General features: G+C 42.8%; 2 protein-coding genes and 1 pseudogene across 6 annotated transcripts in view; 1 reads left to right on the top strand and 2 right to left on the bottom strand.

Moving 5' to 3' along the window:
- Positions 1-11,421: 11,421 nt before the first annotated feature.
- On the bottom strand, positions 11,422-11,515 carry LOC132012769 (small nucleolar RNA U13; annotated as a pseudogene).
- Positions 11,516-16,116: 4,601 nt separating this feature from the next.
- On the top strand, positions 16,117-45,687 carry B4GALT4 (beta-1,4-galactosyltransferase 4). 5 transcript variants are annotated; one of them, XM_059391900.1, is made up of 8 exons: positions 16,163-16,218; positions 21,307-21,464; positions 27,278-27,678; positions 30,698-30,930; positions 33,699-33,886; positions 39,264-39,386; positions 41,264-41,368; positions 44,769-45,687. In XM_059391900.1, exons 3-8 carry the CDS (start codon positions 27,426-27,428, stop codon positions 44,899-44,901), a joined length of 1,035 nt encoding a protein of 344 aa, XP_059247883.1. In that variant the 5' UTR covers positions 16,163-16,218; positions 21,307-21,464; positions 27,278-27,425; the 3' UTR covers positions 44,902-45,687. The 5 variants fall into 5 exon arrangements, with proteins under 5 accessions (XP_059247887.1, XP_059247884.1, XP_059247886.1 ...); XM_059391901.1 differs by lacking the exon at positions 21,307-21,464 and having other exon boundaries at positions 16,133-16,218; XM_059391903.1 differs by lacking the exon at positions 44,769-45,687 and having other exon boundaries at positions 16,158-16,218; positions 39,264-39,324; positions 41,264-41,357.
- A 6,443-nt stretch (positions 45,688-52,130) lies between these two features.
- The window catches only part of UPK1B (uroplakin 1B), a 28,143-nt gene continuing 9,123 nt past the window's right edge, over positions 52,131-71,150 (bottom strand). The window contains exons 2-8 of the mRNA XM_059388111.1: positions 69,131-69,218; positions 67,910-68,110; positions 65,383-65,457; positions 64,553-64,675; positions 61,896-62,075; positions 56,908-56,991; positions 52,131-52,930 (exon numbers count right to left, since the gene is read on the bottom strand). Of these exons, the coding sequence (XP_059244094.1) occupies positions 52,880-52,930; positions 56,908-56,991; positions 61,896-62,075; positions 64,553-64,675; positions 65,383-65,457; positions 67,910-68,110; positions 69,131-69,199 (783 nt within the window). The 5' untranslated portion in view covers positions 69,200-69,218 and the 3' untranslated portion in view covers positions 52,131-52,879. The remainder of the gene's footprint in view (positions 52,931-56,907; positions 56,992-61,895; positions 62,076-64,552; positions 64,676-65,382; positions 65,458-67,909; positions 68,111-69,130; positions 69,219-71,150) is intronic.

Below are 71,150 nucleotides of genomic sequence, written 5' to 3' on the forward strand. Positions count from 1 at the left end.
TGCCCACAGGAAGGCCCTCTGCATACCACTACTGATTCCCGTGGCATGTTGGGCTGCACAAGGGATGGATCCAGCAAACCCCAAGGCATGAGAACTGTAGCTGCCACCAACAGTTCCCAGCATGGAATCCAGGGACAGAGCTATGGAAGGTCTTGGGGTTTTCTACTTGGGGAATTGGGGTCTGAACGTCTGGCTTGGTTTCTGGCTGTCACTTCTGCCAGCTGCACTGGGCTCCAGGGAGAGCCATCTGCCAGCTTGAGCTGCCCTTCCCTGTAAAGGAAAGCCAATTAGATCTAAAGCTCAAAGGCAAATAGAGCAGAGCTCAACCAAGAGGAACTCACCAAGGGTCCTTGGGCTGGTGAGAAAGACAGCAAACTCAGACCTATCCACAGAAGGCCATACCTGTGTTTCCTGATCCTGAATGCTGCCAGGTGAGTTCACTCTGGATCCTGTTACTGCCACCAAATCGGGTAAGTCACAAAAATTCAAACATTAAAATGTAAAGATCTAATGGACTTTATTAAATGATTCATGGATCGGGAAGCATCCCCATCTAGCAAATAGAAAGGACCTCCTTCAAGTCGCCTAAAACGAAAGATTTTTAAAGGTAGAGGGAGAAAAAAAAAAAAAAAAAGGAAGTGATTAGCAAAGAAGCCATTGTTTTAGGCAGGGTTGCCCTCATAAGGGGAATGGAAGGGGTCTATCAGTACATTTCCTAGTGCTGACCAGGAAGTTCCCATGTTGATTGGTTAAAGGTTGCATTCCTTGGGGGTTTGGAACTGCAGTTAGGTTAGGTATTAAGTCTTGGTTTACTAACTTGGGGCTTTAACTTAAGTGGCTCCATTATGGCCCTGCGAGGTGTTTTGTTTTTTTTTTTTTAAACACACTTTTCTTGCATCTCTGGTGTCCCCAGACCTGTTTTTATTTCTATCTTGGGAGCACGATATGCAAAAATTAGTTTGAGGACAGGAGTTATAATAGGTTACAGATATAAGTTATCCTCAGTATATAATTCTACTCCTAAAATTGTGAATATTTGGAAATTGGATAGTGTATTTCTTTATTATGCATGTATTTATATATAATAAAATATAAATTATATATTTATATATACATATTTTATGAAGTCATGGGGGTTGTTGGTGGTGGGGAAATGTTACCAATTTGTAACAAAATTCACTTTTGAAAAATCTTATCTTTCTTTCAGGGAACATTATGCTTTATTCAATCCTTGATACACAAGTAGTTAATTCTCCATACTGATCTTAAAAGAAGCTAGTAGAATGTACACAAATCTCAACGTGTGCACTCTTTCAAAGATGTGTGTGTGTGTGTGTGTGTGTGTGTTTGTGTATCTACCTATCTATCATCTATCCATTTTATATTGATTGGATTGCATGGGAATCCTCTCTGATTCCATGGGACCTGATTATTTATAGCAGTTACAGGTGTCTGCTCTAATTCTAGGTCTTTAGCAGAACTTCCTCAATTGGATATCTACTTAGGGATTAAAAAAAAAAAAGATTTTATTTATTTATTTGACACAGAGAGAGAGAAAGAAAGAGAGAGAGATGACAAGTAGGCAGAGCAGCAGGCAGAGAGAAAGATGGAAGCAGACTCCCTGCTGAGCAGAGAGCCCAATGTGGGGCTCGATCCCAGGACCCTGGGATCATGACCTGAGCCAAAGGCAGACACTTTAACCCACTGAGCCACCCAGGCACCCTGGGATGTTTTAAAACCCTTTAGATTAATATGCACTTGCCTGGATTTACTTTTTAAAAAGAAGCTCCCTAAGCCCCCACATTTCCCAGACAGTCCTGATTTCAAACATTCTGTCCCAATGTCAAACCATATGCTAAAAGAGGGATCCTAATTTTTTGTTGTTGTTTAAAGATTTTATTTATTTGTTTGACAGAGAGAGAGATCACAAGTAGACAGAGAGGCAGGCGGGGCGGGAGGGGGCAGGCTCCCTGCTGAGCAGAGAGCCTGATGCGGGACCCGATCCCAGGACCCTGAGACCATGACCTGAGCTGAAGACAGAGGCTTAACCCACTGAGCCACCCAGGAGCCCTGGGATCCTAATTTTTGCTTTGGAAAATATGGCCAATGTTCTGAGTTGAATAATGTCCCCTCAAAAATCAGATGTTGAGCTTCTAACTCCCAGGAACTCAGAGGTGACCTTTCTTTGGAAATAGGATGGTTTTGATATAACTAATTAAGTTAAGATGTGGACAGACTGGCGTAAGATGGGTCCCTGATCCAATATGACTGGCATCTCCTACTTGAAAGGCCGAAATGTGGTCACAGACATGCACACAGGGAGAATGCCAAGTGAAAACAGGGCAACAATTGGAGTGATGTTAGGACTGCCAAGGATTGCCAGGGAACCACCAGAAATGAGGGAGAAGCATGGAACAGATTTACTTCACATCCCTTCCAAAGAACCAACTCTGCCAACACTTTGATCTTGACTTCTAGCCTCCAGGACCCTGTCTGTTGTTTAGTAAATGTCTGCTGTTTCAAGCACCCAGTTTGTGGTATTTTGTTATGGCGGCCCTACCTGACTAATGTAGCTGACATAGTAAATGAGCAGCGTTAACCCCCAAGTCCTGCCTTGAAACCTGTTCCTCTCGGGGCCAAGTAATCTCAGAGGATGTCTCTTGGTGGAGTCCCAGAAAATATCTGAATCTCTAGCTGGCATTCGTATCAAGCAATGAAGGCTCATTTCAAAGGGGGTCTACAAAAATACCTGCTTGTAGATGATGGTGGAATATAGAAGGTGGGGGGACTTCTTCCCATGAATTTTAATGTTTTTCAAGAACTATTCTTGGAATACCAGAGAAAGGGAGCTCTGTGGGCCCCCCTGTAACAGCACTGCCACCTCCCTGAGCAGGTCTCTCTGGCTCTGGCCCCTTGTTTCCCCATCCCCATCCACACCTCGGCAAGGGATTCAGTGTAGGAGTTACCTCCCTTCTATAGTCCATGACCCAAAGGCTGGAATTTTTAAGAGAGTCTGCAGTCTGACTGTTTACCCTCAACATTTATTCACTTATTCAAGCTGTCAAATTCACTGTGTGTCCTCTCTACTCCAGACATGAGGTTTGGTGCTGAGGACACAAGGCTGGAAAGACACCAACCATGGAGGGCTCACTCTGGTGGTGGGAGAGCCAGGCACACAGGCAGTTGCCAAATTGTGAGATAAATAGCATAATGGGAACATTGAAATGGGAAGGCCTGATTCCTGGTAAAGTCGGAGTAAGCACCTTTGATGAGGTAATCGTGGTGGAGACTTGAAAGCTGACTACTTGTTCTTGCAGATAATAGGGGTGAGGATTTTCAGGATAGCGAGGATAACGTTTCTAGAGACTTGGAGGTGAGTGAACCCAGAACGTGTTTGGGGTATAGAAACAAATTACAGTGCTTGGGTATGGGAGAGACTTGTGGTGTATCCAGGTTGCGCTAGTTCAGAGCTGATCCTGTAAGGGGTGGCCACTGGAGAATTTTGAGCAGGACAGTGTCACCTAAGGTTGGCAGTGATGTGGGAGTCGAGGGAGGAACAGAGGGAGGTGGCAAAACTAGGGGGAAGGGCACTAGCATTCCTCTTTGGCTTTTTCCCTTTCATCCTAGAGAAGGATAGAGATGCATCCCAGTTAATGCCCAGCTTCCGGAGTTAAACCACTTGGGGTCAAATCCTGGCCTTGCCACTTGCTTTAGTCCTGCAATTAATTCATACTGCAGCCTCATTATGAAATCAGATGATCTAATAAGGGAATTTAATATACCCGCATTATTATTGTATCTTGGCTGGAAACTAAGTCTGATTTTAGAAACTGTGGACCTTTAAATTCAGGCTCTATTTCTAGAAAATATTGTAAGACAATCACTACAAAGTCAACTTGTATACTTCTTAACCTGTATATAATATCTTGGCCTTACAGGAATTTGGCTTGCATTATTAAATTGCCCAGAAGGGGCATCACAGTGATCGTTAGCATTTGAAATGTGGGTTTGCCATCTAGTGGGCATCTTTGAGTGTGTATGCATTATATACACACGTACGACATATAGACACAAACACAGAGTTTCCATCCGTGGTTCTTCCTCTCAGTGCTTTCTCAACACTGAAGGTCAAACAGTATTTTGGACACATTACTGTTTGTAGAAGTGTCTTAGTTTATATCTGTCAGGTCGTGTGAATGTTTTATTATGTGTGTGCTTATATACAGAGTCAGGAATAATAGCATGATATGGAGGGTTCTTTCAAACTACACGTACTCTTCCACTTGGCTATTTCCAATTTGAAAATTACTGATCCAGAAAAGAAGGTAGAAAGATATATCGTCACCATAAAGGCTTAGTGCCTGCTCCCTAGTAGATACTCAGTAAACATTAACTTCCTTCCTCTCCTTCTCCCCCTCTCTCTTCCACCATAAAAGCTCAATTCCAAATTACAATTCAACAGTAATATGTGCATTTGGTGGGCAAAGTGTTACTACGCGTGAAGCACGTCATTGTCTACCCCAATACAAAAACGTATAAGACCCAGCTCCTATCTTTAGGATGCCTACAGGAGGAAAAGCAAAGCTTCATGAGAAAATTCCAGCAGAATAGGTCTCAAATGTTTGTTCGAGGCAGATCGTTTAGAAATTAGAATTGGATTTTCTTTTAGGAATTACATTTCAGTGATGCTAGTTTTCCCAGACTAAGAAGAAAGACCCTTGTGGCAAGTTCTGAAATGGATATAGGCGAAGCTTGATTTATATTTGAATGGGCAGATATTTAGAAGAGAACGGGCCCACAAAGGAAAGGGAGGAGCGTGGTGAGTAAAGGAGACCAGGAGCAGTGTGGGTTGTGTTTTGTGGAAGTTTCAAGAGAAGGAGGATAGAAATTTGGGAGCAGCTACCATATGGAGTGCGAAATTGAGAGAAGGTCAGAGAAAGAAGATTTTAAGAGGTTTTGTTATGTATTATGAATGGAATCCCCTTTTGATGTTTTCATGACAGTGCTGTAAAAATTTAAATTGCTTTACTGTTATTTTTGGATGCGGGTTAGTGTTTCTTTGGAAAATACCACCGTGTGGCAGGCTGTGAAGTGGCTTAGCTTTATCTGGAAAACATAAATGGTCAGATCATAAAACTTTAAAATAGATACATTATATTTTCCTTATGTGCCTGAAATCTAAAATCAAACAAAGCTAAAATGATGAAATTATATAAAGAATATCTATTATAAAAGTAATACATGTATTTTGTTACCAAATTCAAAAGGTACAGAATGGTATTAAATGGACAAAAAGTAAATGTTTCCTGCTTCATTTCTCAAACCTCTCTTTCACACCCATGTCTTACCACCTTCAAGAGTTTGCTTTTTAATTCTTTCGTTAGTTAGGATTATAACTGTGAACTCTGTGCTCATAACACTTTTTTTTTTTTTTAAGATTTTATTTGTTTATTTGAGAGAGAGAGAGAGTGAGAAAGAGAAAGCACGAGAGGGGGAAGGTCAGAGGGAGAAACAGACTCCCTGCTGAGCAGGGAGCCTGATGCAGACTTGATCCTGGGACTGGATCCTGGGACTCAATCTTGGGAGTGGATCTTTGGACTCGATCTGGGACTCCCGGGATCATGACCTGAGCCAAAGGCAGATGCTTAACTGACTGAGCCACCCTTCACTCCCCCATCCCCATCCCAGGCACCCCAACACTTTCTTGACTTATTTCCTTTATTCGGTGTTCATTAACCTCATATTATGAATGATGAGAAACACGTCTTGTTGAGATACTCCGTTGCTCTCTCCCTCCATGTGCTTTCTTAATTAAATTATTTCCCATTCTTCTATTGTTTATCATTACAATTTTTTTTTTTTTAAGTAGGCTCCATGCCCAATGTGGAGCTTGAACTCACAACCCTGAGATCAAGAGTCTCATGCCCTACGGAGGCCAGCCACATGCCCCAACACTGTAATTTTAAATACTGTGCTTAACCTTTGAATTCTTATTCTATCAATATAGGTTGTAACTCTTGATTCACTCTGAAGTAGTATGAGAAAAATAGCACCCTCAAAGTAGTCTTTACCCCCTCACTGCCACCCAATGCTCCTAGCCACCACCCAGTTTCTCTCTTCTCTACCTTTACATTTACAATGTTAGGGTTTATAGCATTTGCCTTTTTTTCCTGTTAATATAATTAATTTTTTTGCATTTTATCTACTGATCGATTCTAAGGATTGAGATCAATAAATTAGTTTATGATGTATAGTTTATGCTCATGCAAATATTATTTCCTACAGAATACAGGGTGATGTGCTCAGTGGATAACCTACTTCCACATCTCTAAACCACTCAAAAGAGAATGAAAAAAACATCAAGGATGACTGGATTCTTCTTTCCTATACTGCCTAACTTGCTCAAATCGTATCACATAGTTTGCCTCATATTTCATGCTATTTTTTAAAAAAATTTTTGTTTTACTTAGGGTTTGCAATTGATTCTCTTTTTAAATTTTAATTTAAATCTTTTTAAATTTAAAAATTTTTTAAAAACATGCTTTTTTCATTAACTTAGCTAAGAACTTCCAGATTTTAATTATGCGACTTTTTATTTTGTTTGTGGAGAAGTAATAAATGTACATACTACATAGTTTAAAAGGAAATAATAGATATATAGTAAAAGTTAGTCTTCTTTTTCATACTTGTCCCTCAGCCATTTAGTTCTTCTTTCGAGAAGTAACTACTCTTTTTAGTTTTTATGTATTATCTCCGAGATATTTTATGCATTTACAAGCATACAAGTATATTTGGGTCTTATCAATGGCAATTAGTTTCTGATTCACCTATGACAAATGATACTTTATTGAATATCTTTGTGGACACATATGCTGGAATATCTGTAGAATAAATCTCTAGGGAAGAATTGTTGGGTCAGAGGTAATGTGCATTTTTTAAAAAAGATTTTATTTATTTATTTGACAGACAGAGATTACAAGTAGACAGAGAGGCAGTCAGAGAGAGGAGGAAGCAGGCTCCCTGCCAAGCAGAGAGCCCGATGCGGGACTCGATCCCAGAACCCTGAGATCTGACCTGAGCCTAAGGCAGAGGCTTAACCCATTGAGCCACCCAGGCGTCCCTGCCCATTTTTTAATTGGATTATTCTTCTGGCTCATGAACAAAGCTTACAATTCTATTCATTTAGGTCTCTTGTTCTTTGGGTATTGAGTTGTACAAGTTCTTTGTATATTTTGGATACTAACCCTGTATTGGACATGTCATTTGCAAATATCTTCTGCCATTCTGTAGGCTGTCTTTTAGTTTTGTTGATTATTTCATTCATTATGTAGAAGCTATTTATTTTGACATAGTTTCAATAGCTTATTTTTGCTTCTGCTTCTCTTGCTCAGGAGACATATCTAGAAAAAAGTTGCTCTAGCCAATGTCGGAGAGATTATGCCTATGCTCTCTTCAAGGATTTTTATGGTTTCAGGTCTCATGTTTAAGTCTTTAATCTTTTTGAGTTTATTATTGCATATGGTGGAAGAGAGTGGTTCAGTTTCATTCTTTTGCATATAGCTGAACATTTTTCCCAATGCCATTTGTCAAAGAGACTGTCTTTTTCCCATTGTGCATTCATTCCTCCTTTGTTGAAAATTAATTGATCATAGAACTGTGGGCTTATTTCTGGGTTTTCTGTTCTATCCCATTTATCTGTGTGTCTATTTTTATACCAGTACTATACAATTTTAATTACTACTTTACAATACCTGAAATCTGGAATTGTGATAACCCCATTTTTCTTATTCAAGGTTGTTTTGGCTACTCAAGGTCTTTGGAGGTTCTATACAAGCTTTAGGAATATTTATTCTACTCCTTTTTAAAAAGTAATCTCTACACGCAATATGTGGCTCAAACTCATCACCCTGAGATCAAGACTGAGCCAGTCAGGCACCCCAGGATTGTTTGTTCTAGTTCTGTGAAATTGATCTTTTTGTTTTGATAGGATTGCATTCAATCTGTAGATTGCTTTAGGTAGTATAGACATTTTAATGATAATCTGTTTTTCCAATCCATGAATTGATTGGAATGTCTTGAAGAAATGTCTTGCCATTTCTTTTTTTTTTTTCTTCTTCTTTTTTTTTAATAACACATGAGGGTACTGGAGTTATATTCTTGACTCTGATTAAGCCGGAGCATCTTCCACTTTGTACATGCCTTCTTTTTTTTTTTCCTTTTTAGAACACAAGCAAGGGGAGTGGGAGAGAGAAAAGCAGGCTCCCCGCTGGGCAGGGAGCCCAATGTGGGGCTCGATCCCAGGACTCTGGGATCGTGACCTGAGCTGAAGGCAGATGCCCAACCAACTGAGCCACCCAGGCGCCCAATGTCTTGCCATTTCTTAACATCATCTTGAATTTCTTTTGTCAGTGTTTTATAGTTTTCAGAGTGTAGGTCTTTCTCCTCTTTGGTTAAATTTGTTCTTAGCTATCTTAATTGTTTTGGGTACAATTATAAACGGAATTGTTTTTCCTAATTTCACTTTTCGCTATTTCATTAGGAGCGTATAGGAATGCAACTGATTTCTGTACTTTGGTTTTGTATCCTGCTGCTTTACTAAATTCATTTATCTGTTCTAGTAGTGTTTTTTGGTGGAGTCTTTAGGATTTTCTATATATAGTATCATGTCATCTGCAAATTTGTGAGAGTGCTTGTTCCTGACCAATTTGGATGCCTTTTATTTATTTATGTTTTCTAATTGCTGTGCCTAGGACTTCCAGTACTATGTTAAATAAATGTGGTGAGAGTGGACATCCTTGTCTTATTCCTGATCATAGAGGAAAAACTCTCAGTTGCTCCCAATTGAGTATGAGCTTGGCTGTGTTTTTTTCTCATACAAGGCTTTTATTGTATTGAGGTATGTTCTCTCTAGACCTACTTTGCAGAGGGTTTTATAATGAATGGTTGTTGTACTTTGTCAAATGCATTTTCTGGACCTGTTGAAATGATCGTATGTTTTTATCCTTTTTCTTACTGATGTGACGTATTGTGTTAATTGTTTTGTGGATAGTGAGCCATACTTGCATCCTGGGAATAAATCCCAATTGATTGTGGAATATGATTTTTTAAAATTAATTGTGTTGGGTTCAATTTGCTAATATATTGTTGAGATTTTTGCATCTATATTCACGAGAGATGTTGGCCTATAATTCAAAATTTTTTATGGTGACTTTATCTGGTTTTAGTGCTTTTCCATTTTCTAAATAGTGTTTTTCTAAGAGCAGTTTTAATTTTTGAAGTCCACTTCAAAAGGTTTCCTTCTATATTTTCTTTTAGACATTTTATAGATTTAAGTTTTACATTTAGGCTTTTCATTCATTTTGAGTTAATTTTTGTACATGTTAAGATGAAGTTTTTTTTTTTTTTTTGACAGACTAGTTGTTCAAGCACTATTTATTGAAAAAACTATCCTTTCTCTGCTCAATTGCATTTGTGCCCTTGTCAAAAGTCATATTTACATGACTTTATCTTTGGAATCATTAAAAAAAATTTTTTTTTGTTAAGTAAAATCTACTCAAACTCATTACCCTGAGATGAAGAGTCACATGTTCCACTGACTGAGCCAGCCAGGTGCTCCTATTCCATTATTCCATTAATCTATCCATCCTTATGCTTGTATTGCACTGTTTTAATGATGGTAGCCTTATGGTAATTCTCAAAATCATATGGCATTCTTTTCCAAAATTGTTTTTAGGAATTCTAGGTCCTTTGCATTTCATTATGATTTTCAGTTTGTCAGTTTCTGGGAAAAGAAAAACATGTTGAGATTTTTGTTAGAAAAGCATTGAACACACTGATCAATTTGGGGAGAGTTGACATAATTTTGAGTCTTCTGACCCATGAACAAAGCTTACAATTCTATTCATTTAGGTCTCTTGAATTTCTTTCAGCAACATTTTGTCATTTTCAGTTTAATACCTTTCACATCTTTTATCACATTTATCCTTAAGTCTTTCATATTTTTTGGTGCTATCTTAAAATTTCAATTTCCAATTTTTCATTGCCAGTACATAGAATTCAACTCTGTTTAATATATTGATGTTGTATCTTGTATCTCTCCAAACTCATTAGTTTTTGTAGGATTTTTCTTATATTACACTGGAATTTCTACAGAGATGATCACGTTATTTACAAAAAAGACCATTTTTCTTCTGGTTTCATCTGGTTTTTCTTTTTTAGTTGACTAATATTTTGAATTACATTGATTGATTTTTGAAGGGTGGAATCCCTCTTGGGATGAATCCCCTTTGGTCATGTTGTAGTATCCTTTTTATATATTGTTTAATTTGTTGAAATTATGTTTAGAGTTTTTCTATCTATATATAATGTTGCATAGAAATGGTGACAGAAGACTCCCCCCATCTTGTTCCTGATTTTACTGCGAAAACATTCAGTCTTTCACCACTGAATATGATGTTAGTTGTCAGTATTTTGTAAATATCTTTTATCATGTTGAAGTTCTCTCATGTCCCTAGCTTGCCAAAAATTTTTATTAGGAATAAATATTAGATTTTGCTGAATGTAGCATTTGCACCTATGGGATGATTGTGTGGTTTTTCTCCTTGGATTTGTTGATATGGTGAATTACTGTTTGATTTTTTTAAAATAACGGTTTTATTTATTTATTTGACAGAGACAGACATAGCAAGAGAGGGAACAAAAGCAGGGGGAGTGGGAGAGGGAGAAGTAGACCTCCTGCCAAGTAGGGAGCTAGATGTGAGGCTCTGTCCCAGGACCCTGGGATCATGACCTGAGCTGAAGGCAGACCCTGAACAACTGAGCCACCCAGGTACCCCTACTCTTTGATTTTTGAACATTAAACCAACTGTGCAATTTTAGGATGAACCCACCCTACTTGGTCATGTTGTGTTATCCTTTTTTATGCCATTGAATTCAGTTTGCTGAAGTTTTGTTTAGTTGTGTGTGTGTTTTTTTTTTTTTTTTTTTTTTTTTGCTTCTATATACATGGGAGATACTAGTCTATAGTTTTGTTTCTGGTAATATCTTTGGCTTTGGGATTAGGGTAATACTGGCCTCATAGAATGAGTTGGGAAGTACTCCCTTTTCTTCAACTTCTTGGGAAAACTTTGTGTAGAATTAAGATTATTTCTTCCATCTATAAAATTAGTACAAATACTAATTTCTAGAGAGTTAGTACTATTTATTTTAGCTATGTAGGCCTGGAATTTTTGTGTGGGAAGGTTTGTAAGTATAATTTAAGCTTTTTAAATAGATATTAGACTTTTTAGGTTATCTACTCTTTTGTGATCTGTGGTAATTTATGTCTTTCAAGGAGTTTGTCCATTTTATCTATGTCATGGAATTTATTGACATGAAGCTATTATTGTTCATAATAATCTATTTTTATCCTTTTTTTTCCCACTTCAGACATAATATGTTGTAGTCATAACAAGGTTTGACTTGTCACAAAACATTGTGAATACTCAGTTATCACACTTACGAACTATTAAAAGACCTACTTTTATCCTGTATACCTGTAGAATATGTGGGAATGTCAACGCTGTATTCTTGATAATTGATAATTTGTCATTTCTTCTTTTTTAACTGATTAATGTAGCTCAAGCTTAGTCCATTCTATTGGTTTTCTGAGAACCAGCCTTTGCTTTATTTGATTCTCTCTATTGTTTTCTTCTTTTCTAGTTCATTGGTTCTTGCCTCAGTCTTTATTACTTTCTTTAGTCTGCTTTATGTTTGCCTTGTTCTTTCATTTCTAGGTTTGTAAGGTAGAAGCTGAGATCACTGATATGAAACCTTTTTTTCTTTTTTATTTTTTTCCTTCTTTTCAAAGATTTTATTTATTCATTTCACAGACAGAGATCACAAGTAGGCAGAGAGACAGACAGAGAAAGGGTAGGAAGCAGGCTCCCCACTTTGCAGAGAGCCCAATGCAGGGCTCAATCCCAGGACCCTGGGATCATGACCTGAGCCGAAGGCAGAGGCTTTAACCCACTGAGCCACCCAGGCACCCCGAGACCTTTTTTTCTAATAGAGACATTTAGTGCTATAAGTGTTCCTTTAAGTACTGCATTAATGGCATTACAAATTCTGATAGTGTTGTTTTCATTTTCATTAGGTTCAAAGTACTTCTCAATTTCTCTTTTGATTTCTTCTTAAATTTGCCAATTATTTTTTTTTAAAGATTTTATTTATTTACTTGTCTGAGAGAGAGAGACTGCCCAAGAGGGGGCGGGGGGTGGGAAGCAGGCTCCCCGCTGAACAATTAGCCCAATGGGGGACTCAATTCCAGGACCTGGGATCATGACCTGAGCTGAAGACGGATGCTTAACCCATTGAGCAACCTGGGAGCCCCTAATCTGCCAGTTATTACAGAAAGGTGTTGTTAGCTTCCAAATAGTTGGGGACTTTCCAAGGATCTTTTTATTATTGATTGCTAATTTAATTTTTCTGTGGTCAGAACATCGGTTGTATGACTTGAATCCTATTGAATTTTATTGAGTCTACGACCCAAAAGAGTTCTCTGTGCTTTTGAGAAGAATGTGTATTCTGCTACTGTTGGGTGTTCTATGAATGTCAGGTCAAGTAATTAATAGTATTATTTAAATTTTCTATATCCATACTGATTTTTTGCATACATGATTTAGCAATTATTGAGATAGGAGTGTTAAAATTTCTGACTATAATTCTGGATTCATCTATTTCTTTGTATAGTTTTATCAGTTTTAACTTCATTTATTTTAAAGCACTAGTATTAGGTTCATAAATGTTTAAGACACTTCTTTCCTCTTGATGAATTGTCCCCTTTATAAAATGACCTTCTTGATCCCTGGCTAATATTCTTTGGTCTGAAATTTAGTTTGTTTGATTTTAAAGTAGTTAATCTCATTTTTCCTTTGGCTACTGTTAGCATAGTTTCATTCTTTTCATCCTTTCACTTTTAACTTATTTACTATATTATCTTTTTTAAAGATTTTCTTCATTTTAATTTATTTATTAGACAGAAAGTGAGAGAACACAAGCAGAAGTAGAGGGAGAAGTGGGATCCCCACAGAGCAGGCGGAGCCCAACGTGGGACTCTATCCCAGAACTCTGGGATCATGACCCCAGGTAGAGGCAGTCGCTTAACCACCTGAGACACCCAGGTGCCCCAATATATTGTCTTTATATTTAAAGTGCACTTTTTATAGGCAGCATATGGTTGGGGCTTGCTTTTTTATTCATCCTCACCGTGCTGCTTACACCATTCACATTTAATTTGAGATTAAAGTAGTTAGATTTGGTGTTTGTTTTCTATTTGTCCTGCCTGTTATTTGTTTTCACTTTCCTGGTTTCCTACTTTCTTTTGGACTAATCAAGTTTCTTCTTGACTTGATTTTATCTCCTTTGTTGCTTTAGTAATTATAATTCTTTATTTTGTTATGTTAGTGGTTGCTTAAGGTTTATAGCATATATATTTATCTATCATAGTGTATCTTAAAATGATCTTATGCTATTTCACACATAATATAAGAAGTTTACAATATATACTTTCATGTATCCCTTTCTGGCCTATATGATGTTGTCATGTATTTTATTTTTCATTTCTACAAATTTAATTTGAGTCTTCCTTTATATTTTCTATGTCTCTAACTTTTTGAATGTGTGGAATGCAGTTATAATAATTGTCTTAATGTTCTTTTCTGGATTGCTTTTCACTAATTATTCTTCCTCCTACTGATTGTATTTTCTTGATCTTTGCATAATTAATAATCGTTGTTTGGATGCTAGACATTGTGAATTTTACCTCTTTCAGTATTGATTATTTTTATAACTACAAATCTTTTGCTTTGTTCTAGGAGATACTTAAATTATAGAGTATCTCAAAAACTGTTGTTGTAGATATTTTGTTTATTGTTTTGTTTTGTTTTAGATACTTTAGTTGGGATGATACATCTTGTCCTTATTTGTTCTTCTTGGTTGAAAGGGGAAGTCAGGTCATTGCTTTCTTTCCTCTTTGAGATTTAATCTTTTCTCTTTTATTTTCACTTTTTTGAGAGTAAAATGTCAAGGTTTAGAAAAGTTGTAAAAATTATTCAAGGAACACCTGTATACACTTCATCTAGATTTATCAGTTGTTAGCATTTTGCCACATTTATGCATGTTTTCTCTCCCTTGCTCTCTCACATGTAGACTTTAACTGAACCATTTGAAAGAAATTGCAGACATCATGATAATCATTAAATAATTCTTGAGAATAAAGTCACTTTCCTATATAACTATAATACAGTGATCAAATTCAAGAAAGAGCATAGAGGAAGAAGCAGAAATTGCCTTTTATTTTAAAGATTTTATTTATTAATGTATTTATTTTGAGAGAAAGAGAGCAGGGAGAGGGGCAAAGGGAGAGGGATAGAATCTCAAGCAGACTCTACCCTGAGAATGGAGCCTAATGTAGGGCTCAATCTCATGACCTTGAGATCATGACCTGAGTCAAAATTAAGAGGCAGTAACTGACTGAGCCATCTAGGGACTCCCAGAAATTGCCTTTTAAAGGCTGGGTTCAGAAACAAACAAACAAATAAATAAATGTATGTATATATGTATTATGTATGTAGGTATGCTGGGTTCAGAATTGGCACTCCCTTACTTCCACTCTATTCCATTTGTCAAAGTAGTCATAGGCTAACCCAGATTTACACGGAGGGGAAATATGCACCCATTTTTTACCCAGAGGAATGTCAAAGAATTCCAGGCTACTTTTAATCCTATCACACTGTATATATTCACTTCCTATTGCCTCAGTAACATACTTTGCAGCAACTTTTTTTCAGTCCAGAAATTCAGATATCAAATCTCTTTAGTCTCCTTTATTCTAAAAACAGTTTTTAAAATTTTTCTTGTCTTTTATTACATTGAAATTTTTGAGGTGTGCAGACCAGTTTTTTCATAGAATGCCCCTTAATTTGGGCTTATCTGTTTCCTCATGATTAAATTCCAATTCTGTATTTTTGGCAGGAATACAATAAAGGTGATGTCATGTCCTTAGAATCACCTCACATGTGATGCCAATTTGTACTACTGGTGAACTTAACTTTGAGTACTTGATTAAGGTGGTACCTGCCAGACTTCTCCAAAGTACTGGTACTCTATTTCCATCTTAATTGGTAAGTAATCTCCAAGAATGTCGTTTTATCTTCTTTTCCTTTAAATTTAAAAAAAAAAAAAAAGTCCTGTATTCTGTCTTAGAGAATCCCCTTAATCTGTGGTGTATCAGTTCTTCTGACTGTCACTTAAGTGTGACCTCCTACTTGTGGCAATTTTGTTATTGCTGTTACTTTTCATTTGTGTGAATCTTATGAGACTGAATCAAGCCGTTTCTTGTGAATTTCTATTGCTTCTGTTTAGAGCACGGGAGACTTGGAAACTCTTTAAAGGCCCAGTTCTCCTGCTTAGAATTCAATGACTCAGTTCTGGTTCTTCCCATGGTTTGTTCCTTCTAGGATGGGGTAATTCTTGGAGAATCTCTTACTTTCCCGAGCGTAGTAGGGTGCCCTGGAGAATCTGGCCTGCTAGCTTGCCTGCCTAAGCAGAAAAAAACACCATGATTTTTCATTTAAATCTTTAGTTATAAATATGGTTCTGTCTTGACTTTATGTTATGGTATCTTGGAAGAAGTTAGGATTCCTCACAATTTATTCAGTTAATATTCTTAATCGTCCTGCGAAATGGGAAAGACACGTAAATTGGTGCATTATGTAGTTGAGAAAACTGAAAGCTCTCAGAGTGATGTAAGGTAAGTTTACTAATAACCTCTGAAGCCTCAGTTTCCTCCTCATCTGTAAAACCAGAACTAACCATCTCTTTGAACTAACCGATACTCTATGAGCATTTACCGGGATGAATGTGGGAAGCACCGAGCACCTAGCTCAGTATTATCAGCAACAAGGCTTTAAGAGCACTCAAAAGATAACATGTCCACCCCTCTTTCTCCCTCCCAGTTCTTCCATCGCTCGGGTGGGGTCCGTCTGGCTGGGGGCGGAGCGCCACGCTTGCAGAGACACCGGTAGACCCGCCCCCAGGACCCGGCCGACGCGACTCTCGGGGCGGGCAGGGGGCGGAGCCCGTACTCGGGAACCTCCTCCTGGGCGGCGGGGCGGCCCCCATGGCCCCTCTCGCCTCCTCCCCTTTATCCGGGAGGCGCTCACGGCGGCCGCGTCTGCGGTGAGTACGCGGGGCCTGGGCTCCGCGGCCGCCTGGGACGCGCAGTCCGGGGCGGAATGTGTGTGTTTGTGGGGTGGGGTGGGGTGGGGTGGAGAGCGGGGTGCGGTGGCGGGCGCGGCGTGGGCATCGCCGTGGGGCGCACCGGGCTGGGTCCCGCGCTGGGGCTGGGTGCGTGGGGAGCCGGCGCGGCCCGGCGCGGTGGGGGCCGTCTGGCCTCTGCCCCAGCGGTGGGGCCGGACTGGGGGCCTGCGGAGGCTCAGGTGCCCCGCGCGCTCCCTGTGCTGTCGGCTGGGGTGGGGGGCTAGTCAGGCGAGCTGCTGCCAAGTGGGGAGAGATTCAGGGGTCGCCTCACGAATCTGGGGTCGGCCTCCAGCACCTCTTTTGCCGCGGGCGCATCTACGTGGAAAAGCCCCTTCCTCCTCGGAGTCCTTTTTCCCAGGGTTTCTCCTAGGAAACCGATCAGGTGATCCCAGCCTGGGGCCTGCTGTGGCCCGCGAGTTGTCAGAGTCACCGGGATTTTAAAGTACTTCAGGGACACCTGCCCGGAGTCGGGCTCTCAGTCCATCCCCCGTCTTTCGGTCGGTGTCAGTAGATCGGTCTTCCGTTAGATAAGGGCGAACTCTAGTTTGAAAAGAATGGAAAAGTCCAGGAAGACTGGGACTGAGAAAAGGCCTTTGGATTGCTAGCTTTAGGAGAACAATTATCAACAAAGTGGGTGTGCGTTGGGTTGCAAAATGATCTAAAGTGGGGGAGGGTTGAGGACCTGGAGGCGCTCGGGGCCCTGGGAGGGTTCTGCAGCCCTTTGGTGATGAAAAGGAGGAGCAAGAAAATAGTAATTTGAGGATTGACGAGAGGGGAGGGAGTATGTATGTTTTAATTTTGTAATTTCTAAGTTTTTTAAGACAGGAAGATAACATGTTGGAGATGCAAGAAAGTCCAGGAATCTTGGATAGGAATGTATATTATTTAGGGCCCAGGCTGAAATATAGGGCTTAAAAAGAGGGGTGGAGTGCTATCCTAGGAGGGAGGGCTGGGTAGGAGTGCTGGAATGTGTCTCTAGGGGAGCAGATAATGCTCCATTGGACCATAGTTTATCTTTTTTGGAATTTTATCTTCTAGAGCAAGATTAGCCTTTAAACCCCACAAAATTGCAAAAATTTTCAGGTTCCTGTCTGTGTGCCTTGATCAGATTAGAAACATCTGTTAGAGAGAAGTACTGAATTGTTTGACCTTGTAATCTTGGGGGGGGGGGTAAAACGAGCTCTGTTACTGTATTTTATATACCCCTTGATAGAGTAAGTATTTAGCATCTACTTTAAAGTGAGCTGATAATAATGGGTGCTTTTTCCAGAGATGCATACAAATAATTTGAGAGCTAACCATCTCTTCGAAGATCTTTTATTCAGAGTGGGAACATCAAAAGCAAGTCAGTCGTGGTTTTGTTCTCTTTTTTAAGCCATCAAGGGACAGTGGTTTCTCAAACATACCTAGGTTCCTGTTGAAAATGAGATTCCCTAACATCACCTCAAACCCTTGAAATAAAAGTGTCTGGCAGTAGAACCTAGGAAAAGGAATTTCAAACTGAGACTGCAGTATTCTCTGGCATTGAAAATTATTGACAGCCTCTGAGGTTTGTTTGGTTTTTTTTTGGCTTTGTGTTTGTGTGTGTGTGTGCGTGTGTGTTTAGATTTGGGCATGTTGGGGCCTCTTTAGAACAGATCTTTAGAACAGATCTTCTTAAAAGTTATATGAATGAATTGCTGCCAAACTTACATAACTGAAAGTTATAATCCTGTCTATTGTGTTAACTCTAAATTTTAATGTATTTTGAAGGGACTCTATATAGTCATTTTATCAGAAAAAACCAACAGACAGGGGAAAAAACACAATTTCCCTAATCTTATCATTGACAAACAGCCACCAGTCACGCCTTTTGGCATTTTATATATAAAAGACATATATGCCATACATAGAATAATTGGAACTATATATGTATGTTTTTATATTCTGGGTTGGGTTTTTTTTTTTCACTTTGCTATCATGAGCACTTTCCCATGTAGTTAAGTTTGTTTGTTTGTTTTTGTTTTTATTTTTTAATTTATTTTATTATTTCTTTATTTCTTTCTTTATTTTTTTATTTGACAGAGAGAGATCACAAGTAGGCAGAGAGGCAAGCAGAGAGAGAGAGAGGAAGGGAAGCAGGCTCCCTGCCGAGCAGAGAGCCCGACGAGGGACTCGATCCCAGGACCCTGAGATCATGACCCGAGCGGAAGGCAGTGGCTTAACCCACTGAGCCACCCAGGCGCCCTGTTTTTGTTTTTAAAGATTTTATTTATTTATTTGAGAGAAAGAGTGAGAGAGGGAAAGAGTGTGTGCACAAATGGTGTGCGGCCAGGGAGAGAGAGAAGCAGACTCACCGCTGAGCAGGGAGCCCTATTAGGGGCTCAATACCAGGACCCTGAGATCATGCCCTGAGCAGAAGACAGAGGCCCAATCAGCTGAGCCACCCAGGTGTCCTCCATGTGGTTAAGTTTTTTAAACTCTTTTTAAATAAAAGCATATGTTCCAGCATATGGAGGTACTGTACTTAATTAAATCAGCTCCATATTGTTAACATTCTGATTCTTTTCAATTTTGGGTTATTTTTATAATGTTGGTTTGAATATTGTGGTCTGCCTTTCTGATTGTTTTCTTAGAATAAGTTACTAAATGATGGAATCAAAAGCTATTCAAATGCATTTTAACAGTCTCATTTTTAAGTAATCTGTACAGCGGTGTGGGGCTTGAACTCACAACCCTGAGATTAAGAGTCACATTCTCCCGACGCGGGACTCGATCCCATTTCCTGAGCCAGCCAGGCGCCCCTCACAGATCTTCTTACTGCTTGTCTTCACTAGAAGGAAAATGAACATTTCTGAAGGATCTCTTACATTCTAGGCCCGTTCTCTCATTTCAGTGGTTCTCAAATTTTAATGGGTAGAAGAATCACCTGGGGAGCTTGTTAAAAATTCATTTTTCTGAGTCCCACGCCTAGGTGTTCTGACCCATTAGCTCTGGAGTAGGGCCCAGGAGCCTGCAATTTTAACAGATTTCCCACTGTATTTGCTGGGGGCATACTTGGAACCACATGTTAAACATGCTTTTTAAATAAATGCCAGGGGCCCCTGGGTGGCTCAGTCGATTAAGAGGCTGCCTTTGTCATGGGTGATGGGTCATGGGTCCCCTTGCTCAGCAGGGAGCCTGCTTCTCCTTCTTCCTCTGCCTTCTGCTCTCCCTGCTTGTGCTCTTTCTCTGTCAAGTAAATAAATAAAATCTTTTAAAAAAATTAAATAAATGGCAAAGCGGACTCAGAAATTTTGTTCACTTGCCCAAGCCATTCATGCATCTGGTAACAAAATTTGAACTCCGCTCTTTGTGACTTCAGAGCCTTGTTTTTCCCATTTCCTTAGGCCTTGTCAAGCCTTCTCATTGGTGTGCCCCTAATGACTGCAGAAAGGGAACTCTGACCCACCCCTCCCCCCCAGGCTCTCTGCGGTACCTGAACTTGACTCCCAAGTATACCTTGAATCTCCATTAAACTTCCCCATCAGAAATTCTTTTGGATTCTGTTATGCTGTGTAACATATGCTATATAAGACAACTTTAGTCTTTTGCTACAAATTTACATTTACTTCGTGTTTCTTGACCATTTGGGGGCAACTCTTGCTGCTCTAAAATGGGTAATGTGGGGTCATCAGGCAGCTCTTGCCTGCCGTTGGGGGCTCTGGTCCAGTGTGCCCACTGATTCCTTTCAGAATTAGGAGGGAGAAGCACTGCTTTTGAATATTCAGCAGAAAGTGGTGGACATGACCAAGAGAAAGTACCATTTATTAGAGAGAAAGCTCTTTACCTTTAGAAAAGCGATGGTATTAGTAAATACAAGGAGCTACCGTGGGGGTGAGCTTTTTTCAGTTTTTAAATGTTCCCATAATGGAATTTTAGACCCATTTAATTTTTTCCCTTTAAAAATTTTAAAAAAGATTTTATTTATTTATTTAACAGAAAGAGAGAGCACACAAGCAGGGGAGAGTCACGCAGAGGGAGAGGGAGAAGCAGGCTTCTTGCTGAGCAAGGAGCCCAACATGTGGGACTGGATTTCAGGACCCTGGGATCATGACCTGAGCCGAAGGCAGCCACCTAACTGACTGAGCCATCCAGGCTCCCCAGTTTTTTCTTCTTAATGTTTATTTTTTCTGACATCCCACCCCCCACCCAGTCTCATCACTTTTTAGAAGTTGCCTGGAGTGATGGTGAGACCTTTTGTATTTCAACTAGTATATTCTAGATAGTCAGTAGTTATTTACCAAATTCAGCACTGCTATGTGTCAGGTCAGTTTGAGGTCTAGGAATACAAAAAAACAGTGATTCTCTTTGAGAATGAAGTTAATTTTACTGTCCTATGTTGACTTGGGTTATAGTCAGTCTGACTTTTAAAATTTTGACTTTTAATTAAGTTTAGACTTAGAGAAAAGTTTCAAACATGGTACAGAGAAACCCTCAACTTCCCTTAATATTAGACCATTACATAACCATGGTTCAATTATCAATACTATTAACTGAACTCCAGATATTGTTTGAATTTCATTAACTTACCTGCTAATAGTTTTTTTGTTGTTTTACTGATATTCTCTCCAGAATCCTACATTGCATTTAGTTATTTCTCCTTAGTCTCTTCCATCTGAGACAGTTCCTCAGTTTTTCCTTGTCTTTCATTACTTTGACCATTTTGAAGGGTGCTGATTAGTTATTTTGGGGAATTTAAAAGATCATTGATTTGTGAGGTTGATAGGTCATATCATTGGTAATAGTGAGGGTGAAATCTGTGTTTCTGTCTTTCCCTGGGAGACTAGTAATTATCTTGGGCGACATACTTTGAGACTACACAAATTCTGTTTATCCTGTTTATCCTCAGATTTTCAACTACTCATGTTAATACCCATTGACGGGTCTTGTCTGCAACAGTTCTTACAGTAGTGTTTGCCTATGGTGATTATTTTTTTTTTTTTTTTTTTTTTTTTTTTTTAAAGATTTTATTTATTTATTTGACAGAGAGAGATCACAAGCAGGCAGAGAGGCAGGCAGAGAGGAGGAAGCAGGCTCCCCGCCGAGCAGAGAGCCCGATGTGGGACTCGATCCCAGGACTCTGAGATCATGACCTGAGCCGAAGGCAGCGGCTTAACCCACTGAGCCACCCAGGCGCCCCTATGGTGATTATTTTTCCATTTCCTGCTTCCTTATTAGTTGAGAGGTTCCTGGAAGAACTGCCCTTTTCCTCCCTTTTATTTATTTGATCATTTGTATCAGTATGGACTCAAGGATATTCATTTTTTTTCTGTGGGTTAAAATACAATGCCATCATTATTTTCTTGCTCAAATGCTTCCAGTTTTGATCATTCAGAGCTTAGTCTTTGAGTTTAAATGATTTGTACTTTTAAGTGGCTTTATCCTTACATTCCCCCCCTTACCCCCACCCAGGGAACCATTGGGGTCTGGGCAGTGATCACTCAGAAGCCAGGTAGAAGAGATGAATACCACAGGCCCAAAGAAGGTAGGACAATGTGTGTGCAAACACAGCTCTCAGGAACTCCACAGGAGTAAGAGGAATAGCAAAATATCAGCCTTTCCCCGTTGATGCTCCAGAGGCCCAAAGCAGTAGGATCACTTGCCTGGGGCTGCATCATGCCCACTCTGAGATGCCTTGTGCTTGCAGATGGATTTGGAAACCACATGGGTTTGGAAGGCTCAGTTGGCACTCTTAGCTGCTAAATGAAGACCACACCCTTTCTTCCTGGTGCATAAATGTGTAGTAGTAAATATTTATGAAGTGACACCTGGTATCCTCCCTCCCTCCCGCATGATACAAAAATGTGTATGTGTGGAGATTCTCCAAAAATGATATTTATTGCTCATGCTGATTTATCTTTTGTTAATGGCTTATCTTCTTTGCTAGATGTATTTGTTTCATTATTAGGGGAAATTTCAAGCATACACGAAAGTAGAGAGAAAAGGAAAATGAACCCTTAGGTACCTATTACCTAGTTTCAATACATCTCAGTATTTTGCCAATCTAATTTCATCTATCCCTCCATTTTCAGGGGATGGGGCTGGCATATTTTAAAACAAACAGTCCTCAAAGTCTAAGAAAGGATTGAAATAAACTCTGTGTGTAAGGACGCTACCTTAACTCCCTTTTTTATCCCCTCGGTGCCTAGTACTATGCCTGTTAATAGCAGATGCCCAGAAAAGACTGGTTGCATTGGGAGTAGGAAAAAGAAAACGTGTGAAAACATCATTTTGAACTATAGGGCTGACTTCTAGGAAATACTTCTTGCCCTAAAATAACTTCTTTCACATTACCTGAATTTACTGTCTACAGTCAGCATTTTCCTATCACCTTTTTCACGGAAAAAGAAAACTCTTTCCAAGGGGAGGTTCAGGATCTCTCAATTACTTATATGTTACTATAAATAAGTCTCATCTAGTGACATTTTCCCAAACATTAGCCAAGAGTTACCAGCCTTCAAAAGAACTTTCTTTCTTTTTCTTTTTCTTTTCTTTTTTTTTTTTTTTTTTTAATATTTTAGTTATTTATTTGATAGAGAGAGACACAGTGAGAGAGGGAACACAGCAGGGGGAGTGGGAGAGGGAGAAACAGGCTTCCCACTGAGCAGGGAGCCTGATGCGGGGCTGGATCCCAGGACCCTGGGATCATGACCGGAGCCGAAGGCAGATGCCTAGCCCACTGAGCCACCCAGGTGCCCCCAAAAGAACTTTCTTTTGAAAATCATTATTTTTTCAATTGTAAAGGTAATAGAAACCCATTAAAAGTGAAATAGGAAATAACAGAGAAATGGAAAATAAAAATTAGCTGTGTGTCAACATGTAATTCCATGTTAATGTTAATGTAACATTATCATGGTTAGCAGTCTGGTAAAGTTTGCGCATGAATCACATTGGTAAACAGCTGAATGATTACTATGTTCCTGGGAATGTACCAGGTGTGTTTGGGTGTATTCTCTCATTAAATTTTTAACGGCAACATTTTTTTTTAAGATTTTATTTATTTATTCGACAGAGAGCACAGAAGCAGGGGGAGTGGCAGGCAGAGGGAGGGAGAAGCAGGTTCCCCACTGAGTGAGCCCGATGTGGGGCTCGATCCCAGGACCCCGGGATCATGACTTGAGCAGAAGGCAGATGCTTAGCTGACTGAGCCACCCGGGTGCCCCTCTTATGGCAACATTTTAAGATGTGTGTGTGTATTTATGTTTGACAGCTTGATAAACATGGTGAGAGGGATTGCCTTCAGTCACTTGGCGCATAAGCAGGCTGGGTTCGAGCTCTGTCTTGAAAGACTGTTGGATGGATGTCACAGACCGTTCACACCTCACATTTTTACTCCCAGGAACCAAGGAGACCTCACACATCAGCTTCCTTCATGCTGGCTCCCTGGACAGTCGGTTTTGAGAATGGCACTAAGACTTAGAAAAAGGGGGAAGTGATTATTTTTAACTAGATCCACTCAAGAAGCCACGTTACCAGTGAAGCTCTAATAAGTAATCCTTAAGAATGACCCCTTGCTTTTATAATACATTTCTTTTCTTTGGCCAAATTCCACGGGCTGCAGTTTAGCAATATTTGTCTACGATTTTTCCCAGCTTGCTCCTGGTTGGGTGGAGGTTAAATCTCTCTAAGCCATTCTTCCTCCTACTATAACAGGACAGGGTGCTGGACTTCTGGTCCTTTCTACTTTTAACACTGTATAACCTCTGTGGTCGGAAGTCTCTTCAGACAGGGGACTGTTCCTCTCTAAGCAGCTCTTAGAAAAACAATGTTCTCAGTCTAAATTTTCCAAGAATGAGATGAAGTGTTGAATCACTGTATTGTAAACCTGAAACTAATATTACACTGTGTGTTAACTAACTGGAATTTAAATAAAGAAGAAAAACACTATTGCTGATTCCAGCAGTTAAGCCCCCTGCAGTTAAGTGCCCAAGAGGTTGTCTGATTGGCCCCAGGAACCTGCAGACTTCCTGGAGGGAAGAGAACAGATGCAGGAAGCTCATGAACATGGTGCCAAGGAAAGGGACAGGGGGTTACAGGAGAGACGGAAGGAAGCCAGAGGGAACTCTGCATATTTCAAGGGTTAGCGTTGGGTGCAGCCAGGACCTAGGTGAGGAGAGAGATTGGAATGCCCATGTGAAGGTAATCGTAGAAAGCTTTGGGCCCGGCCTCGCAGACTCAGACCCCAGCTCCACCACTTACTAGTTGTGTGGTGGAGGGTAAGTTCCTTAATCTCTCTAAAACTTCGTTTTTCTCCTCTGTAAAATGAAGAGATTAATGATTCTTACCTCGCAAGGTTGAGAATGAGAATTAGGTAAATTAATACAAGCGATTTAACCCCAGTGCATGCCACAGAGTAAATGCACCAATAAATCACCCTTCTTACTAGCCGTTATTACTGCCTTCAGCATCAATTTCTTGTGATACTTTCGCAAGACCCTAAACACGGGCCATACTGTTTAATTGCTTCCTGAGTCAAATCTTCTCTTATGTGGCTTGACCCAGGTACCTGACCTCCCTTTATAACATTGAATCTGGTGAGATATGCTTTCTAGGTATCCTTTGAACTAACCTAGAGCTAAATTTTTGGAATACAACCATTCAGTAAGTAGGGGACTATCTTGAGAGGTGCAAGGCTTGTTTTGTTTTTGTTTTTCACAGTGAATTACCACATCCTTATGTCTAATTTGAAAAAGCAAACACTGGCACCTGGGTGGCTCAGTGGATAAAGTGTCTGCCTTGGCCTCAGGTCATGATCACGGGGTCCTGGGATCCAGCCCCATGTTGGTCTCCCTGTTCAATGGGGGAGTTTGCTTTGTCCTCTGCTACCACCACCCTGGCTTCTGCTCTGTGTGTTCTCTCTCTCTCTCTCATTCTCTCCCTCTCAAATAAATAAAATCTTAAAACAAAACTCAACAAAAAACCAGTTTAAAAACTGTTTTAGGGCGCCTGGGTGGCTCAGTGGGTTAAGCCGCTGCCTTCGGCTCAGGTCATGATCTCAGGGTCCTGGGATCGAGTCCCGCATCGGGCTCTCTGCTCAGCAGGGAGCCTGCTTCCTCCTCTCTCTCTGCCTACTTGTGATCTCTCTCTGTCAAATAAATAAATAAAATCTTTAAAAATAAATAAATAAAAAAAATAAAAACTGTTTTAATTATGAAAAGACTGAAGTACACCGTACAAAAATTCCAAAAATAAAAGAAAAATACTGTTGGCTAATCCCATACTCCTAATGCAATTATTGTTAGCTTTGGGCTATATTTTTATATATTTTATTTCTGTAATTTTAGTGGTAGTCATATACACATACAGCGTTTATTTCTGTTTTCCTTTTTATTATTTAAGATTTAATCATACCTGTTTTCATGTCATTGCTTGGCACAGAAAATATTTTGGTCTCCCTTCTATCCGTTTAACTAAGGATATGTTTGGCTATGAAGACGGTCACTGCCCTGGCTTTCTTTAGCATTTTCTGCACCCTTGTGATAACACGCTTAGAATTTGAGAAGAGAGGTGATTTTGGCAATGAAGGGAGGATGTGGGGGGAATTGCTGGCTGTCCCCACGGGGGGGTGCTTGCCAAGTATCCTTCATCATCTTTGTGCCTTCACTGTGGCCCAGGGTGGGCCCTCTCCTTTGTGGCCTCTGAAACTGGATTTATGTCAATAATTAAGTACATAGCTGCCTCGCAGAGGTGAATTCATACATCTCACCACACGCTTGCACAGTATGAAATCAGAATGGCAGTTCGTCAGCTGACAGAATAGTACAATAGCATGATGCTTGTGGTAGCCACCTGGTGTGTCCACCTGTTGGCCAGCCTTGGTCTCGAATCACTTAATGGACGTAATATGCCAACAACAGCAGTGATGTTGTGACCACTTAGTTGGTGCTCACTGCATCAGAGGGGGGCTGACACTGCATGTTTATACATGAGGTCTTTCAGTCTCACCATAACCTCTCCGGGGAGGTACTATTTTTATCCCCATTTTACAGGTGAGGAGACTAAGGCTCAGTTAAGTGACAGGCTTGAGGTGTCATGCTGATATGTGATGGAGCTGTCGTTTCTGTCTAAATTCAAACCCCTTATCATAAATGCTGCACTGTAGTCTGCCTGTTAGTCATACGGATTACCGAGCCCCTATGTCAACATCCTCTTATGTTTCTTGCCCTCGCCCGCAACCTGTTGGGATGTGCCCTGTGCCAGTGCCTCGTTGTGAATATAACATTTATAGCTGAAGCAGCTTTGGTTTTTATTGCCTGTTGTTGAGGAACAAGATTTTCTAGCTGTCACAGAGAAGAGCTTTTGTCTTTTTCCTTATTTTCTCTTTGGGTCAAAATAAAAGATTTTACATGTTATTAACCTTTTCTTCCTTTTTCTTTTTTTAAGATTTTATTTATTTGTCAGAGAGAGAGAGAGCACAGTCAAGGGAAATGGTGGAGGGAGAGGGAGAATCTGGTTCCCTGCTGAGAGTGTAAGCCCGATTCGGGGCTTGATCCCAGTACCCTGGGATTATGACCTGGGCCGAATCGAAGGTAGAGGCTTAACTGACTGAGCCACCCAGACATCCCTGTCAACCTTATCTTAAAGTTGTGCTAGGAAGGGGCCATTAAAGAAGAAATGGGGGGGGGGGCAATATTTTGGGCTGTGCCCCCCTCAGAGCTGAGGAGGCATTTGGGGTCTCTTCTTTACCTTCATCTCCTGTGTAACATCTGGAAACGCCTTTCTTCTTGGGAGACAGACAGCCTGGGTGGTAACCTGGAGAGGATTCCTGGGGTATATAGATGGTCGGAACCCTCTAGCCCTGAAATCTCTGATTTTCTGACCTCCGAGCCCCCGTTGGAGTGTTCCCATTATTGTTAGTCAAGACCCACTGGGGGATAGGTTTTCAGTCTGTGCTGGTGTGTATCATTGAGGATAGGATTTCCATGTGAAACAACATGTCTTTGTGATTGCCTTTCAGAGGCTGCTGGAACAGAACTACTGAGCAAAAGCGGGCGTCCTGTCCCTGGTTGTTGCCAAATTTGCCATCGGCTTGGAAAAATAGAGCTTGAAGCTTCCTGCCTGCAGTGAAGCCGAGAGAGATACATACTGCTCACATTATAACAGACATGGGCTACCTGCTGACTTTCCACCTCTCCTACAAAGTCCGGTTACTGTTGCTTTTTCTCCTGTGCCTGACAGTGGTGGGTTGGGCCACCAGTAACTACTTTGTGGGGGCTATTCAAGACATTCCTAAAGCAAAGGACTTCATGGCTAATTTCAACAAGGTCCTGGTTTGGGGGAAGGAAGAAACTCTGACTAAAGAAAACTCTGTGGAAAAAGCAGACTTGGATGACTGCCCTTCTGTGTCTCCGCACCTCAGTAAGGCTTTGCGTGTTTTCTTTTTTACAAGTGCTGTGTAGACTTTTTAGTTAAAGTAACGTTTCTACAGAAATACACAAAAATCAGCAGCGTGCAGCTTGGTGAAGTTACGCAAAATGAACCTATGTGTATGATAGGTGTGTAAATTAAGAAATGGAGTCGTCTAAAACCCTGGAAATTCTCATGCTTCTTTCAGTCATGACCCTTACTTCAAGATTCCAACACCAGGCATTTTCCTGTTTTTTAAACTTTACATCATCAGAAACATGCACTGTGGTCTCTCCTGTGTCTGGCTTCTGTTGTTCAGTGTTGTGTATGTGAGGTGTATCCATAGTGCTGTGTGCACGCCATCTTCCATTATATGAATATGCCCAGTTTTACTACCAAGCTGCTGGAGCCTCAGACCCACATGTGAGTGGACTGTATTTAGTTTACAAGTCTGCCAGATGAACTGGGGGTCCGTTGATCTAGGCTGGTGGCTCTGCTCCATGGGTCTCACGTTCTCCTCCTGGGAAAATAGAGCTATTTTCCAGTGAGCTAGCTTGGGTCTCTCCTTCTCCTGGCATCCACAGAGCACAGGTGGAGAAATCCACTCCTGTCACATCTGTGAACATTCCCTTGGCCAAAAGTATAGAGTCAAGGGAAGGACCGAGTGGGTTTTTCATGGTTGTCTTTAGTGTTTCTTTCTTTCTTTAATAATGTTCTGATTCCCCTTGGTGTCTTGCCTTTCTATTTAAATTAACAGCAAGTTGGTGTTATTGAACACGTTGATTAGAGAGGGAAAACTCCACAGAGATATTAGAAATAACCCACAGAGATTCTATGAGGCCTCTGATTCTCCAGACTGTCAAAGTGCTTGTAGTTCTCCAGATACTCCTCCGAGCCTTAAATTGTTTCCTCTTTCCAGAATGCCTTTTCTCAATCTATGATTGCCTGGTGGATTTCTCTTTGATCATCAAAAATCCAATTTAGATGACTTCTCTCTCAGAGAAGTCCATACACTAAAGCAGCCCTCCGTGGGGTGGCTTCTTGCTCTTAGCTGCAGAAACACCTGTAGACCTTCTTTCCTAATTGAATCCCAGTCTTGTACCATGTTCCTGTTGTCATACTGCTTCCCTTTAACTCAGTCTTGGAAAAAACAAATATTATTTCTGATCATGGGGTCCTGATCGTGCTGTGAGGGAGATTATTTTGCTCATAAGTGATACAAGTTTAGATGGAAGAATGGGTTGTTAAAAGGCAGATCTGACTGTGTTATCTCCCTTGTTCAAAATTCTCACAACATATTTAAACAATAAAAGTATTCCTAAAAAGAGATGGGCAGTGACCCAGTACGGAGGAAGTACCTGGATTGAGAGGGTGACAGAAGTAGTGATGAATTACGATGGACTGAGAAGGGACAGAATTTGAGAAGATGCTATGCGCAGGGCGGGGAGGCTGATAGAGAGAGCAGAAGCCGGCCCCGTAGGAGGTTAGGGCACCTACAAAGTTAAGACAGGGAGAAAGTGAGCAAGGGGACTAAGTTGGTATCAGACCTGTTGCAGGGGGCTCTTTCAGGGGTCAAGAATGGAGGTTTCGGTTGACTCAGATGGTGGGTTTGTTCACAGGCCACATAGGAAGCCTTCTCAACAGCATCCCCTCCCAGCAGCTCTGGTAGCTTGCCTTTCACGCCACTCATTTTCTTTTTTTTAAGATTTTATTTATTTATTTGTCAGAGAGAGAGCCCACTCACACAAGCAGGGGGAGGAGCAGAGGCAGGGAGAGAAGCAGTCTTCCTGCCGAGCAAGGAGCCCCGGGACTCAATCCCAAGACCCTGGGATCATGACCTGAGCCGAAAGCATCAGCTTAACTGACTGAGCCATCCAGGCGTCCCCATGCAACTCATTTTCCTACTGGTGGCTTTTCAGGCATTGCTGCCTGCCAGCTCTGCACCTCACACCTTCAGGAAAGGCTCTTCCTTACGGGACAGTTAGTCTCTCTAGGCAGCTGGAAGCAGTTATTTGCCCTTGGTGCTGCTGGGCTGAGCCTTTGAACTGCTTCAGGGACCCTGGCGCCTCGTCTAAGCAGCCATGGCCAGGCGGGGGTGGTCCCAGGAACAAGGCATGGGGGCTCACACATTGGGAGGGCCAGTGACTGCCTTGCTCCAGAGAGGAGTGCACAACATGCCAGCATCTAGAGCCTGAGATGTTAGAGCCTGAGTGGTGTATATGGAGTTTCAAAAATGCCAGGCTGAGTTCTCTGACCGGAGTTTTGTCTCCTCTCTCACCAGTCAATATTTGCTCTTAATTCAGATTGAGGATGAGGGCTGGTGGCTTTGGCCTAATCTGTAAAGCCTTGCACGAGGTTGGTTACCATGCACTTTCATCCACTCAGGTTGTGTCCAGACTCAGTGGGCAAATGCGGTATCGGGGGCATCTGTTACCATGGCCCGGGGAGAGTTAGGGTGTTGTTAGGTGTCTACATGCTGCTGTTGGGTGAGGCGTGAGGCTGGTTGCTGTTTGCTTTCGTGGTTTTACCTTCAGTGAGCTAGGATAGCTTCCTGGAGCTCAGGGACAGAGTGGGAGAATGGCCTTGCCCATGAGCTTGATCCCATGGAGTGCTCCTGATGTGTAAGGGACTTTACCCTCCTTTGGAATTTTGAGAAGGAAACAAGGATTTGAGCAATTTGAAGTTACATAGTCTAGCCCTGACCTCTGCTCTTTACCAGAGCCGTGGGGACAGAATGCTATCTCCCCCTCACACATGAGTCGCAGACCCAGAGTTGGTTACCCAGCTGCAAGAGAATGCTCTTATGTGTCATTTACTTCCTTTTGCAGCTGGGAACCTGGGTCACATGACTCTGGTTACAGTTCATGACCGAACGAGCCTTTAAAGTAATAATAATAAAAGCCAGCACTCCTCTGGTCCTCACGGTGTGGCCAGATAGTGTTCTAAGTGCATTATGTAAGTGCTCATGTTACCTCTATCAGCCCTTGATGAGATAGCCACGGTTATTTCCTGTGTTGTGTTTCTACTGCAGAGGGCCCAAACAAGCTCGTTTTCAAACCAGACCTCACTCTGGAGGAAGTGGCAGCAAAAAATCCCCAAGTGCACAGAGGCCGGCATCACCCTGAGGAATGTAAGGCCTTACAGCGGGTTGCCATCCTCATTCCTCACCGGAACAGAGAGAAACACCTGATGTACCTGCTCGAACACCTTCACCCCTTCCTGCAGAGACAGCAGCTGGACTATGGTGTCTATGTCATCCACCAGGTGAGTGGTCTGGTCAGCTCTCCCCCCCACATCCTTCTCTCTCTGGGGTGAGACTGAGGGACTTGGCCATTTGTGTCTCTTGGATAAAAGGAGCGACAAACTCATCAAAGAACAGGTCTCCTACCTCACTTATCCATGAAAGGTGTAAGGGAAATTCTTGTCTCCGAGTGTGGAATAATCAGACTAAATGCTGGGAAATTTTACTGCTTCTTAAATGAACCTCTGGAGGAGGTCTGTTTTGTTTAGTTTTGTTTTGTCTCATTTTGTTTTTGTGTGTGAGCCCTTCTATGTTGGCCAATGACTGCCCGAAGATTTTCCCTGGAGATTTGCCTTATATTTCCTCCTGTCTTTGCTATATACTACACGATGAGATATTGGAATTAGTTTTCATTATTGAGCATGGCTAATCAGTGGGAATCTAGGCAGAGGATCTCACAGGTTACTGTGTTAATAGCCATGGGGTTCTATAACTGTCTCCATCTTTCTGCCTATAACTCTCATTATATATAACAGATATGTTTAGTTTTCACTTTCTTGACTCCCTTATTTGGCTTCCAGAAGCATGATTCAGTAGCAGCACAGTAAGTGATAAGCTAGGCTGCTTTTGAAGAATTTAGCTCTAAGTAGAGAGGCCAATGAAGATGCCTGTATTTGGTATTAATGTTTATTGAAATAAGAGGCATCAACTTAAGTGCCCATTTCTAGCTTTCCCAGATTGTCCCACACCATTCAAATAATTCCCTTTAAAACCTCATAAATGCCAAAAGTGTAAGCAAAATCATTCACTACATATTTAATATTTCATAGCTGGTTGTATTTGTTTTAGGAAACCTTTGACCAAAGTCAGAGGATATGATTTTGCAATATATACTTTAAAGTAAATGGGGGCTCTTGAAATCAATGTGCATATATAATATGACCATTTTTTTTAGGATTTGAAACAAAATTTTACTATTAGTGGATTATAATTTTTTAAAAAGATTTTATTTATTTATTTGTTTGTTTTTTGAGAGAGGAGAGCAAGCTCACTCATGGGAGGTAGGTGGAGAGGGGGAGGAGGAAGAGAGAATCTCCAGCAGACCCCTTGCTGAACACGGAGCCTGAAGTCCAACTCAGTCTCAGGACCCTGAGATCATGACCTGAGCTGAAGCCAATAATTGGACATTTAACTGACTGAGCCACCCAAGCGCCCCATAATTATTTTTCTTTTTAACGCTGTTCATTCTCAGGTCCTACTCAGGACAGCAACCCCCAATGTACAGTATATTTGTGACTAGAAAAATATGTCTGCTTGGTGTTACTCTTTTCAGGAAAATACTTTAGTCACTTTTGAGAAATGCCTGGATTTTCTTTATGATAAACCGTTTATTAAAGTGGAATTTATTCTTAAGGGTTATGATCCACACAGCCATGAGAAAATTAATCCTGTAGGGGCGCCTGGGTGGCTCAGTGGGTTAAAGCCTCTGCCTTCGGGTCAGGTCATGATCTCAGGGTCCTGGGATTGAGCCCTGCATGGGGCCCTCTGCTCACTGGGGAACCTGCTTCCTCCTCTCTGCCTACTGTGATCTCTGTCTGTCAAATAAATAAAAAAATCTTTAAAAAAAAAGAAAAGAAAATTAATCCTGTAAAATCTTCTTCATGCTATAGCTTTGTTCATATTGCTGTTTGAATTGTATTCTCTTCTTACCCAGTGATGAATCCCTTTTATGAGGTCACTATGAGGATTGCCTTTTTTTTTTTTTTTTTAAGATTTTATTTATTTATTTGAGAAAGAGAGAGAGAGAGGGAGAGCAAGCTGGGGGGTGGGAAGTAAAGGGAGAGGGTCAAGCAGGCTCAGGGCAGGGCTCCACGTGGGGCTTGATCCCAGGATCTTGACATCATGACCGGGGCCAAAATCAATGGACTGACACAACTGACTGAGCCACCCAGGTGCCCTGAGGATAATCTTCTGCAATTAAGGATTAAAACAGGCTTCTCTTACAGTGATTCCAGGAAACTTCTAAGTAGCTTAGAAATACTAGCGATAACCTCTGTTTATAGGTCTGGATTTCTTGGTCTTTTCTGGTAAGCAACTTCTCTTGTTAGTGTAAATTTGTTACGTACGGGTACGGTAAGATTGGGATCAGCTGGAAGTTAGTAAAGCAGTGATACTAATTGGCATGACTTATATATAAAAAAGGTTTATACTTTTATGTGGAATAAATAAATGAATGTTTAAAAATTTTTTTTGAGTTATTTTTATTTGTAGTTTAAAACATGACCTTTTTTAAAATTATGAAATATACATAAAATTTAGTATCTTAACTTTTTTTTCCCCCCTGATCAGATGATTTTAGTGAGGGGCTTCAGAGCAAGGTCAGTGGGCTGGGAGAATGGTGAGATCCTATGTCTTCAGCCCTGTCAGGATCTCACCCCGGTTCACAGTCACTAAAAGTGCATCTTAACTATTTTTCAATATATTAGTTGAGTCGTGTGAAGTATATTCACATTATCATGTAACCACTCTAAACATTTCTCACATTGCAAAACTGAAACTACGTACCCATTCAACAATTCTCCACTTTAAGGCATGTTTGTCACTTTGGGGATATAAGCATATATGACAAAATGAAAAAAAATAAAAAAAAGAAACAAATGGTCTTTATTGTTACTGCATCAGATCTTTACTTGGGAAAAATAATTCCAGCTCCTGCCTCAGAGCTGGAGAGGGGCACAGTGTGAAACCTTAATCTCTTCCGCTTTCCAAGTTTTAATTTCTGCATCTGTAGGCTGGAAGTAAAAAGTTTAATCGAGCCAAACTCTTGAACGTGGGCTATCTAGAAGCTCTCAAGGATGAAAATTGGGACTGCTTTATATTCCACGATGTGGACCTGGTGCCCGAGAACGACTTGAACCTCTATAAATGTGAGGAGCAGCCCAAGCATCTGGTGGTCGGCAGGAACAGCACAGGGTACAGGTAAGCAGGAAGGCGGCGCTGCCCATGGCTTACTCGGGCCAAGAAGCTCGCTCTGTTGTCATCAGGGTTGTGTGGGACATCGCGTCCGGACTGTTGCAGGAAAACGAAGAATAGGAAAAATGACCCATGACCCATCACTTAAGTTCAGAACAGGAATCACAAGGGTCTTGGCAGAGGATGAAAGACAGCAGGGAAAGAACAGGAGAGGGAAAGCTATCCAAGCATTGCAAATGACAGCCAGCCTCACCCACAGCACTCCCATTGTGGAACTTCTGCCAGCAAGTCCACGCTAAGTCGCACTCAAGGTACTTGTGTGGCTGTCCCTGACTTGCCCTCCCAGGAGGCGACAAGAGTGTGCCCCTTACGTCAACTTTTAGGCCTCTGTTGTGAGACTGTGACGTTTCTTTTTCAGACTGTGGCATCTTCCCAGGGTTCTGAGGGAGAACGGGGCGGGGCATGGCCACAGAGTAGTCTGTTCAAGGGCCAGGACTCCTAGGATAAGTTTCTGACTCTCAAAGCCATTGTGAGAATTGCTTAGGTCATGTTTTTCTTCTTTTTTGGGGCAAGATTTATTTATTTATTTGACAGATAGTGAGCACAAGCAGGGGGAGCAGCAGGCCAGAGAGAGAGAAGCAGGCTCTCCGATGAGCAAGCAGCCCATTGGGATTCGATCCCAGGACCCTGGGATCATGACCTGAGCTGAAGGCAGACGCTTAACCAACTGAGCCTCCTGGACACTGCAGCTGCGATCATTCCTGTCTTTACTTCTGCCCACTGTCTTCCAGCAGAGGCTTAGCTGTTTTTCATCTTACTTCATACCAGTTCCTATTCAAGCACAACCAAGAAGAAACGATGACCAAAAAAATTCCCCATGAATGAAACTGTATGTTTGCTTATGTGTGTGCATGTTTCCCCATCTGCTTGCCCCAGGCCCTGCCATTCCAGTGTGCTCATGTCTGTGGTGCTTACTGTGCTGGGGGGCATGAGACCAGTTTGAATAAGGCTGGTGCCTGCCCTCAGAGAGCTCGCTATGGCGCACCGTTGTGGGGGACCAGCTGCCATGGAGATGCATCAGTTTTGCACTTCTGCCTATCCAGCTGTAAACAGTTGGTCATGATGGGGAGAGAGGAGGAGGCAGGGAGAGAGTTACACAATTACAACCCAGGAGATTGCACCATTGTCTACTCCGGGAAGGGAGCAAAGGGAGCAAGAGATGGAAATCACGAAATCCATTGATAACACACTTAATCTGAGTTTCCATGCTGCTCAAATTGTGTAGGTCACTTTGGACTCTAAGAGATTTCTAAGTGTAACATCGCAAGTAATTTTTGCCTTAGGTGCTGACTTCACACCGAGTCCCTGTGTGAACTGTGGGATAGAAACAAATACCTAGAACAAGCTACAGTGGGTGAGCACCGCAAGGTCTTTAAAGAAACACCTACAGAAGGGTTTAAAAGCTCTTCCCCAGGGAATGTGTCCCCTTCATTGTGTGTGACAATGGGAGCTTCCTAGCGGAGTTCTAAGACTTGGAAAAGAGAGCACATGGCATGGTTTTGGGGGAAATGCAGGTATTTATGAGTGCTCAAACATGAATGTCTGGGATGGTAGAGGGAGGAGGGGCAAAGATGGGGGCAGGGAGGGGCTGGATTAGGCAGGCCTGGTTCAGGCAGCTAAGGAATTTGAATTTCTAATGGAGGGGACTGAGGGGCTTCTGATACCTGGATCCAGCTGAAGAATGAGCGAGGAGCTCTGTGCAGCTGGCCTTTAGTGTATTGGGTGGAGCAAGGCAGAGGGGAGAAGCTGAGAGAGGAGATGCCATGCTTGTAAGAGAATTGCAGGAGTTTTTTCCTTGAGGAATTTTATCATGATTCTTACCTGGAGATTTTGCTTTCTGGTCTTCTTGAGCCACTTGTGCATGAAAGAAAGCAGCCTATTATATCGGGGACCTTGGTGCTTTCAGAAGCGTGTCAACAGTCTACAAAAAATTAGTAAGATCATCACCGTGTAGAACACAGAACACCTGTACTTTGGACCTTCCATAGATAACTTCCTGTGGCCCAGTTCTTTCTACACATTTGTGTCAAGAAATTACAACCACACAGCATTGTTTTTGTTGTTGTTTATTTTTGGAGTGCAGATACACAGGATTGTTTAAAGGATTTTTATTGGGATTCTAGATTTTTTTTTTTTTTTTTTAAATGCAGCTGGACCACAAGAAGCTGAGTTCTTGGGTCTCCTACGGGAAGTTAATTTTGAGTAAAACTTTAGTTGCCACAGTCAGCAGTTTCATCAGATGTTGCTCACTCTAAAAACAGCCTCTGCGTGAATCTTGGTATTTGATTTGCTACCGTCACTGGCCAGACATTTCCTTTGTAACTAGATATCAGAAAGCCTTTCTGTTCTTTGAATAACTGGCAGGGTTTTCTTAATATGAATCAGGTGATTGAGTGTGTCTTCTCTTTTGATCTGGACGTAGGAAGCTCTGAACCAAAGCCATGGCCGCCTTTTAGAAGCTGAAAAAAATCTTATTTGTAGGTCAGAGTTCTAATATATTTCCTGTTTTAATCTTAGATTCTGTTTGAACTTCTCCTGTCCCGGGTGTTTGTCATTTCTGTTTTTCTACTTTATCGTATGTATCGTGTAAACCACCTCATCCTGTGTGGCCCAAGTAATGGAGGAGTTGCCCTTACCCCCCTCCCCTACTCCTTACCTTGCTATTTGGGGCAAAATCCCTCTGGTTGCAGGCCGGAGGGCAGGTGGGGTTACAGGCAGCTAAATGTCTGCTCTCTTGGCCACTATGTTCCACTGGGTCACAGAGCTTGAAACACATGATTTAATCTTGGCAACGGCCACCCCATGAGTGTGATGAGAAGTGCAAGAAAAGTTTTCACTTCACCCACACACAGAGGAAAGAACTTACAGGAACCTGCCCCCACTGGTCTCTGATGAGACTATCTCACTGACTGTGGATCACTGATGAGGCCTTGGACCAGCCTGCCACACATTTGACTGCAAAGAATTGCTTTGGTACCTGACTGCTTTGTGCAAGGATGCTGCTGTTATTTTAGGGCTATATTTTCCCCACCTTTGGGCCTTATAGCCCTTTAAAAATAAATAAAACTTCTGGGCCAGTTAAGTGGTTATGCTTTTCCCGATAAGAAGAAAAACCAAAAGCAGAGATTGACAAACACATAGATATTTGCCATTTAGGAAACAGTTGAGAAACTGAGAGTTCCTCACCCTTCTTTCAGGCTGGTGTCCCTGTTTGCCTCCCACTGTGGCTAACGGCTCTCTGGGTGCTCCCAGACAGCCCGCGTTCGTCCCTCGCTTCACTCATCCTTGTGGCGTTCTGGCTGTAGGAGTTTCCCCATGTTCCTGCCCGTTGAACCCCCACTGGCCCACCTGCCGCTGCATGGCATCACCTTCCTCAGGACCCTGATGACCCTCGTGTCTTGTGTTAGACTGGAAGCTCTTTCAGGGCAGGGCCCCGCTGTTCCTGTGTCTAGCTCACCGTCTTGCACACAGTGGCTGGTGGTTACTTAATCAATCACAGTCAGGTCAGTAATGGTTGTTTGCTCCTGGTGACCCATCGTGGGTGCCTGGCAGACCGTTCTGGGCTGTGCTGATCCTCAGTGTCCTGATGAAGCTGCTGGTCTGCAGGGCGTTGAGGATGCCTTCCCAGGGGCGCCAGGGTGGCTCAGTCCACTAAACGGGCCTTCAGCTCAGGTCATGATCCCCCGCATTGGGCTCCCTGCTCAGTGGGGAGCCTGCTTCTCCCTCTCCTTCCTGCTCATGCTCTCTCTTGCTATCTCTCTCTCTCTCCCTCCTCAAATAAATAAATAAAATCCTAAAAAAAAAAAAAAAAAAAAAAAAAAGAACACCTTCCCAGTCAGAGGCCGGCAGCCATGGCAACAAGTCACAGCAGCCAATGTCTTAGCCAGTAACAGCTGCCTTCTGAGCACTTTATTCCTGTTGCTTATTTTAAGTTGTGATACCATTTTCTAGGATTTTAGGTTGCGGGGTTACAAGTAAATCTATTCCCATTGTGGGTTAAGCAGACCCTCCCCATTTATACTCAGAACACAGAAGCCAACAGCTGAACGACAGATGAGACTTTGAGACTCACACCTGTTCCATAGCAAGTGTCTGTCTCTGTGCTTATTGATCTTTCCTTTTGGTTTTTCTTATCTGGGAAAACAAATATTTAATTGGTCCTGCACACTTTGAACTGAAGCTAATTCAAATTAGATATCCTCCATATGTTTGTATCTTTTTATTCGGTAACAGCCACATTACTAAGGTGCCTACATTTGGCACCTTAACATTTGGTGCCTACATTTGGCACTTGTAACATCTGGATTGTTACAGTGTTACATTCACATGTTGCCTTTTTGCTCAGGTTTGCTCATTTGTCCACCAGTCATCCGTCAGAAACCCGTATGCCTGGGAGGTGCTCTGCCCTGTTACTCCTGGTCTCTTCCCCTCCCCTTTCTCTTACTGGTCTCTGCACAACTCTACCCTTGGCTCTCTCCCCCTCTTACCTACTTGTAGTTTTTAGACAATTTCTCTTGCTCCTATAGCTTCACCCACCACCTCTGGACATCTTAGTTCCAAAGCCATATCTGTAGCCACTCTTCTCTTTTGGACTTGGATCCTATATCCTTTTGCCCACTAGCAAAAGCACCAGGGGTCTCTCAAATTCAAATTCAGCTTACCCAAAACATAATCTACTGTCTTCCTCTTACTGTTTCATACACTCTATTTCTGTTGAAAAGCGGTATCCTCAGTCTTGTAGCCCAAGCCAGAAACCTCAAGATGGCTGAGGTGTGTTGGCTTCTCCAGGACTCGGAGATGGAATTTCGCATGCACAGAAGTGGAGTTTGCACACAAAGTGTGTGTAGGAGCTGTCTCCTCTCCACCCCACCCAGCCAAAAAAAGTTAAAGTGAAAAGCCAGTATATTCATTAGGGCATTCATTCATGCTGAACCTGGAGGCAGCCTCAGGATCCTTCCTGACCCAGTGCCCTTGACCACCATCACTCCCTACTGGTTTGGCATATGAGATGAAATCTGTCATTCAGCTCTGATGATGTGCGTGTTTACAGGTACCTCTGCAGAGCTCTGCACACAAACATTCACAGTCACAGGAGGGAAGCCCTTTGCTTAGTGAGCAGACGGGAGCAGAGGAAAGAAGGGCTGGCAGGAAGGCCAGGAACGCTGGGGGGTGGAGGTCAAGAAGGCGTGGATGGGTGAAAATGTGTGGTCTTTAGCCTGTTCCTGGGATGCTAGCCCTGACACGAGAGACTTCTGAAGAGTGTGTGGAGAACAAAAAGGCCTTGTGCTAATGTTACCGTTATTTCTCCTCTCTTCTGCTCCAGGTTACGTTACAGCGGATATTTTGGGGGTGTCACTGCCCTCAGCAGAGAGCAATTTTTCAAGGTGAATGGATTCTCTAACAACTACTGGGGATGGGGAGGCGAAGACGATGACCTCAGACTCAGGTGAACAACATGGGCAGGTCCCCTTCACGGGGCTCTGCTATCACTGGTGGCTCTAGAAACCTACGTTTACAGAGAGTTCCTATAGGTGCCAGTCCGGGAGGCCATGAGGCCGCAGAATCGGGCATAAAGTGGGGGTAGGGGAGGGCAGCCTGGCCCAAATTGCTGTTTGCCACTGGCAGTTCAGAAATGATGGAGGGTCGTTTGTTTTTGGTTCCTGGGAGTGTTTAGGGGCCAGAAACGTTGATGGAGGTTTCTGGACTTCTGAGACAGAGTCCAAGATTCTGCCAAACTGTAATTTGAGGAAAATGGCCAGAGAGCCTGTTGTAAGCCATGCTTTCCCCCAGACCCTAGGGAATCCTGGCACAGTTCTCCATTTCCAGAGCAGAGAGTGCCAAACAGCTTGTGAGGAGTGGCACCCCCAGGCGCAGGCCAAGATGTCCTTTCGTGCTTAGCCCTGAGCCAGCCCCATGCACCTGGACAAGCTGCTGGCCTCACCCTCAGATTTTCTTGGACTACTTTCTGCCCTGGGGGGCTCAAGGGAACATGTCTGGCCTCTTCTCTTAGCTTACCCACCCCCTTGTCGCGGGTGTAGTGATTAGATAGTTATGGGTATCCCTAGCTCCCAACTTAAGTACACAAGAGCCCGAGGCTAGTATCTTCAGACTTCTAATGAAAGGCCTTTAGGGCTATTAGGAGACCCCCCTTTCTCCTACTGTTGCCTCTTAGAAAGGAAATTTCTTAGCTGGGGTTCTGAATTAATAGATGTGTGACTGCCAGAAACTTTCCATAGCTTTAGTATAAAGAAACCATGGTTCCATGTTGGTCTTGTTTCCATGACTAGCCTGAGAACCTCTGGAATGTTTCTGACGGGAGAGAATGGGTTTCCCTCACGAAAGGCTTTGTAGGAATAGCCTTCGGGATGGGCAGCAGGACTTTATGGCCCAGCCCATCAGCAGCCTGGATGGCCTTGGCTTATGAAGTAGACAGAGGGCACCTGATGGGTTTCAGGGCAAGAGTAGTAGCAAGGACTAGAGACAGAAAGTATCCACCATGTTCCCCAGACCCACTTCACTGTCCAGATGGGATGCGTAATAGACTTTTGCACATTTCATGTAATTTCACTATCTTCTTGATCCTCCTCAGCTGCAAGGTAGAGGGGAGACCCCAGTTTTGCTTTCATTTGGGGAAAATATCCTGACCTCCAGAGTGGTTCTTGACTAATGTTATGAATAAACACCAATGATTTGAACTGAAAGTTGGCTAAGATTTATTTACTAAACATTAATTTACTCTTTGCACTTCTGTATCACATTACTGTTTGCAAAGCGTGTTCCATGGAGACTGTTTGATTTGGGTCTGTCACAACACCCTTATCACACCATTGCCGTTTTCCAGAGAAGCAGTTGAGACCCGGAGTCATGAACTGACTTACCCAGATTGAAAAAACAAATTTTAGATTTATACCTGCGTTTGTTGGCTTATAAACCTGGGACCCTAAATGGTCATTACTTTCTTTGCTAAAAAAGGAAACACTAAGTAAATTAGGCATCCAGAGAGACTGGATTCTCCTATTTGTTATGATGTTTTAAAAAAAACTAGAATGAGTACTTTCTCAGGTGTTTTGGAAAATGACAAACTATAAATTGGCACATCCCCTTTGTATCCCAGTAGTAAATGTTAAATGTGATTCTTTATGGACTTTACTGCCTGAGGCCCAAAATTGTAAGAAGTTTTTTTTTTTTTAATCAGAGTGATCAAACTCTGTGTGACTGTGTGTGTGTGCTTATGTGTAAATTTTATAAGTGATTTTTGTTAAGTGCCTGGTGATAGATAAGTAGGATAGACTTAAAAAAAAAAAAATTCTGCTATTCTTCTAGGGTTGAGCTTCATAAAATGAAAATAATCCGGCCAATGCCTGAAGTGGGTAAATATACCATGATCTTCCACACTAGAGACAGAGGCAATGAGGTGAATATAGAACGGTAAGTCCTGCAATCACATGCCTGTCAGGCACCTGGTTAGTGTCTTTTGTTGATAAGGACTCGCTGAATTCGATCAGATGAGTCCGTGTATTTTGTTCAAAGCTTTTTTACTAAGGTTATTTTGAACAGACACAAAAGTGGCGGGAGTGGTATATTGAACCTTCGCGTACCACATACTGGTTCTCTTCCTTGTTCTCTCTTCCTTTTCTGACCTTCTTCTCCCCCACTAGATTTTTTATTTATTTATTTATTTTTAAAAGATTATTTATTTATTTATTTGAGAGAGAGAGTGAGAGAGAGAGAGCATGAGAGGGGAGAAGGTCAGAGGGAGAAGCAGACTCCCCATGGAGCTGGGAGCCCGACATGGGACTCGATCCCGGGACTCTGGGATCATGACCTGAGCCGAAGGCAGTCGCCCAACCAACTGAGCCACCCAGGCGCCCCCCCCCCCCACTAGATTTTTTTAAAGCAAATCTAATATCACAGTATTTTATGTGTAAATACTTTGGTGTACATCCTTCAGTGTAAGAAGTCTTAAAGAAAGAACCACTATAGCATTATCATACCTAAAATAAGATTAACAGTACTTCCTCAAGATCATTGAATATCCAGTTAGTGTTTGGATTTCCCTGATTATCTCATAAAATTTTTTCCCCCTTAATGGTTGGTTCATTCAGATCAGGATCTAGACAAGGTCCACATAGTGCCTTTGGATGATCTCTCTGAAATCTCTTAATCTGCAGATTACCTCTCCCCTACTTTTTTGCCCTTGCATTTTATTTGTTGAACAGACCAGGTCATTTGTCAGATGGAATTTGCTTCCTTGTGGATCTTGTGAATGGCATCCCAGCAGTCAAACGTCATTTGTGCCTCTGACTTCCACATTCCCTTGTAAACTGCGAGTTAGATCCTGGAGACTTGAGTGGAATTCAGTACTATTTCAGGCCAAGAACACTTCACTAATGGTGCCATGTAGCTAGCTCCTCTTGTATCACCACAGGAAGACGGAATGTCTGGTCAGGTCTTTGTGATACTAGCATTGATCTCTGGGTTTAAGTGTTGTCAGCCCTATCCAGGTTCCCCATTGGCACCCAAAGATCTTAGCAGCCATTGGTGCTCATTGCATAAACTTATTATTTAATTAGGATTGCAAAATTCTGATATTCTGTCATGCCTTCTGCATTGATTAGATAGATTTTTCTGCAAAAAAGGACTTCCCTTCTTCACCTGTTTGACTACACCAGCGTATGGTTTTCAAAGAAAAGGCAGAATGAAGGGGAAGAATCAGTACTGATTTTTCAGTTTTCAAAATGATGAGTTGCTCTTCCCAGCATCCTTCAGGATGTAGTTAATATGATTTTCAATGCCTGGTTTGTCTCATCTTTGGCGAGTGGAATCTTTTTTGAGCTGACTCCTCAATCCTTTGACAAATACACTAGTTTTGAGAGCTCCCTTCCCTGTGCTCCTGTGTGATGAGCTGTTCTAGGCTTATCCTGTACTTCTCATGCTCCAGGAATTGGCCCTTTCACAGAAGAATCCTGGCAGATAAGCCATTTCTTTTTGGGACAATAGTTGAAGAATCTACAGTTCTTTGTTCTGATTTTTAATTCTTTTTTTTATATATATATTTTTAAATTTTATTTATTTATTTGAGAGAGAGAAAGAGATCACAAGTAGGCAGAGAGGCAGGCAGAGAGAGAGGGAGAAGCAGACTTCCTGCCCGGCAGAGAGCCTGATGCGGGGCTCGATCCCAGGACCCCAAGACCATGACCTGGGCCGAAGGCAGGGGCTTAATCCACTGAGCCACCCAGGCACCCCTGATTTTTAATTCTAAATTTTAAAACTATAAAGTGCTTTTAGCCCTTTTGTTGGAATCTACATTTTAAAACTGTATTAAAATATCATAGCACTTTGTTAGAGTTTATATTTTAAAACAACATTAAAAAGGTTCTTAGCCCTTTTTTTAGAATCTGTGACTTTAACAAAACTTCCGTTTTCCATGTGTCTTTCTAGTAGTGTTTGTCCATAGGGGTGGACAAACCTTTTAAATTAAAAAAATTAATTCTTTTAAATCAATTTAATTAAATTAATTTAAAATTCTTTTAAATTAAAAAATAATAATTATTGTGGAATAGATCTGAAACAATACTTAAAATTGTTTGAAAAGTGTGAAGATTCTTGATGCAATGAGCAGCGTAATGTCCTCCATCCAATTTATTTATTTTTTAAAAATATATTTATTTATTTATTTGACAGAGAGATAGAGAGTACAAGTAGGCAGAGCATCAGGCAAAGGGAGAAAGAGAAGCAGGCTCTCTGCTGAGCAGGGAGCCTGATGGAGGACTCAATCCCAGGACCCTGAGATCATGACCTGAACCGAAGGCAGAAGTTTAACCCACTGAGCCACCCAGGCCTGACCACCCCCCCCAACCCAATATGTGTTTGTTACCCGTGTAACCTTCCCAATCCCTTTTGCTCTTCTTACCCCCAAAAGTCATATTTTCCTGAATTTTTGTGATAAATACTTGTGATAATGATAATTACTTCTGCTGTTTCTTTGTTGTTGTTGTTTTCCCATAGGTGTGTATCCCTCTACAAAAGATTGTTTAATTTTTTGTTTTCCAGTGTTATGTATGTGGAATCACACTGTATTAGTTTTCTCTGACCCTATTGAGTTCAACACTGTGTTTCTGATCTCTGACCACATTGATACTGTAACCGGAATGTATTGCTTTTCATCCAGAATTCCCAGAGACCAATTCAGTTGACCTCCTGCTCCACTCCCGGCACCCGGGGGCTTCAGCCATGCAATTGCTGCTGCTCCATGAAATGCAGCCTGCTACTTTGCATGTCTCTGCGTCTTGCACAGGGTGGTGTTCCTGCCTGCATGTCCTTTCCCTCACCTTTCTCCTCTTCTAAGCCTCGGTCATACGTCCTTTCTGTGCACCCGTCCCTAGACTCCCTTATGAAGTCAGGTGCCGCTTCATTCATCGTCCTCTGCATATATTCTAACTTTGTTAGAGACTCTTAGGAAAGCTGTGTACCCTCCTGCCTACAGACAACAACATGGGAGGATTCCTAGATACCCTGAAGCTTAGCAGAGGGCCTCTTAGCAGTGGCTGGCACGTATCGCGTTCATCAGTGTTACCTGTGTGTCCTCTGTCCTGTAGACTGGGTGCAATGGTCCCTAGGGTCTTCACATGGGATCTGACACATGACCACACAGTTATCGTTGGGGTCCGTTACTTTAGATGGGGAAAATGAACTTTTTGCAGTAGGAAACGCAGTAGGTGCAATAATTTACAATGATGATTTTGTCAAATTTGGGGGCAAGGCAAAAAGCAATGGAATACCTGTTAAATTCTTGCATTACCATTTACATTGTTCTTTTTATCTTCAGGATGAAGCTCTTACATCAGGTATCACGAGTCTGGAGAACAGATGGGTTGACTAGTTGTATTTACAAATTACTCTCTGTGGATTATAATCCTTTGTATACCAACATCACAGTGGATTTCTGGTCTGGTGCATGACCCTGGATCTTCTGGTGACGTTTGGAAGAACTGGATATTTTATTGCAATAATTTTGGACTAGAGACTTTCCCTAGTAGCACACATTAAGAACTGGTCACAGCTAATGACTGAGCTGAATTTTTCCTTTTTGTATTTTCTTAGCAGAGTTCCAAGTAACAGGGACTATAGAACAGTTGTAAGAAGACAGCTTTCTTGGTTGGTTTGCTCCTGGGGGTTATTAAAGACTGTAATACACATACGTGAAGGGCTGAGTCTGCAAAGATTGCTCGAGGGATACCATGAAGTCTACTTGAAAACTTGGACTGAAAGAAATTTAAGTTTGAAGTGATCCGTGACGGGATCAGAAAAGCCCACAGGAAATAGGATTGCTGAGTGGTCCAGAGAACTGGAATTGTTCTCATCTGAGGTAGAAAGGTACGAAGTCTATCTGTTTACTCATTTATCCTGCATGGTCCTCTGAGAAGAGTTGGGTCCCAGGTGAGAAGAAGGCCCCAGAAGAGAGGAGAAAGGCGAAGAATCAAGATGCTGTGAACTTGGGCACGAATGGCGCGGGAGGCCAGTGTCAGAGGAGTGGCCGCCGCTGCTGCTGGTCTGTGGCGAGCGTCCCCTGCCCACATATGCCTCCCTGGAATCGCCCAGCAGGACATACGTTATTTACTACTTTCTAAAGTATTTTTGTAAAATGATTTTGTACATGCAGGATATGAATTAGCAGTTTACAAATCACCTATTAACTAGTCATAGATCGAAAATACCTCTGTAGTAAAATATGAAAAAAAGCTGTGGATGCCCCATCTTGTTTTTTTTCTGTTGTTTGAGGCCCATAGACATGTTCGTTTCAGTATCCTTGATCCTCAGCGGTTTAGAAACACACAAATTGGACTGACACCCTCCCCCCATCTCACTCACTCTCTTCTTTATCTTTCTGTCCCTTTCTTCTGCTCTTCCTGTGTGCAGTCCCTTTGTATAACTGGGTCCAGGCCTGTGGCTGGTGCATCTGCATCCCATTTCCTGGGCCACATCATACATTTATCCTCCTCATTCTCTTCTGCCTGCTCCTTTCCTGGTCATTGATGCCAGCTGCAGCAGGGCTGGCCTCCAGAGGCCACACCTGGTTGGGTATAGGATAGGAAGGGGCGGAGGCCGGGGCTCGGAAGCCTTTGATTTGGGGGGAAGATGGGGTCATGGCACCGACTGGGGCTATGGCAATGATTTGGGAGAAAAGCAGCCAGTACTGCTGAGCTTCCTGGGGTGAGGGGCAGGGGCATGGGAGGATCATCTCAGGAAGGTAATAGGAGGTGGGTACTGGAATACAGAAATACTCAGAGGTGGATACTTGGATACAGAACTAATATTATGTTTGCATGGGTGAACGGACACATAAATAACGTAGATGTGGATGTTCTTCAGCAAGCACTGTGGCTCTGTGCCCAGGCTCTCCCGATCCATCATTACAATATGACACTTTAATTGTTCAACTTGAACATGAATGAGTGCCAGCCGATGAGTGTAAATAATGTCCTTCCCGAACAAGGCGAGGGAGGGGAGGAAGGGCATGGGGCTCCCAGGAAAGGCAGCGGTCGCCTCCCAAGTGGGGAAGGAGAATTGGAAAGGAAAATACATTTTATAGACCAGGACAGGTTTACCTAGGGCTGGCCTGGTTTACCTTTAACTCAGAAAGGACAAGTAAAAGCTGTTTTTGTTTTTTTCAATTAGCAAAGAAATAATGTTGGTTTTCCATCATTTTTCCCCATGCTGTTTTCTCTCTTTTCTGCCAGATCTTGAGCACTCTGCCCCAAATTCTCTTAATTACAATCATATACCAACTGAACTGTTGTGATTGCCAACAGCCCATGCCGGGGATCCCCAGTTCAGAGCTGTGGGTCCCTGGTCATGGTTGGCAGGGTAAAGGAAGAGAATATACTGTGCGAAAGGAATTTGAGGATCCATATTTGAGAATTCAGTTTCTTAGTAAATGGAAACAAAATACAGCTCCTATCATGTGGAAATTCTCTGCGTATTTTCAGCTACTAACAGGCATCTGTGTATTTTGGGCAATGTTTTAGAAACCTCTGCTCTATGCCAATTACTGTTTTTCAGGTTATTCTTTTTTAAAGAGTTCATTTTTTTTATTAGAGAACATGAGGGAGAGCGAGAGAGAGTGCATTAGTGGGAGGAGGGACAGAGGGAGAGGGAGAAGCAGACTCCCAGGACCCTGAGACCATGACCTAAGCTGAAGGCAGATGTTTAACTGACTGAGCCACCCAGGCGCCCCAAAGTTATTCTTTCAATCAAGATGCCTCATCATGGGGACACCTGGGTGGCTCAGTGGTTAAGCGTCTGCCTTCCACTCAGGTCATGATCCCAGGGTCCTGGGATCAAGCCCCGCATTGGGCTCCCTGCTTGGTGGGAAGCCTGCTTCTCCCTCTCCCACTCCCCCTGCTTGTGTTCCCTCTCTCACTGAGTTTCTTTCCGTCAAATAAATAAAATATTAAAAAAAAAAATATTCCTCATCATGCAACTTTCCAGGGTGGAAGAGAATTTTTTAAGATCTTTGCTTATTGCTGTCATCCTCCTGCTTCCCTTCACAGCCAGGGAGGAGTTTGGCCTCAAAGGAAGGAAGTTTCCCCAGTTCCTGCTCTGTTTTCACTGTCAACTGCTATAAAGAGGCCAGACTTTTTGAACTTTGTAGACAGGCCTCTAGTAATTGCTAATGATTGTCTCAGCCTGGTCTATTTGGCCATCACAAATACATGAACAGCATGCTACTTTACATGTTTTCATTTTTTCTCACCCTGCCACTTAGTTGTTTTTTTTTTTTTTTAATTTTATTTATTTGACAGAGATCACAAGTAGGCAGAGAGGCAGGCAGAGAGAGGGGAAGCAGGTTCTCTGCTCAGCAGAGAACCCAATGCAGGGCTCAATCCCAGGACCCTGAGATTATGACCTGAGCCGAAGGCAGAGGCTTAACCCACTGAGCCAGCTAGGTGCCCCTCAGTTTTTTTTTTTTTTTTTTAAATTTTATTTTTTCAGTGTCCCAAGATTCATTGTTTATGTACTACACCCAGTGCCTTGAGTATGTTCCTGTGCATGTGTGTGTATGTGTGTGTAATTTCGGGCCTTGGAAGAGAGGTTGGTGAAGGGTGTGTCATAACAATAACTGAGTGCTTGCTCTGCATTAGCCAAGTTACCTATGTGTGTGTGTGTGTCTCTTTTAACTTTCCAGTAGCCCTGTAGGCACGTATGTACTCCCAAGACAAAACCAGATTGAAGTTAAGTAACTTCTGAACTTGGTAAGAGGAAGAGCGAAGTCTTAAACTCAAGTCTCTCTCCACTACCTCGTGCCCTCCCACCTTGAATACCACCACATTGTCAGGAGATGATGAGATTTCTCTGTGAGGCCAGCAAGGCAGAGATCTCATTTGTAGTAAGGACTGTAGAAATAATACACAGAACATGAGATGCATCTGTTAAAATGTCTTATCTTGACAACCCTAGTACATTCTTCTGTGGAGTAGGAGTTGTGCTGAAAAGCTCTTACTCCACTATTGTTGGAGGGTCAGTCCATCTAGACCAGTGGATCTGGTCATCAAGCCTACTGTAATAAATCGAAGTAATGTGACATTAGTTGGCATGTTTCCAAAGATTATGGGCCATGCACAGGCCTTCAGTCCAGACTTACATTATAACTTCTTATTGGGGTCTCATAGCCTGTTGCCATTCTGATGCACTTGACATAACTTACAGAACCCTTCCAGTCGCCTCTGAGGTTAGACCTGTTTTCCTGAAGCAGGTTCCAAGAGGCTAAGCAAATTGCCCAAGTCCTGCCGAGCTGGGATTTGGAGGCAGACAACGGACTCCAGAGCTTATTTTCTTAACCAACCAACCAATACACTGAGAGAGGAAATAAGGATGGGCAGTTACCTAGAGAGGGGCTGTGCCCTTCAAAGACCACCCCGAAACACGAAACACATCTGCAGTTAAATAAATTGGGATTATGACTCCCAGTGAGGGAGAACACACCATGGGGAACCATAAGCTATCTTAGGAAAAGGGAGTTAGAACCTATTCTAGCATTTGGGTTTCAGTTGGTTCATTTGGGGAGGGCCTACGCAATAGGATGTTCTCTACATTGGACATTGTCAGAAAGCAGGGACAATTCTGAGTGTGAATAAATTTTATTCATTGGGACTAGCAGGAAAATAGAACTGTAATTGGTAAACTCGTAGCAGTCACTTATTTTAGCCAAAGGAGGGTAGGTTTGGCATTTTGCAGGTGGCACGGTGACCTTGTACTTGTGCTTGGACAGAATTAAAAGGTGGGCTCATTTTCCCTCATTTTGTGGGACCTTATCTGAGGTCGGTATTCTGTGAGATTGTTTGCATCCCGTAGGATTGTTTACATCTAATGGCCTAGGTGTGAGGGCAGCCTCATTTCTGAATGTCAGGAGCTGCTCTCATTTTCTTTTTTAGCAGGAACTCCAGGTACAGGCCACAAGAAAAAGAAAAGGTATGATGGCACCCTTTCTCTTTAACCCTAGGGTTTGGCTGTTTGTCTCTGAAGTTAAGTCTCTGTATTGTGTGTGTGTGTGTGTTGGGAGTTGGCTGGGCACTGTGGGAAGGGTTGCTTGGAGGAGGGTCTGGGAACTCTGCATTTCTCAGCAATGCTGCCTGTTCCCAAGATGTTTGTACATCTCATGAGATTCTAAAAATGTCACACATGAAAGCAAACTCCCTATCTTGCAACTAGTCTTACAGCTTGCAACTAGCCTTCGGCGGGGGTTTCTTTTTTTTTTCAGCCTCACCCGTAGGAGGTGATAAGGATCTGGGTGTGGTAAAGCAGAAAAGACAAAGGAAAGGAAATATTAGATACCAAAGGAGAAACACTTGTTCAATCAATAGAGATAAAAAAGCAGCTGAGTTTCCAGTTTCTCGGCCCTACTGGGCTTGTCAGGGATGGGTGGGGGTGGGGCGGGGTGGAGGTTTGAGAGGGGATTGGATTTTCAAACTCACATGACCATTATCTGTTCTAGTTCTTCTTCATCAGTAGCCAGGAAGTACCCGTCTACCCTTCAGAATCCGAGCCTCTCTGTGTATCCCGCTCAGGTACAAAGTAAGATGTAGGGCTTACAAACCTGAACAGTAGGCTCACTCTTTCTTTCTCTCTCTCTTTCCCTCCTTCCTTCCTTCCCTCCCCCTCGTTCCCTTTCTTACTTCTTCCTTTTCTTTCATTCTTGGTTTATGTATTTATTTTTAAGGGTGGGAGGGAGAGAAAGAGAGAGAATCCTGAACAGACCCCCCTCCCCCACTAAGCCCAGAGGGGGCTCAATCCCAAAACCCTGAGATCACCGTGGAGCAAAACCAAGAGCCAGCCACCTAACTGAGCCACCCAGGTGCCCCTGAGCAGTAGGCTTTCTGACACAGCCCGCCAGGAGCCTGAGTGGCAACCTGGAAGGAATGAGCCAACCAAGAGACCATGATGACCCTCTGGCAGTGCAACCCAGTAACACCTACCCCAGAGTTAGCCTGACTCATTTTGGGTGTTAGGCAGTAATCGTTCTTTGTGCACCTGATAAGCAGGCCCATGGTCTGTTGGAGAAGTGGCATTTTCTCAAGATGGCTTTGTCTTCGTGGGTCTTGAACCCAACAACCTGCCGGCTCCCTGCTCGCCTTCCACTGCTTGGTCTAGCGGGGCTGGAGGTGGCATTGTTGAGGCTGGACCTGGGCCTCGCCCTGAATGGTGGTTCGAGTCTCACTTTGAGTCCCACTTCCAGAAGGGGAGAGCTGGGCTGCCATGGCAGGTGGAAAGGGGTGGAAGCAGAAACTAGGCAGAGCGGAAATTGCTCTGTAGTTAAACTGGAGACCCTGGAGCAGAAAGCGCAGGGGCCTGAATGGCCGATTCTCTGCAGAGGGGTCCTCGGGCCTGGGTTTGTCTCAGCTGGAAGATACATCCTCCCACGTGTTGGGGGCCTGCACATAGTGGGTACCTGCATGCAGAGACTTACTTGATTTTTGGGGTGGATCAAAAACCTGTCCACATTTACACTGGAATTTGCACCTTCTCTGAAGATAAGGCTGAGGCTCCACTAGGAATCTAGCTAGAGAGGGGACAAAGGGCACTGATTAAAGGCCTGTGTTCTTTCTAGGTACTTCTTGGTAGAGAAGGCAGGAGGTAAGATTTAGAGAGCAGCAGGAGGGCCATCTTGCCCATGAGAGCTCTTCCTGCTCCTACAGCTGCCTTGGATTCCAGCAACCAGAGATCAATTTTCAGTTATCAATGAAAAATCCACAGAGAAGATGAAGAGAGATGGGAACTAGTTGTCACTCACTAGTTGTACAAAGCCTTTCCCTTAACTCAGCCGAGATCAAATCAACAGGAGAATGGAATTTTGTGGGTAGATAGAGTTTGGGGAGCATGCATGAAGCCCTAGAGGGGAAGTCAGAAGTGGGTTTGGGGCAGACTTTGCTCAGGCAGCAGACAGCAGGAGGCACTGGAAAAACTGGTTATCAGCGAAAGAAAAAGACATCAGAATGCATGGGAGGCATTTAAAAGCCTGGCCCAGTGTAAGCGCTCTCCCTCTCCTTCTCTCCTAAAAGACCATGGAGAAAACTTTCTCAGCTAAGTGCAGATGTCATTTATTTACCCTGACAGCAGAAGCACTCCCCTGGAGAGACACGGTGAGGGGCAAGGTTGGATGAGTGTCAGGACAGGAACCTTTGGCCCGATGTCCTGGGAATTAAGATCAGATGCTGTCCCAGCTTTTCCTCAGGTGCATGGCAGAGGTGTGTCCGCACCCCACTCCTCCCTTGTCCCTTCCTAGCCCGGGGGCTCAGCCTCACTCACCAGGATGTGGGATAGGGGCACTCCTTGTGACAGAGTTGCTGTGAGTAGGACCCTGAAGAAAACCTATACTTCCTTCATAGGATACATCATTCACAGCTGTAAGTTCGAGTTGCTTCCCTTGCAGGAGGAAAAGGATTGAGGAGCTGGAGCTCCATTACCACTACTGGGCTAAGTGAAGCAGGAGTGAAAAGTCAAAGTCAATTTAGAATTTCCAACCATCAAAACCATACAGCAAAGTTACAGGGCATCCAGCAGGAAACCTCACCCAATCGCATTTTCTATCGCCTAAACATTAATTCCCATGAACCTAAAAGACTCTTCCATTGGAACACTCGTTTTGCTATGTGACCAATTATGCCAACTGGTGAAAACAAAAGAAAATGAACATATTTAAAAGCCATCTTTATTTATAAGACTAGACAAATATTGAATTGTAAGAATTTCTTTCAGGACCACAAACAGAAACATAATTCAGAGAGAAATATTTTGACAGTAAAAGGAATTAATGGGAGAAGGGAGCTTAAAACACACGGGTCACCCTGCCATGTCTGAGAGGAAGTTTCAACCACTATTAACTCAAGGTTGGGTGTTGTTCTGAAGAACAAAATGGTTCTAAGATGGCAGTAAGGGAATCACTTGAATCTGTGTAGATGGAAGCCACCATAGAACAAAGGCCAAAGATCTCTCTCAGCAATTTTTTCCTTAATTCTCTCATGTGGGCAAGACTGAGACGAATGAAAGCCTTTGCAAGTCTCTTTCAGAAAGCAGGGAGAAATGCACGCAACCTTGCTGTGCAAATACAGACTTGGCTTGCTGAGATAACACAGGTTCTTGTGGAAGTCTTTTTTGCCCTCAAATTAAAAATAGGCAGGGATAGAAGAAGTAGTTATTGACTTTCCAAAGTCTCCCTTTCCTACTGGTTATAAAAATGTTGCAGTACCCTAGACCAGACTGAAAACCCTAGTGAGAATTTTGAGATGCTGCAAGCCCAGGGGTACAACTCTACCTCGCCAGTTCGAGTAAGAGGCACAGGGCCCCCGCAGAGCGCAGACGTCAATTCTACCAGGAGAGCTCACTTGCAGCACTGGGCCCAGAGTCACTGGAGGAAGGTAGTGTGGTGGTGACACTTTGTTCTTAATATTCAATTCTGCTCCAGTAGAACATGGTACCCAGGAGAACCCAAAACTAGAATACAAAGGAAAAAAAAAAAGGAATTGTTTTAGAAATGACTCATACTTGGGGGGGTGGGGAAGGATGTTAGGTTCACTCAGGCCTAGATGATCCTGAATTTTTAAGAGTAATCTTGCTTTAAGAAACCTCAAGGGGCAGAGATTACTATCCTGCTGCTCGGAGATAGCTTCCCCACTTCCCTGCACCAAGGCACCCTAGACTTCCTGTCTGCTGGGGCTGCTCCCCTCATGTCTGTGCTGAACTAGCCCCTGGGGCAAATTCTTTCTTCTTCCCATCAGGGCCAATGAACTTCCGGTGGATTCCTATTTCTTGTATGTACTATTTGAAGGTACAATTTGCTTGCTTTCTAGTACTGAACCTCTTCTCCCAAGAACCCCCTATTTTCCCCAAAATGCTTGTGACCTGGAATGGCTGTCCCTGAAGAATGCCACAGAACTGAAGGTTTCTGCCTCAGGTGAGGAAGGTTAGAATATCTGGATTCTGTTGCAGCTCTGACACTCCCTCCCTGCCTCTGAAAAGTAACGATAATATTCTTCACCTGCCCCAGAGTTAGATGATGGAATGAGGAAGAAATACTATTACCACGAATGCTTGATGTTTATTGACAACTTATTGTACATCAGGCACTGTTCTGAAGGCTATACATACAACTCCCCTGAATGCTTTCAGAATCCTACAAAGAGACCAAGGCACAGAGAGGGTAAGGAGACTGGCTCTCTACCTAGCTACTGTTGGGGGGATTTAGTGCTGAAAGTATCGGACATGATGCCTTGTCCACAGAGGTCTTCAATACATTTAGTTCCTTTTGCTTCCCTCTTTTGAATTTCAGGGGGGCTTACTAGATTCAGAGTGCACTTGATGCTTGTGGAAATGTCAAGAGTTTCAGCTGGTGTGGAGTGCTAAGATCCTTTAGAACCTTTAAATAGTATCCCACAGTTCCTGCTAGCATGGCAGGAAGAGAAACTTCATAGAAGTTGTTACCATTCAAGTCATAGAAACGTGTTACCATTTTCCATTCACTCAACAAACTATCAAGCACCTGCTCGTGTTCAGCTAGGCCCTCGGGATACAGAGGGCAGCTGGATCCCCGGTTTTTAGCAGACAAATACGTCGTATCGGAGTGATGGAGACATGGCCGCATGTGTGCAGGGTGGGGTGCCGTGGGACTTCCTGAGGGTGGGTGAGGGACCACAGAAGACCTCTCAAAGGAGCTCACTTTTCCTTCCTGCCTCGCTCAGCTTTTCACACCAAACCCAGCATTTCCTAAACCGTGGTGCACAAACACACCCAAGGGACCCTCACGGGTGCGCCTGATGTCAAGGCCATTTGCATAATAATGTTAAGATTTATTTGTCCTTTTCACTGTTTTCCACATTTGCACTGACGGTGCAAAAGCAGGGGCAGGTAAAACTGCTGGCGTCTTAGGATTCGAAGTAGAGGCACTAAACTGTGTCAGTGGTCAGTGTATTCTTCACAGCTGTGTACTTGCAGTAAAAAAAAAGGGGGGAGTTTAAGTGATTTAGAAGTTTAGAATTTTGAGATTGTTTTTGATGAAGCAGTAAGAAATACTAATTTTATTAAATGTTTACCTTTGAATATTCATCTCTTTTTTTTTTTTTTTTGAAAGATTTATTTATTGGGGTGCCTGGGTGGCTCAGTCAGTAAAGCGTCTACCTTTGGCTCAGGTCATGATCCTGGAGTCCTGAGATCAAGCCCCATGTCAGGCTCCCTGTTCAGAAGGGAGCCCGCTTCTCCCTCTGCACCTCTCCCACCTTGTTCTCTTTTGTTCTTCTCTCAAATAAATAAATAAAATCTTCTTTTAATTTATTTGAGAGATAGTGCATGTGTGCTCCTGCACTGCAGTAGAGAGAGGAGAGTGGAAAAAGACAGGGGGAGCCCACCATGGGGGGCTCGATCTCAAGACTCTGAGATCACATGACCAGAGTGGAAATTAAGAGTTGGGCACTTAATGAACTAAGCCACCCAGGCGCCCCTGAATATATATCTTTTTAATATTCTTGCAATGGAAAGTATGCATAAAGCAGTTTTGTTGCATACTGAAATCTAATGGTTGTCTTAAGGAAAAGCACTTGTGTGATTGCTTGACTGTATACTGAGATAGCCTTTTAAAAAAAAAAAATTATTTATTTATTTATTAGAGAGAGAGCACCAAGCTGGGAAGTGGGGGGAGAGGAGGGGCAGAGGGAGAGGGAGAAGCAGACACCCTGCTGAGTAGGGAGTCCATTGACATGGGGCTCCATACCAGGATCTTGGGATCATGACCTGGGCTGAAGGCAGACGCTTAATGAGTGAGCCACCCAGAGGCCCCTGAACTAGCCATTTTTTCATGAAATGTGATTTTTACTTGAAAAAGTGACTAATAGACAAGCTACAGTTATTCAGATTGAATGTTTGACAGACATTTTCTCAAAAATTTACGCAGTGAGTCTGTCTCTTTGAGGAAAACAACTGACAGTATTTCTTGCCAGTGATAAATTTGGGTGCTCAAGCAAAAATTAGGCAACTTGTTTCTGTCATGATGGGTTGATAGCATTCTCGTGATAAAGGTCCTTTCCAATGTGGCAACAGATTTCCTGGTATCTCATAAAGAATTCAGCCAATATTTGGAAGATCAGCATAACGCAGTGAACCAGTATTTTCCCAAATGACCAATGCATGATGTTATGGAATCATGAATGGGTGAATGATTTATGTAAATTGTAAGACAAACTGATGTAAATGTATTTTAATAAAATAGACTCTGAAAAGTTTGTTGACATAGTTTTAGATTCCACATCACAACTAACACTTAAGAACCTGCTGTTTGTTGGGATGCCTGGGTGGCTCAGTGGGTTAAAGCAGCTGCCTTCAGCTCAGGTCATGATCCCAGCGTCCTGGGATTGAGTTCCACATCGGGCTCCTTGCTTGGCAGGGAGACTGCTTCTCCCTCTGCCTCTACCTGCCACTCTGTCTGTCTGTGCTCACTCTTGCTCCTCTCTCTCTGACAAATAAATAAATAAAATCTTAAAAAAAAAAAAAGAACCTGCTAGTTGTCAAGTTTTGTGTAGTACAAAAGAGGATTATTCACAATTACTTTTAGATAAGGTTATCAAAGCATTCCTTTTTTTTTTTTCAGCTACCTATCAGCGTGAGGGTGGATTTTCTTCAAATCCTTCAGCCTAAGCAACTCACTATAACAGATTAAGTGAAGAAGCAAATAAAAGGACCCAGCTGTCTTCTGTTAAAACCAGACACTGAAGGTACTTTTTAGAAATGTAAAACAGTGCTACTTTTCTGTTTTTTGTTTTGGAAAATAGTCACTTTTCCCATAAAAATACATTGTTAATGTTAACATGTAATTATTTTATTATTATTATTTTAAATGAATTAATAAGTTTTTAAAAAAATTCTGGGTTAATTTCCATTAGGATAAATATAAATAGATATAGCCCCCATAAATAAAAGCTTATTAGAGTCCTCAGTAATTTTTGAGAGTGTAAAGGGGTTCTGAAATCAAAAGTTTAGACCTGCTTCCCAAATGTAACAGTTCTTAATCCTGACAGCAAAGTAGACTTATATGGAAAGAAAAGATTTTTTAAATGCTTGGGTCCTGCCCCTGGATCCAATGAATCAGAATCTCAGAGATTGGGGCCCAGGTATATTCTTTTCTAGAAGCTTCCCCAGGAAGTGGTATTTCGGTATAATAAATTAATGAATTAATGAGATCCAGAGAGCTGGAGGCAATCAAGTGCTCCCCCATTAGCTAGTAGATCTGGCAGGTAGGGCATATCCCTTCCCCTGGAGGCGATATAAACGCCCCACCTGCCCACGGAGTCCACAGTCCTTGGCCTGGTGACTGCAGCTTCCTGCCTCGCCCTCAGGTCTGAGGTTTTGTTCTGACTGTCTAGCATGGTTGGGTTAACCAGGGCCTTCTCAAGTTCTCTCCTTATCAAGTGCAGGGAAATACTCACTGTCCAGCAGAGAATGGCAAATCCAAACCAGGCAACCCCCCAGGCGTGTCGGTTCATGGGTCCAGAGATGAGTTCATAGCACCCCTGGAGGAGCACGTGGTTCCACGTGGGTGAGAGAAGAACCAGAGAAGAAGATGTAAGGGATGGGTGGGAAGGAAGATTTCTACGTGGATCAAGACTATCCCAAAGTCTAGTTTAACATACCCAGGCTATTTCCACGTCCCCATGGACAGCGGGTATCATCAGGGCTTTGCTGAGGGAACAGAAATAGTCCGTTCAACAACCACTCTAGATCACATTATTTTGTGTCTTTATCACTCAGTCTAACATAGGTGCTGCTATTTTAGGCTAATGTTTTTTCATATTGAATACGTGGGCAATGTGTTCTCTTTTTTAAAAAATTGTAGCATAAAGTACAATATAAAGTATTCGTAATAAAATTTGAGTACATATTCTCTCCCTACAGAATTTTTCGGTGATTTTTATTTTTTTGAGGGCAGAGGTACCTTTGGTTTGTTTGTTCTTAAATGAAAGTGCTTCTGATCTATAAATATCAAAGTTGTTGTTGTTTTTTTTTTTAACCATTAAAGGAACCCCTGTTTGATGCTGTCTAAATTCTCATTTGCTATCAAATTTCAGCATATCTTTATTGGATTCCAGTGAGACTTTGAGAAGCCAAGGTGTGTGTGCCAACGATTCATTTTGGATTAATCAAATCATTCATTGATGCATGCCATAATCCAGTGAGTTTTTATACATGGCAGGCTCTGTTCCAGTCACCATGCAAAGTGTTGGAGTAAAACACACGCATGAGATTAGAGCTGCCCTCTGAGTGACCTGTGCTAAAGCTCTGGGAGAAGTCTAGTGAATGCAGCAGCCAGGGGGTTCCATGGGCCACTGAGTCCCAGAGGGAAATGTCCTCAAAAGGCTGACCTAGAAATTTAGCCCCTACCCCGAGGCTATAGGTGACCATGTGAGGTTCCATCTTTCAGACCCTGTTCCAGGCCCTTGTTAACCCACTTATGCCCCCTGACTTTGCTAAGCCTTTATTTCTCTCCTATTTACTCTTCTCTATCTACGTTACAGGCATCTCCATTCACCTACTCACTCAAGTAAAAAAATCTGAAATTATCTTTAACTGTTCTCCTCTTATCCAACATCAAATACTTAAGCAAACCCTTTTGGGTCTACTTTAAAAATACATCTCAAATCCAAACACTCATTACTTCCGGCCCCCGCCTTGGTCCACTATGGTCTCTCTCCAGAATTACTACAACAGCCTCTTCACTGGTCTCTCTGGGGCTTGAGTCCACGGTTGGCACCCTACTTATCTTTATACAGTGCCAGAGGGATGCTTGTAAAACATAAATCAGATCACTTCAAATCCCTGCTCAAAAGAAATGGCTCTCTACCACCCTTAAAATGAAATTCTGAGTCCTCACAATTGCCACCAGACTTGTCTGACGTGGCTCTGCCGCTCTCTATGAGCCCAGTGTCCTCTTCCAGAGGCTGCTTCCCTGTAAAACTAATGAGCTTAAGCTTCAGGGCTGCTTACTTACAAGACCATTCCAACCCCCTCTACCTAATTTTGTATACATATTTTAAATTGTTTTTCCTAAGGAGGGTATCCTTTCATACAGATTCCAGCCCTACAAAATCTAAAGCATCCCAGTCTTCAACTCTTCCTTCACTCATTCTGACCTTGCCACACTGATGTCCTTGAAAAAAGCTAAGAATGCTCCCACTTTGGAGCCTTTGCACCTGCTGCCTCCTTTGCTTAGAACTCTCTTCCTCAGTCTTCTTTAAGTGTCTCATTTCCCCATTTAATTCAGAACTCTGTGCAAGTATCCCCCAACGAAGCCTTTCTTGACCACCATAGGGAAAAACACTCTTTCTCCTGTCATTCCATATACACTCACCCTGCTTTACTTCTGCTCATGGCATTTATCACTACCAGGAATTTATCATTTATTTCTTTGGTAACTTGTTTGGTGTCTCTCTCCCATGCTACAGTGCAAGTACGAGGCAGGGATTTTTTTTGTGCTCGTGGCTGAATCTTTAGCACAAGTTCCTGGCACAAAGTAGGCACCTAATAAATGTTGATAGAATGAATGGAGCCCGACATGAAGTAATGATTACAACAGTATCATTTGTGACACAATAGTTCATGAACACTCCTATATCCATTACTCACGGATCCTCCTAACAATCCTTGGACGGGGTCGTTTGTCCTAAAAGGTACCCATAGAAACCACTTACGTTGGGTGCCAGGCACTGGGCTGGGCATTCAGACAGACATGGGCATTGTTCTTAGAACTCACAGACAAAAGCCCCAGTTTTTTCACCTCTTCTAATTTAGTTCCTGCTCAGAGGGTGTGTTTTTTGTTTTTTCTTTTATGATTGTGCTGGTTTCCTTGATCTTCCTCAGTTCTGTGATAATGTTCCTGAGGTACAATGATCAGATTTTGCACACAGTATTTCTGGGCCAGGTGGACCATGAGTAAGAACATATGTATCTGCGACTGACATGCTGTGTGAATTCCTGGTTAGTTTCTATTTTCCCCCACACCTATGAGGACATCCCTAATCTTGTTAGCCTTCATTTATGCAATGTAGATTTCGAAAACTACAATATGGATGTGAAAAAGAGCGTCATTCCCCTCTTCCACCACCCACCCGCCAAACAGTTCTCAGTGCTTGCTCTGGGCCAGGCAGTATGAGATGTACTGAAGATGTAGAATTAAGTAATGCACGGTCCTCAGGGAGACTCAGAAAAGATAGTGAGCAGAAAAGATCTGTGAGCAAATACTTACAATATGGCTCAGGGCTGCAATAACAGTAGTCAAATATAGGAAGAACTGGGCCATATTTTACTTGGTGGAAAGGGATTGCTATAGGAGAAGTAGCAGGACCTATGACTCAGAAAGAACGGTGGTGTGTGGAAATCTGGGGGACTGAGAGAGGGAGAGGCAGAAAGGTGTCGAGGGTGAAGAATGAGTGAGATTGAGGGAGTAGGAGCACAGGGAGCCAGGGACAGAGAGAATTCCAGGTGCAGGACTTTGGCAGGGGAGTAGGGCTGCGTGATGGTAAGTTTGTAGTTGTGCAGCTAGTGGGGAGAGGAAGTAGAAATGTTAAGCACAGGTGAGACCAAGGAATCCTAGGGGAGGAGGTGGGAAGCATTGTCAAAACGCATGGGGACTTTCCTCCCTACCAGAACATTACATGTCCAAGGGAGATCAGCTGATTATTTCACAACAAATACCCTTTCCTGCCCTTTCACAGAGATGATACACTCTATACACAATCCAATCCAATCGAGATAAGTTTGTGTGGGCCTGTGCCAAGGTTGAAATACCGAAAGTATTTATTTCTCCTGAGAGTGATCATTATACTGCATATTGTGATAATGACGAGCACAGTTAATTGTTACAGCAGTCTGAATGTAACTGATGCAGCAACAGTTGCTGAAAAGCTAAAAAGGGTGGCTTTGAGGGACTCTGAAAATAATCTGCATCATACCCATGTCCTTTTCTGGATGAACGCAACCAGTCCTAGTCCAGGAACCCTCCGAGGTACGGCATGACGATCAGCTGTTCAGTGTCCTTCATTCTGAACGTACCCTTTGGAGTATTTACTCACAGACTAAGGAGTCTGACATTTCTCAATATTTGATGAACTGGCACACAGCCAGATTCCCTCAAAGTGGTAACTCGCAAAACAGTAGAGGCATTTCGGAGGCTGATTCCAAGTATAGGAGAATTCTCCTCAGCCTTTTTGGGAATATTTCCAAGTTTTTTCTTGGCTTACAGTCTGGGCTCCTGAGCCAGACTGGTTGGGTTTGAATCCTGACTCAACTATTTACTAGCTGAGTGACCTTGGGCAAGGTGCTTCTTAAACCTCTGTGTCTCAGTTCCTCATCTGTAAAATAAGAATCATACTGAACCCTACCTTTGAGCCTTAAATGAGTTAATACACATATAGCACTTGGAACGATACCTGGTTTTAGTAAGTACACAACAAATGTTAGTTTTCAGGTTCGTTTTATCATTTCCATCAGGCTGGAAATGCCTTCTCAAAAACCATCTGTATGTAAACTGCCTTCTACCCAAATTATTAACTTAATATTCTATTAAGACCATCCTATATCACCATGGAATAATGAGGGTGGTTATATCATTACTGCATTTACCATCACCAATTGCCACAGCTCTGGCACTAACAAAACATTCTTTTTGTATACACCCCCTCCAATTTACTTTTTTTTTTTTTAAGATTTTATTTATTTATTTGCAGACAGAGATCACAAGTAGGCAGAGAAGCAGGCAGAGACAGAGGAGGAAGCAGGCTTCCCGCCGAACAGAGAGCCTGATGCGGGGCTTGATCCCAGGACCCTGGGATTATGACCTGAGCTGAAGGTAGAGGCTTTAACCCACTGAGCCACCCAGTCCCCCCTCCATTTACATTTTTGCAAAAAGAGAACCAATCTTTGGGTAGTGAAAATAGTTTTTCAAGTACCAAGTCTATATTCTATTGTACAAACAGTTTGCATTTAAACAAAGTTGGGCTTTGCTATCACCATTCTCCTGTTCTGTTATTAAAATGTAGATTTTCGGGGCTCCTGGGTGGTTCAGTGGGTTAAGCCTCTGCTTTCGGCTCAGGTCATGATCCCGAGGTCCTGGGATCGAGCCCAGCATCGGGCTCTGCTCGTCGGGGAGCCTGCTTCCCCCTCTGTCTCTCTGCCTACTTGTGATCTCTGTCAAATAAATAAAATCTTAAAAAATAATAAAAATAAAAAAAAAGAAATGTTGATTTTCCCAGAACAGCCCTAGATTAGCACCTGCATTTTACTGACAGAGAAGGAAATAGTTGATGTGAGGTTTAGGGCAAAATGATGCAGAATCCTTCATGAGACATTACGACTATAGTTCACCAGTCTTTCCCTCATAAAGAGCAGAAAACCTGGCAGGTGTTGGGCAGAGGGGACTCACCTCTTTGTGATAGTACCCGGGCACTCCTAGCTTGCAGGCCTCCACATTGAGAGGTTCTTTCAGACTGTTCATCACACAGCACTGACGAGGCCAGGGATAGTCGGCATCATTATTCGCAGTCCGGAAGGCAGATGTGTATCTCTGCCAGTCTGACGGGCCATTGACACCACAGCAGTGGTCCTGTCAGCAGAGCAGAGATGCAAAATTCTCTTCATGCTGCTTGCTACAGCCATCAGTGTAGCAACTGAGATTTTACGGAGAAAGAAGATATGGAAAATGTACCATATTTTACGTTTCCTAGAATTCCCCAAATGAGAGCGGAGGGTATTGATAACCTACATTTTAAAACTTACAAAATACTTCACCATTTGTTACTCCACTAGCCACTAATGAACTCTGAAGCCTCTGATAAGTTCAGCTCCCTCCTATGCCTCACTTTCCTTCACTGTAAAATATGACTTTGTTTCCTTCACAGTCCACGGTCCTCAGAGTTCCTGTGAGGATGAAATTAGCTAATGTGCCCAACCTGTCTAGTACAGTGCCTGTCCCATAGTAAGCCCTTACTTATTAAGGGTCAATCGTTAATACTAATTAATTACTTAATCAATGTTAATAATCAAAACTAATTAATTAATTATTAATACGAATATTTTGATACAGCAATGTGAGGGAGGTATGATTATTCTCATATGACACATGAGCAAACTGAGAGTCAGAAAATTAAAATCTTTAGTGGTAAAGAAGTAATGAGTAATTCCTGTTGTTTTACATTTCTGTACTTTTAACATATTCTAGAGTAATTGTGTATTACATTTATAATGGGACAAAATAAACTGGAAAAAAATAATCCAAACCTGGTGACATATAGCTCTGCCTCTACGTAGGAGAGGAAGATCAAGGAACAGAACACATAGCTTAACATCCTTACACTCTGGATAGAGTTGAGGACAGAAGATAAAACATTCTTCGTATCCCTTTCCTTCCTTAGTAGAAATTCTGCTAAAATGTTTCAAGGGAAGAAATCAAAATTACAGGCCCCTCTCAACTTTCAGAATGAATTACTTTCAGACAAATCTGATGGTAAATTAGCTGTCTTTACTTCTTTTTAAATTTTATTTACTTATTTGAGAGAGAGGGAGCGAGCGCAAGCAGAGTGAGGGGCCGAGGGAGAAGCAGACTCCCTGCCAAGGAGGGAGCCCAACACAGGGCTCAATCCTGGGACCTTGGGATCTTGACCTAAGCCAAAGACAGATGTTTAAGTCACTGAGCCACCCAGGTGCTCCAAATTAGCTGTCTTGAAAGCAGATTCTATTTTGCCACTGAAAATTCCTTGGCTAGGGAAATACTTTTCTTGTATTTTGATCTGAGCCTTTTGGAGGGAAAATGGTTAAGTTCAGACTGGGTTTTAGAAGTTGGTAAGAAGATTTTTCGGATGTGTGGGTGTTTGCATTTTTACTTGAAGAGCTTAGCTCTTGCTAACGGAGTGGAAAAAGTACATGACCTATAATTAGAGGAGTAGGTAGAAAATAAAAACGTGGCCATGAATTGGAGGTCCTAATGGGCTAAAAAGAATTATTGGAATGAGAATATTCAGATAAATGAAGGAAGTGATAGAGAATAGGGAGTAAAGAGACATCAAAGAGGGAACAGAGGCTACAAGGGAGTTTGCTGATGGTGCACTGTGAGCCAGTAGAGGGGAAGGGGAGGCAGGGACAGTGTGAGAGTTGGGTCAGATTAGGGTTTAGTTAGGGATAGATTCATATACATAAGGAAATTCAGGGGTAACAATGGATATTCTGAAAGACTTGGATTTTTGATGATATTTAAGGCAAACTTGTATATAAGGTATGATGGCCAGTGACAGAAAAGTGGACAATCAAGTCAGGTCATAGCCCATGGTCCTTGGCAGGACTAGCCCATTGGTACTAAATAAGAAAAATAGGCAATAATTGCCCCTTGAGTTCACTGTGATGTGGAGGAAGCAAACTTGTTCTTCCAGTGTAAATGATGCTTGAGTTCTAAGAGATAGTGCATGTGATTTATCTAAATTTCTTAGCAGTGTCATTATCCCTAAATGGAAGTTAATCAACATCATAGCTCGAAAATAAAATATAGATCTAGGGTCTAAGGGTCCCACTGAGTGATGTGCACACAAGAGGAATAGATAAGAAGAATGAATGAGAATGAATGAAACTCGCCCATGTCCAGTCTCTTTTTCTTTTCCTTCCTTCCTTCCTTCCTTCCCCTTCCTTCCTTCCTTCCTTCCTTTCTTTTTCTTTCTTTCTTTCTTTCTTTCTTTCTTTCTTTCTTTCTTTCTTTCTTTCTTTCTTTCTTTCTTTCTTTTTGAGAGAAGAGACTCCATGTGAGCAGCAAGGGAGAGGCATAGGGAGAGGGAGAGAGAGAATCTGAAGCAGGCTCCATGCCCAGCCCAACACAGGACTCTATCTCACAACCCTGAGATCATGACCCGAGCTGAAATCAAGAGTCAGATGCTTAACCCACTGAGCCACGCAGGGGCCCCAGTCCAATCTCTTTTCGAATGAAACCACCCTAGAGGCTGTGTTCCCCATTCTTTAACTTCACTGCCATCCATACCTTCACTCCTGGATACTGGCTGAGGTACAGAACGCTATCTCCCCAAGGCAGCAGGCATTTACCTGGAGCATGAGTCTGTCCCAAGTCTTGGTGACTCCATTATTTTTCCATTGGTCATCATTGTTTGGAGGGCTATTGTTTTGGTACCTCTCCAGCATCTGCTTCAGGAAGAGGTTGGGCGTGAACTATGGTGGGAGGAGACAACAAAAGGCGAGTTAGCCCGCCCACCCAACAAGGAAGCAGCATGATGTGAGGGGCCTTGCCTGTCGCTAGGGGCACTGATCATTATCTCCCGGCCTAAAACTGTCTGTGGAGGCCCCAAGAAAGGGTGGGATGGGTGTGAGGCTCTGGATGGCTGAAGTCCCCATGAAGGGAGATGTTTTCCTTCTCCCTTCTTCCCATGTTCAGACAAATCAGTGAGACCAGGGTGGGCAGGCATTTTACGGTGGCCTAGGCGTGGCAGTGGAGAAAAGGAGAGAAAACAAGATGCTGAGTTGAGAGGAAGTCTTAGATGTGGTGGACTGTTGATTATCCTATGGAAGAGCTGATGGCCACCGCCGAGTGGGAAGAGCAGAGCAGTACAAGCTTGCGCCCCGGGAGTTGCTCTGCCTGGACTCAGGATTCTCCTCTTTCACTTCCCAGCCGTGTAATCTTGGACAAGTTACCTCACCTTTTCAAGTCTCATTTCTTTATCTATAAAGTGACCATTGTGATAATACCTATTTCATGCAGTTATTATGAGGATTAAGGAAACTTGTATACTTAATATTAATGGACATATTAGCATGCCTGGTACAGAGTAAGGGCTTAATACATGTCAGCTATTATATTGTTATGACAATGACGACTCCTATGATCATTTCCACTCTGTGCTCTTTGTGACTGTACTCACGAAGTCTCGTTGTGTCGCTGCTGTGATACAAGACGCCACTTCAAAGCCATATACTATAAACATCAGAATGAAATACTGGAAGGGAAACAAGTGGGGGAAAAAAAAAGAATTACATTTATTTCCAAAGAGAGAATTAAAAAAAATAATTGTTATATCTTTCAGCATATTCATCTAAGTCAAAGCATCCAATCATTAATGAAATTATTCAGCAAACCCTCGTGGATCAGCTGTTTGGAGCAAGACTTGGTACCAGGTGCTAATCTGCTCAATTCCCTCCTTATGCCCAGAGAACAAATGACTATTGAATACAGAGCTTTCTCAGCCCAGTGAGAAATGTCTTGTCTACATTGCTATTTTAACTGAGAAAAACACGCAAGCGAAGGCACTGATGCGCGCCTGCACGTGATGGTTCACTGGCCGGCAAGACCGTCTTGGTGGATCAGACGCTCTATAGAGCTTCATAAATTCCCTCTCAGTGAGAGAGATTTTCTTTATGGTTTACTGAAACTGTAGAAGTACAGAGGTCAGACAAGATGAACTGGATTGTGTTTACCACCCATCGCCCCTCCTGCCAAGCGTCCAGTCTCCCAGGAAAGGAGCGGGAGGCTCCCAGCACGCAGGCCTGCGCTGGCTCTCGTCCTTCAGCCCCCGGGTTCCCAGGTATGGGGCAGGCGAGGAGAGCACACCCCACTGTGTGTCGCCGTCGTGTGTCTGTGTGTCCACACTCGCACAGGTGCACACACACTTTCACAAGATGCCTCCCCACCACTCTGCCTCTATTTATGACTGGAAAATATCTCAACAGCAAGTTGCCTCTGATTCTGGGATGGGAACTCTTTACAGGGGTCTGTCTTTGCTTTCCTCAGCCTTGTGTATTCTCATCGGGTCCCTGGGTTCTCCCAGGGAAGGGGCGCTGCTGTCGGTGTACGTGGGGGAGGGCAAGGAAAACTGTGCTCTCTCCCTGGGCAGGGACGGCTCGCTGAGCAGGACCCTGGGCTGCCCAAATGACTCAGCTACTAGTCACAGAAAGATTATGGCCTTTGATTAGCCAGAGGCCTCATAACATTTGCTACTTGTTTTTTGTCAGGAGCTTTCATGATGGGGGGCACCTGGCTGGCTCAGTCCCTAGAGCATGTGACTTTTGATCTCGGGGTTATGAGTTTGAGACCCACATTGGGTGTAGAAATTACTTAAAAATATAATCCTTTAAAGAGGAAAGGAGAGAGAGAGAGAGAAAGAGAGAGAGAGAGCGCTTTGATGGTTCTCCTTAAAGAGGCTCGGAAACCCCTCAGAGACACTTCAGAAAGGAGTCTCCGGGTGCAGGAGTTTTCTCCATCAGCTCCTGGGAAGGTGCCTTGCTCCTTCTCTTTGCAGAGCACAGTGAAGAATGTTCTCTCTCAGCTGTGTTAGGTATACAAGGCTGGCCCAAAGTGAGACCCGGATGCAGGTGAAACTTGTCTCTGGAGACACCTGCCCCTCCTCTCCATTTCCCTGCATTCTTTCCAATGCCTGAAAAAAGTGGGTGCTTTTGCCCTGGAAATAACTCATGCTGAAGGAATCAGAGAATGTAAATGTTCTGCATTCCCTGGGTGCCAGGACAATATTTAGATCGCAGGAAAAGTAAACCAACAAGCATCTTAGGTTGCTGGGCTTGTTTCGTAAAGATGTAACTCAGGTCCTGCGACATTTGGATAGGAGAGTTATTTCAGGGTGGGGAGTGGGTGTGGGACCCCATCACAGTGTGAGAAACCATTGTTCTGAGCATGGGGGCAGAGAACAGAGGTCTAGACCCAATACCAATACCAAGGTTTCTTAGCTCTGTTGGTTGCACATTTGCTTCCATCTACAAAGCAAGGCATGACCTGGCTGTCTATGGCTCAGGGCAGAAGCCTGCCTGTGGGGCACAGGGTTAGGAGCTGAAGTTGTACTCTATAGTGCTGTGCACCAAGGTTTTCTAGAGTCCCTGAAAAGTAGAGTGAATGCAAAATATGGGCAGTGCAGGTCATTATACAAAATCATCATCCTTGAGCTCAAAAATGTCTGAAAAAGCACACACTTTCTCTTAAAAATTCATGCATATTTTGTAGTTTATATCCTAAAATGTCAATGACTGATTAATATTAAAATCATACTTGAGACTACTTATTGTCAAGAGAAAAACAATCTAATGATCATGTTCTCAGTCTGTCTCTCCCTTGGCCTAGGTAGATCCTGGCCATACCTGCTGGAGGCATGCCAACACCAGGTAGAGAAGCACGGATTTGGAAAATACTCAACAGGGTCACCTCCAGGTTGCTCCCCTGTGGGTTCTCTGTACTGGAATCTTCTGGACTTGCAAGAGTGGAAGACATCCTTGCCCCCACATGGGTAAGCTTCACTGCAGGGCGAATCTTGACCTCCTTTTCACCTCTCACCTGGCTCTCTCTGCTCCTACCTCCCCCACAAGCCAAGTCACTGTCTCAGGGAAGAAAAAACAGTCCATCAAAATCAATCCAGGAGGCAACTGTAGAGAGTTTTAAGGCCTCACCGCCAGAAGAATTTTCCTGTTGGACTTCATGATGCCTACAATGCCTAGAACGGACAGACAGAAGAGGCAGATGCCGACAAACATGCCAATCCAGGCTGCCCCGTAGATGTCATCGTTGTCGGTGGCTTCAAGCAGTGGGTAGAGGCTGTGCTGGTCAGATACGAAGAAGATGCACTCTGCGGTCAGGGCGATGCCGCACATCTGGGGGCAAAGGGTGTTCTATCAGGCTGGTGGTCAGGAGAGCAGCATTGGGAAAGGGGTGCAGAAGTGTGGGGAGAGGGTTATGAGAGAGACTCACTCTGTCCCTGCGTAGGCGCAAAGCCATGGACTTAAATGCATTACGAGGAAATCAAACAGTTCCTTCCATCCTATTAATAACTTGCATGCTCCCTCCCACATGTCCCTCTGTCTAATTGCTATTTGGGAAAAGACCCAGGCAATTTTAGACCATCTAGAGTTCTTGGGGCATGAACCACTCAACAATATCTTCTTGTATGAAGATAACTTCACAGCCCCTCTTCCACTGCCCTTCCCTCAAATTCCTGAATTGTAATATTGAAACTAGTCCTGGTCGTACTCATCAGTGCCAGAGATCCAAGGAGCCTTGGTGGTTATCTTTCCCACACCCTGGCTTTTATGGATGAGGGCTCTTGGCCTTGAAAGTCGGTGACTTGTCCAAAGTCCTGTGGAGATGGAGGCAGGATTGGCTTAGAGCCAGTGATCCTGACTCTCGAGTCCTCTGTCAGTACACCGAGCCCACACAGTCAGGACTCTGAGCCACTGTCGCATCCTGGTACTGACCTCTGCATGATAAGGACATGATAAGGAATGCAAACATCTGTCCCCAACAGCCTTAACAGAACAGTTCTGTGGAAATCAAACCAAGGTGAAGTAGGAAAGGAACACCAAAATGTGCATGTGGTGGGAATGTTTGGACACTGACTGTGGTGAACGTGGCTTCTTTCAGATTTCTGTATTTGAAAGTTGGGAGGGAAATAACCTTTTATTTTTTTTTAAACCATGATCTTTCAACATATTACATAGTTACATATGATTATTTCTGTAAGTTTTAGCTAACATATTTTACTAACACATTTCCTGGAATCAAGAAAAGAGAGAGGAAGCCAGTAATTAGATCATTATTTTCTTTTAAACTCTCACTTTTGATTAATCCCAAAACTGTGATTACAGAAGGAACAGTGTTTCCTGAAAAATACTTACACCAACAATCACATTTCCAAAAATCAGCAGGCCCTGGAAGCAACGAACAGTGGAGTCATCTTTCGCCATTGTCAGGATTTGGCACAAGCTGGAGACACAGTGGAGAAGAATACAACTTAGTGGGACCAGGTGACAAGTGACGCTGGTTCCACGACATGCCTACCTCACACCATTGCAGATCAGCTTCTCGCGTTTGAAGCGTTCAAACCAAAGTCAGGCAATCATTTAGCAGGGGCGGAAATTTGGTTACTAAGTTCAGGAATTGTTGCAATTTTTTTTTTTTAACCGTAATTTTACTGAGAAGTAAAAAAAAAGGAAAGCTTGCTGGAGTTTGATTGATGACTTTCAGTTGTCCTTTAAGATGTGGAATACACAGATTGCACACATCTGTGTGATGAACCGAGGTCCTGGGCATCGGCAAGGGCAGACGTGGGAAGACTGGGCAGTGGTCCTGGCATGGCTCTTCCTGCCCTTGGTCACAGTGAACCAAAACCCAAAAGGCAAACCCATGGGCAGAGTAGGCAGATGGGGCCCATATGGACTACAGGCATCTGTTAAAAACCATTATTATCAGAATATTTTTTACCTTCAAAAATAGTTGGCAATTTAAAAAGTACCCTGCTTATTTGCCCAAAAGATAAAAAAATACAGATTTGAAGGGGCACCTGCACGCTGATATTTACAGCAGCATGTCAACAAGAACCAAACTACGGAAAGAGCCCAGATGTCCATTGACTGATGAATGGATAAGGAAGATGTGGTATGTGGTATCTAAATACATATTTATTTATACACACACACACACACACACACACACACACACACACCAGAACATTACTCACCCATCAAAGATAAAAGAAATCTTGCCATTTGCACTGATGTGGAGGGACCTAGAGGGTATTATGCTAAGTGAAATAAGTCAATCAGAGAAAGACAATTATATGGTCTCACTGATTCGTGGAATTTAAGAAACAAAACAGAGGAGCATAGAAGAAGGAAAGGGGAAATAAAACAAGACAAAAACAGATAGGGAGGCAAACCGCAAGAGACTCTTAACTATAGACAACAAAGTGAGGGTTGTTGGTGAGGGTGAGGGATGGGCTAAATGGGTGATGGGCATTAAGGGGGGGCACTTGCTGAGATGAGCACTGGGTGTGATATGTAAGTGAGGATTCACTAAATTCTGCTCCTGAAACCAATACTACACTATACGTTAACTAACTTGAATTTAAATTAAAACTTGGAAAAAAAATAAGTAAGTAAAAATAAAAAGTACCCTGTTGCACCAGGCAGGGAGTGGGAGAAGAGGGGCTGGCGTATAGCTCCTTCCATGTGCTGCTCTCCTCAGTGCTTCTCCCCCACACACTCACAGCCCAATTAGGGAGAAAAAGAAAAAAAAGGTGAGGAGCCTCATTCTGCAGGTGAGGACACTGAAGCTTTAGTTTAGGTACTTAAGATCCGTGGGGTCATGCATTCAGTACGTGGAAGAACTAGGCTGGAGACCTTGGTCTGAGGGACTCTGGAGCCCAAGCTCATCCACCAGCCCACACTGGCTCCCAGAAATTATTTACGAGGTGTAGTGCTTGGTGTGGTACTAAAAGTAAGTGGGCCTCTCTCTCCTTGAGGAGTCTTGGAAGGAACTTGAGGGTAAGTGTTTGGGTCAATTACTTTAGCTTTCGTACTTAAAATACCTTCAGAAAAGCCATCCTGATTTCTTACTGTGGTATTGATCTAAGTAACTAATTACTTCCTGCATTCATATACTAAATCTAAGGTCGCTAAGGTAGATTGCTGTAGTCTGGGATGTTGTGCTCTGGTAGGGAAGCTAAGATATTTCCTAAATAACTTTACTACCATCTATTGAGACCCTAAGTGCTGCGGCAGTTCTGAATAGGGAAGATGTAAGCCTTGCCGAATGTGTATGGTTTTGATAAGTAAACTAGAGATGTAGGGCAGTGTGGGAGGAAGGTGAGGCTCCCCGACATTCCAGGGAAAGGAAAAGTCAGGGAGCAGACACCCA

Source organism: Mustela nigripes, chromosome 2, assembly GCF_022355385.1.
Source record: "Mustela nigripes isolate SB6536 chromosome 2, MUSNIG.SB6536, whole genome shotgun sequence".
Taxonomy (NCBI): Eukaryota; Metazoa; Chordata; class Mammalia; order Carnivora; family Mustelidae; genus Mustela; species Mustela nigripes.

Coding starts and splice junctions, on each gene's coding strand:
- B4GALT4 (XM_059391901.1), top strand. CDS start 27,426: ATGGGCTACCTGCTGACTTTCCACCTCTCCTACAAAGTCCGGTTACTG. Junction 30,931..33,698: donor GTGTCTATGTCATCCACCAG/GTGAGTGGTCTG, acceptor CTGCATCTGTAG/GCTGGAAGTAAAAAGTTTAA. Junction 41,369..44,768: donor AATGAGGTGAATATAGAACG/GTAAGTCCTGCA, acceptor TTTTATCTTCAG/GATGAAGCTCTTACATCAGG.